General features: G+C 33.6%; 2 protein-coding genes and 1 non-coding gene across 3 annotated transcripts; 1 reads left to right on the top strand and 2 right to left on the bottom strand.

Annotated features, from left to right (window-relative positions):
• Positions 1-8772: 8772 nt before the first annotated feature.
• On the top strand, positions 8773-12654 carry LOC141693281 (uncharacterized). Its single transcript, XM_074498321.1, has 2 exons — positions 8773-8934; positions 10467-12654. Exon 2 carries the CDS (start codon positions 10496-10498, stop codon positions 12536-12538), a length of 2043 nt encoding a protein of 680 aa, XP_074354422.1. The 5' UTR covers positions 8773-8934; positions 10467-10495; the 3' UTR covers positions 12539-12654.
• Positions 12655-24109: 11455 nt separating this feature from the next.
• On the bottom strand, positions 24110-24216 carry LOC141694072 (small nucleolar RNA R71). The gene has a single exon (XR_012563404.1). It is a non-coding gene; the product is annotated as a small nucleolar RNA R71 (small nucleolar RNA).
• A 16511-nt stretch (positions 24217-40727) lies between these two features.
• Positions 40728-42150, bottom strand: LOC141689206 (uncharacterized). The gene is made up of 2 exons (XM_074493412.1): positions 41703-42150; positions 40728-41400 (listed from the first exon to the last, which is right to left on the bottom strand). Exons 1-2 carry the CDS (start codon positions 41934-41936, stop codon positions 41002-41004), a joined length of 633 nt encoding a protein of 210 aa, XP_074349513.1. The 5' UTR covers positions 41937-42150; the 3' UTR covers positions 40728-41001.
• Positions 42151-72089: the final 29939 nt, after the last annotated feature.

The raw sequence follows: 72089 nt of genomic DNA, 5'->3' as shown, positions 1-72089 counted from the left end.
ATTTATTTTTATGTTATAACCATGATTAATACTCAGTTGCGCAAAAACTAAATATAGATTGTTTGTCAGTGATAATATGAATACCATATTTAAATTATTGCAATTTATTTATTACATAATTTTAATTTCTGAATAATTATAAATGCAAGTTATTTAAGTAATCATTTGTCTCACTAGATGTTAATAGTGATTATACATGTACATAAATCACATATTTAACATATAAATAATTGAAATCATCGTAATTTACTAAAAAATGTAACATACAACAATTTACATGCTGACAAACACACACACATACCTTAATGTTACTTTGATAACCGTAGTGTAAATAAAAAACTATCATTTTTCCATACATACATATGTTGAATTTCAAAAACTAACATTTTTCATTAAAATCAACTTTTATATTAACAATAGTGTAAATTTTACATTATTGTATATTATGATTGTAAGTCATCCTGACTTCAATTATGCATTTTTTTATCTTTTAAATTGAATAAGTTAATTGTAAGTTAGTAGTGAACTCAGTAGTAATATAAACCAATACATATAGTTTATTTAAATAAAATTCAAATTTTTTAATTTAACTCTGTATTCAACATAAATGTTATTTTTTAACTTTTTATTTGTAAACATACTAACGGCATTCTATAGATTAAGTATAATCGTTTCGTTTTAAACGTACACTGACTACCCTATTTATATTCATTCATTAAATACAAATTATACAACACAAACAAGAAAATATATATATATATATATATGTATGTATGTATTTTGCTTAAAGAGTTATATTTGAAATGTTGTGTATTTTGGTATTGTCTTTTATGAAAATTATACACGTTGATAAACAATCAGCTTGTATTTGATATACGTTAGACATTGTACAAGATTTAAAAATAAAAAAACAATTAAAAATATTATAATTGCATGATGCATAAAATAATCTAGAAAATGACGCACGAGTTATTATGCTAGTTTAATAAAATAGAATAACAACATTATAGTTATTAATAACCAATTAATTACCTTCTTCAACTAAACACGTTACTTTTTCCTGTTTTCTCTAACCAAACTATATTCTTTTGCAAAGATAATATGCATGATTATACATAATAAAATAAAATAATAATATTATAATTATTAATAATCAATCAATTATATTTTCAACAAAACGTAATGCAAATTCACTTCAAATTGATAGTATAATATTAAAAATTACTTTATTCATTACCTTTTTTTAATTTATTTCAATCAAAACATCTCATTTCTAAAAATATAACAGACAAGTCTATTTAATAAAATAAAATAATAATATTATAATATTTATCTATATAATACACCAACATGAGTATAAAATTAGCGAGACATTTTATTCATGAGTTGAAATGAGTTATATGCCCTTATATCTAAATTTAGTTAAAAATTGTGTTGTTGGTTGAAATCAAACTAAGGCTATACATTCACAAACAGATCTTCATACCACTATAGCATACTCTCACGTATGTTATTAATACTAAATATAATATGTGAGTATCGCAGATAGTAAGACATTTTATTTTTCACTTCAAACATTAGTTGATTATTTGTATAGTTATTTTTAAAAATAAATAAATTTATCTATCCATCTATCTATCTTCCTACATCCACATGTATTAATGTGTTAAAGACTTTTATAAGACTAAACCAATAAATGATATATATATAAAAATTTCTACCTTGATTTTTTATGATATGTCATGGATTTGACCCGATTTTTGAAAAGTACTTAGTATTTGGTCCAGATTATCGTACGAATGGGTAAGGCTACAGGTTTTGTACTCACGCAACTTTTTCTTTTCCATATTTCACTGTGTTAAAACAATATATACATTAATATTAAAATTTAAACTATATGTATGTGACTTTTTTAATAACGGCGAATAAAATAATATTTTAGAAGTTATTGTAATTTGGAAAATATATTGACGGACGGTTTTAAACAACACTCTACTTACAAAAAACATAAATAGTGTATAGTTTCATATAATTAAAATTACATATGTTTAAAAGTTCATGAATGAAACATGGTACTTTTTTGTAATTGTTAATTTGGTACGAAATAATTTAGTGTTTTTACAAAATTGTTTTCATACTTGAATTTTCATATATGAATAAAACTTATACACACACTAAAAATATAATTTGATTTGATCTATTATAAGTTAAAAATGAAAAATTATTATATTGATAACATAAATTATTGTAGTATTTCTTTCTAAATAACATTAAAATATTAGAAATTTAAGTACTAATATTTATAAAAATTTAATTGAATTTAGAAATATTTGGAACGAAAAGCCAATATATATTATTACTGAAGTTATATATGAAAAAAGTTGAAATCATTCACGAACAAAATGGAGAACGATTAAATAAGCCACATTAGTCTTATACTAAAAAAATAATGCGTGGCCTGATATCAACACCACCAAACAATGACATATTCTAAAATACATATATCATGCATAAATAGTAGATATGTCTTATATTAACTAAATGAACATTCTCGCAAAAAAATTAAAAATATCATACTGACACATCAATGTGAGAAATTTGAGATTGGAGTGAGACATCTTATACTTCTTATGCAATAAGTTTCATCATCTTAGACGTGTATATATTGGAACTACGCAAATTATAATGCACCACAACATATTTAACTCAAAGAATACATAAAATAAAAATATTTGTTATCAACTCAAATCATGAGAAAGTAGAGAGAATAAATGTCACAATAAATCATCACTTAAACATCAAATAATCATTGAGCCTAAACTGCCTAAACTACTCCTGGTGCAATTTTTTGTATATTTTAATTAAATATTAGAGATTATATACTTTATTTTTTAAACATAAAAGTCGATATTCAAAAATTATATACACCACCTTCCGATATTGTTACCCGTGACTCGCACGAGCTATTAAGCTAGTTATTAATAAACAATCAAGTATTTACTCACCCAAAACACTTGTTTCTTCAACAAACATCCATACTACGTAATCATGTTGTGCATAATACATATATATGTTGGACTTTTGGCCCCACCCACAAGTTAAGATACCCATTCCACTCCACAATTATTACCAAATCGTAATAAACCCTACAATCGAATCTATCCATTTCTCTCTATCTCTCAGCTTTTCTGTGTTCTGTCTCTCTTCTATTTCCTTTTCTCCATGTTCTCTCTTCTCTAAAATTCAAACTCTAACTCTTGTCTTCTCTCAAATCATAACCAATAACCGTATGTCATATCAAAATTATGAATCTCTAAAATTCTAATTATTTTAAATCTCTTGATTTAGTGATTATAATGATGATTATTTGTGTATATTTATGAATTTTGTTAATCGTGTTGAATAGTGTCAGGTAAAAAACGATCATATATACTGGTGTTACACCACATCGAGTTCGTGTTTGTAATTTTTAACCTGATTCGGGTCGTGTCAGGTTTGGGTTGAACAAAAAAAATCAGGTACGTTTAACCCGATTCAGAACCGAAATTACCCCTACTTTCACATCTCCAAAAGATTATATCTCAAAAAAAAACTACAACATATATTGATAGAAGACAATTTACTTTCCATTTGATGACCAGCAATAAGTTACATGTATTAAATACTTGATTTTTTAATTACAAACTTTTATTCCTATTTAGTATTATAATTCTTATATATTAATGATTTCAATTAATCTATACTATATTATTATATAGTAGACAAAATATTGAAAACTTTGGATTGACGATTTACGGTCATTTATTAATAATTTTTTTATTGTTATTACTAATAACTAACAATTTACATTTTTCAACTAAAATAACAATTACCTTTCTTAAAGCACGTTACCTTTCTAACTAGAACATCTACTTCTCGAAAAGTATTACGAGCAACAATAACTAACCAATTACTTTTTTCGACTAAAATATAAATTACCTTATTCAACTAAAACACGTTACCTTTTTAATTTTTCCCAACTAAAAAAATCTTTTTTTTCGCCAAAAATATAATGAGCAAGTCTATTTAATAAAATAGAGTAACAAACCCATTATAATTACTTGTAATTAACAAATTACCTTTTTTTAACTAAAATACGAATTGTAATTTTCAACTGAAGCATGTTACATTTCCAACTAAAATATCTCATTCTCCAAAAATATTACGGGCAATAATAATTATCAATTACCCATTTCAATTAAAATATAAATTATCTTATTCAAATAAAACACGTTACCTTTTTCAATTTTCCAACTAAAACATATTGTGACGGCCAGTCGACAAACTCAGCAAGGTTCCAAGCGAAGGACCTGAGTGTTGAAGTCGGATCCAGGATAGTCTGATAGTAAGGCGATAAAGCCGAGCAGCCAAGTCAGTCCAAAATCAGTCAGTGATAGTTGTAAAGCTCTGCAAGGTAAGTACCCCTGACCATTCTTGTATGGTTCAGTATATGTGAATAGCTAACATTTTAATCTCGTGATGGAACATAAACATTTAAGTTACGTATCCCCTGTATTTGAAAATATTGTTTAAAAATATGTTTTGGGAAAAAGTAACTTCTGAAAGTACATATCTAAAAAATGTGATTAAAATGAAAAGAGGTTTTGAATAGCGTGCTGTGACATAATGGTTTTTAACAAGATATAGGTAAAAGTGAATTTGAAAACTGGATAAAACGAATCAGATATTGGATATCGTTGCATAAGTGGCTAATTCGGTTGCGCACCCTATCTTCATTGATTAGTCCAGCATAGTTAATCAGAGACCTAGCTAGTCTCTGCGGATCCGGTTAATTGTGTAAAAGCCCGATCAGCTTTCCTAGACATTTTGTTTGATAGCCCGACCAACTATCCTAGATAACTTGTGTGGAGGCCTGATCAGCCGTCCCTAGATAACATCCAATACATATCTGATTGTGATTGTGGTTAACGGAACAAATGATTTTGTGGTCCCCGTAACGGGACAGATGATTTTATGGTTCCTGTAATGGAACAGTGGTATTGGAAATGAAAATAGCATGCTAAAATTGAACTTTGGTATTTATGCACAATAGACGACTGTTGATTTTATTTTATAGTGCTAGTTTTGAATTTTCAGTTTATACATGTTTTACTAGTTTTCTAACGAGTTATGAATTTTGTTTTTATAATTGCTTTACTTTAAATCGTTTTACTTGTTATTCATATAGTGGTACTGCTGAGCAATTGATTGCTCACCCTTGCAGAAAATTTTGTATATATGTATTGTATATACTTAGAAGATTATTTTGTCATAGTCAGGGCAGAGTTCCAGTTCCATCCGTACCAGGCTCCTCTGAGGTAGTTATGATAGACCAAAGTTGGTCTGTTGAGTTGCTGTATTAAGTTAGTTGCGTCAGGATGGTTTGTTATAAGTTGGTTTTGTTGTAGTTGTAACCTAAATCATACTTAAACCTGGAACAGGTCTTGGTAAAGGGGTCGTGGTTATGTATTATTAATAACTTGGATTATATTATGTTTGTTATTATTGTTATTGGTGACATCAACTCCTGACCCCGGGGTTGAGGTCGTCACAGTTGGTATCCATCAACATCACTTGACATAGAAAATGTAATATTTAGAAATAACGTTGGTGTCTATTCAGCTGACATATCAAGGGTCCCTCAGAAGCTGAATTCTCTCAATCAGACTCGTTTTCTCGAGAGGAAAACTAGAAGTCTCTATCAGACATTACCAATAATACATATACGAAGAATTCAGATGGAATGATAATAGTCAGCGGCTGCTATGGCAGCCAAGTCTCATAGTGAATGTTGATCAGTACTGTGGTTTATATGTTGAACCCCTATACTTCTTTCTTGGGACGTATTTTGAGTAATTGTTTACTATCCCATAAGTCACTTATTTTTTTACCCGTGAGGATGTTAAGAACGCGAAGTAAGCAACTTAGGGTTCTGTTGATCTCATTACAAATCAGATTATCCCCTTCTTATTTGTGAATTTCTATTTATACATTGTTTCCTTCCTCGGTGATTCTGTTAGTTGATTGAAGGCAGACAATGCATATGATTTGATTGTTTGTCTGTGTGACAAAGGGTCTGGTGGGACGCCATCAAATTATGTGTTGTACACTATACGGTACTAAGACTGGCCATCTTACGTACCTGTATGGTTGCTCTCAGTCGTATATATGTCTTCTTCACTCTTCCTCCTTGTACCCTTGATTCCTTGATTTTAAAATTTCATTTTGAAGTTCCGCAGAAATGAATTGTCAGTAGCAGTTAAATATTTATTCTCGGGATTATTTGAATTGCGTGATTGGGTGGACTGTGATTGATTGGTTGTTGATTGTGATTTGACGTCGATTTATGTTTCGACGGGTAGGCCAATAAACAGATGAGGTCTCTATTTTCCCCCGGGGAATTTTTAGAATTACCACGGGGACACATCCTGTGATTACCGGGATTACTAGTCGAGTGTATATACGTATATAATTATTAATAAGTATTTTACTGAACCTATTTGCGGATTGTGGTAAAACATTTTGCAAATATTTGACAACCCTATTTTGATGAAACGATGAGTATAAATATTCTCCGAAAAGATACAGAACCGAGTCTTGAATGCATGAATCCTAATTGTTGTGTGTGATATTATAATACGAATAATTACGAGTCGGGATTATTATCGTTTGGGTAGGATTGTTAGAGGGGATATGTCAAGCATAATCGAATGTCTAAATTAGAGTATTTCGACTATGTAGGTTATAGTCGGAAGGCCCGAGAGTGGAGTTGAACTAAGGATAATCTATTGATCAGTCGACAAACTCAGCAAGGTTCCAGGCGAAGGACCTGAGTGTTGAAGTCGGTTCCAGGATAGTCTGATAGTAAGGCGACAAAACCGAGCGTCCAAGTCAGTCCAAAATCAGTCAGAGATAGTTGTAAGCTCTGCAACGCAAGTACCCCTGACCATTCTTTTATGGTTCAATATATGTGAATAGCTAATATTTTAATCTCAAAATGGAACAAAAACGTTTTAAGTTACGTATCCCCTGTATTTGAAAATGTTGTTTAAATATGTTTTTGGGGAAAAGTAACTTCTGAAAGTACCTATCTCTAAAATGTGATTAAAATGAAAGGAAGTTTCGAATAGTGTGCTGTGACATAATGGTTTTTAACAAGATATAGGTAAAAGTGAATTTGAAAACTGGATAAAACGAATCAGATATTGGATAACATTGCGTAAGTGGCTAATTCGGTTGCGCACCCTATTTTCACCGATTAGTCCAGCATACCTAGCTAGTCTCTGCAGATCCGGTTAATTTTGTGTGAAAGTCCGATCAGCTTTCCTTGACATTTTGTATGATAGTCCGACCAACTATCCTAGATAACTTGTGTGGAGGCATGATCATCCGTCCCTAGATAACATCCAATAAATATATGATTATGATTGTGGTTCCAGTAACGGAACAAATGATTTTGTGGTTCCAGTAATGGAACAAATGGTTTTGTGGCCCCCGTAACAGGACAAATGGTTTTATGGTTCCTGTAATGGAACAGTGGTATTGGAAAATAAAAATAGCATGCTAAAACTGAACTATGGTATTTATTCACAGCACACGACTGTTGATTTTGTTTTACAGAGCATGCTAGTTTTGAATATCCAGTTTATACATGTTTTACTTATTTTCTAACGAGTTATGAATTCTGTAATTCTGTTCATATAACTGCTTTACTTTAAATCCTTTTTACTTGTTATTCATATAGTGGTACTTCTGAGCAATTGATTGCTCAACCTTACAAAATGTTTTGTATATATGTATTGCAGATGCTTAGAAGATTCTTTCGTCGTAGTCAGGGCAGAGTTCCAGTTCCATCCGTACCATGCTTCTCTGAGGTAGATGTGTTGGACCAAAAATGGTCTGTTGAGTTGTTGTATTAAATTAGTTGCGTCAGGTTGGTTTGTTAAGTTGGTTTTGTAATAGATGTAACCTAAGTCATACTTAAACCTGGAAAAGGTATTGGTAAGGGGTCGTATTTATGTTTTATCATTTGAATGAATTATATTATGATGTTATTATTGTTGTTGATGATGTCAACTCCTGACCTAGGGGTTGAGTCTGTCACACATATTATTCTCAAAAATATCATGCACAAGTTTATTTAATAACATAAAATAATAATATTTTAATAATTACTTTTTCTGTATTCTATAACCAAAATATATTCTTTTGTAAAAATAATATGCATAATTATATTTAATAAAAAGAAATAATAATATTATAATTATCAATGATCAACAATTACATTTTTAATAAAACGCACTATAAATTCAATTCAAATTAACAGTATAATATTAAAAAATATCTTATTCATTACCTTTTTAATCTATTTTAACTAAAACATTTCCTTCCAAAAAATATCACAGACAAGTATATTTAATAAAATAAAATAATAATATTATAATTATTAATAACCAACCATATAACTACTCACCTAAAGTATGTTACTTTTTTTACGAATAAAATTAAAAATTATAATAATATTAAATTAAATCCGTGCATCGTACGAGTTTTTAAACTAATAATTATTTATATAAAAATTTAAAATTATTTGTTTTAAAAATACTCTTATAATTTAAGATATACGATATTACACTATTGCCCTTTTTTTCCGGAACATAAGTCATACTAAAATAGTCAGTGTGGAAGGCTAATATTGTAATAATCCAACAAATCAGGTGTATGAATCACACACACTGTGTACATCAGTTCAAAACCCTCGGCAGCTTAGAATTGATTTGTGCCCCCACAGCTTCCGATATAAACATGTCGCCGATACCACACTGTATGGAGAGTGAGCTATACATATAAAAACTACTTACATACACACCTCCTTATCTTTCATCAATCGCACAGGTATGCTTCACACAATCTCCATTTTACCCCCCATTTTTACGCAACATATTATATATTTACTGTTTTAGTTTAATTAATTTTACCATTTCTTTTAACCCTGTTTTAGATCAAGTGATATATATGATTTTAGTGTTGGAACCCTAACAGTGGCAGTGAAAGGTTTTTTTAATTATTAATTTTGTTTTGCACATATGATGTTTGATATATTTCCTTGGTTACTTTTTATGCTTGTTTGGTACATATGCTATTACATGAATCCATGTTTGTTCGTATCGGACCCCATTTTACTGGGATTGTACATATGTTGCACATTTAGACCTAATTTGGACAAAATGATTCGAAAGTAATTTTTGTCGCTTTGTTCTTTCGGGCAATTTAACAATTTATGTAGGTAATGTGAAAGAAATTTAAATGTAAAGGAAGGGGAAGAACCTTGATTAAGATAAAGCTAAATTCCGTTATGTGCTTTGGAGTTTGTTTTATTACATTAAAGGGCAAATAACTATTAAGGTGATGTTTGGATCATGGGATTTCAACCCGGTTAACGGGAATGGGAATGAGATTTCAATACGAAAATGTATTGGAACCTCATTCCCGTTAACCGGGTTGAAATCCCGTTAACCGGGTTGAAATCCCATAATCCAAACTGCCCCTAAAAATATTGATAAAATAAAGGAAATAGACAATTATGTTGTAAATACCTACGGTCATTTCACCCGGAATCGTCGCACTTGTTGGTAAAAACCCTGTTAAATTAGACTCCCTTTTAATTGAGAAAAACGAGAATGTGATGAGGCCGCTGTCGCAGTGTTGATGTAAAGACATCTATTAATAACATAAATTTTCAATATAATAGGCTGAGGCTTAAGAACAACAATTTGTAAATTGCAAAGTTCCGTACAAATTCCATGTTTAATTAAGTACTCCCTCTGTCCCTCCCATTTGTTTACACTTTCTTTTTTGGGATGCCCTTCCAATTGTTTACATTTCAAAATTTTCAAAAAATAGTAAAGTTTTTATAATTTTTAAAATAACTACATCCACTACTTCTCTCCGCTATACCCACTTTATATATATATAATATTAATCGGTCTCACTACTTTACTCAGTTTTTTAACTTTTCTCCACTACTTTACTCAGTTTTTTAACTTTTCTCCACTACTTTATTATTTTTCTTAAACTCCGTGCCCAAACCAAATGTAAACATTTGGGAGGGACGGAGGGAGTATAAAATTTCTTTTTGATATGGTATAAAAAATGTATGATTATCTCTTAAAAACTTTATGCATGTTCATGGAAGGTGTTGCTAATTTTCAAAACGTAGCCGGAGGTTCGGATTTGTGCCCGAGTTTAAGCAACATGGCTATTAGTAAATTATGAAACAATTCATAATCAGTTTTCTTTGGCTCGAAGATGAGCTCAGTATGACATTATATTTTCTCAATTGTAACTTGATGTATCTGATGACCTAGTAGTTTATACCGCAGCTTATGAAAACACATCACTTATGGTTTGTTCAACTGTTTTTGTAGGTGAGGCAGTGTAAATTTGTAGATTCAAGATGTCTTTGCATTTAGGTAATTTATCAACCCGTGTTAGTAGAAATGGGCTTGAACGTGTTTTCCGAAGGTTTGGGCCTTGCAATATACAAGTGAAAGACAAATTTGGATTTGTAGTGTATGATTTCACTGCAGATGCTGAGAAGGCTCTTAGAACACTTCGAGGAAAGAACATCTGTGGCGAGGCAATAACTCTTTCGTGGTCCAATAAACAGCCTAGGCCATTGGAAAGTAACAGAAGAATTGGCAGGACTCATGACTCACAATCTCAAAGGAGACGTGCAGGAGAAGGTTATGGTGATAAAAAATTGGGTTCAGGTGACGGACGAAATTACCGAATTACTGACAAGCAAACAGATGTTGGTGATAGAAGGCACAAGTCTGTTGATCTTGGTAATGAAGCAAGCTTCCGTAAAGATAATGTTGAAGTTTACAATAGCCAAAAAGAACATGTTGCTGAGGATAGCTTGCATTTTGAAAGTGCAACTGCGAAATCAATACCAATGGACCATGAGAGCGAGAAAGTTGGGCAGCCACTAAATGACAATGGGCTGGACTTCGAGCGTTATGACCCTAATCATGCTGACAACAAAAGAGATGATAAAGGTGATCTCCGTCAAAGCACTCTTTCCGGTGCTTCACCTACTATGACAAAGTCTAAAGAGCAGAAAGGGACCGAACAAGCCAGCGACACAGCTTTAAAGCACCCTGATAATGCAAAATCCTTACCAACTTGCTACAATTGTGGGAAGTTGGGTCACAAAAAGCTTAACTGTCCCATAGGAGAAGTTACTAATAGGAAAGTGTTCAGCAGAATTGATCGTAGTCATGACGATAAATTCTATTACAGAGGAAAAGGTGAAGATGAGCTTAGAAGGCAAAAATTCATTTCCGAAAAAGGTCTGCAGAGAAGTAGAAGTTCTGTACCAGTAAGAAAGCACAGGAACGATTGGAAGGAGTCCAGTTATAGTAGGCATCGGATGGTAAGAAGGGATAAAAGTTCTCCTCTAGTAATGGAAATTCATAGATCTCCTAGGGAGGAACACCAGGAAGCGGGGAAGGATTTCCGTGATGGAAAAAGAAGGCGAATGGATAGACAAAGTCCAACTAGAGATCAGGCAAAGAAACTGAAAGTTGCAGAATCATCTCCAATCCATTCTGACTATACTGCATCGAGATCCAGGTCACATTCGAAATCTGCTTCTAAGTTTAGCTCACAATCAAGGTTGCCGTTAAGCAAGTCAGCTTCTTTGTCTTCTAATACAACTTCACATTCAAGATCAAACTGCTCTAAGTTTGGAAATCCTAAGGTGACTTTAAAATCAAGAACAGGTTCCCCTGCCTCTTTGTCTTCACCAGTATCTTTAGGTCAGACCTTGTCTTCTTCGAAGGAACTACAAATGAGTCAAAAATTGTCATTGGTGAATTCTGAAATACACGAGTCAGAGGTGGATGAAAGGGGACAACTAGAAGGTCACGCAGGATTGTGCGACCATAATCTATACACTGCATATGATTCCGGAGAGAACCGAAGTGCGTTACAGTCTGTCCAAGTGGATGACGATGAGGATATGGACAAAACCATTTTGGATGATAGAGATGGTTACCATGCTATAATAAGGGATGCACAAAATGGGGATAATGTATCTGCTATGGTGTTAGATGAAGGCCCTCTTGTTGCAGGGACTTTGTCCACACAAGATGCCTGTGTTGCTCTGGATCATCCATCTCTACCGACTAATAAACTGCATTCAGAAATCTCTACTGGGTCTCATCCCTCATCAAGCATAACAGCAGAGGAGATGAATGTGGTCCTTAAATTCTATGGGTTGGAGCAGCCGGAAGAACATGTACCTGTGGAGGCTTATTTTGGTTCTGCCCGTTTGTGGCCTTGGGAGATTATCTATTATAGAAGACTTAAAAAGGGACCTATATCAGTTGAGAATTATGCTCGGAGGCTTTCTCAGAACAATGAGTTTGGTATTGTTGATAAGTACGTCAGGAGTAGTAGTGGATGGAATGATTTAGGTAAGGATAATTCGTAGATGCTTTTTAAGACATCACCCTTATATATATCTGATTATTGGAGATCATGACTCAATCTATATTGCTACTTGTATGTTTGGAGTTTATATTACCAAATGCAAGGAGACTTTTTTCAGGTACACACAAAAAATTAGTTAACACGTGTTTACAGTAAAATTTGCTTTGCTCGGTCAGTTTTCGATCTCAGCATGTTATCATCCCAATTATTAGAATCTGCATCTATTAAAGTTTCAGTAGAAGTTCAAGGAAAAGTATAATTTTTACAACTTAAGTATCTCTCGTGGGATAATGATTGAATAATTTACCATTAGGTTTTAGAGTATAGTTTGGGATACGAAAAGGCCATGGGGAATTTTAATTAAGGGTAGTAAGATGCTGAAAGTAAATAGTTGCTTTTATTGTGGAAGAAAGGGTAGCATATTATGGTTGAAGACTATCATCTGCTAATTCTCACTTCCATAATCTCTTATAGGACCACCTATGACCTATCCTTTTCCTCTTCCTTCTTTTAACCCTTCTTTCAGGATACACCAGTTATTAAATATTTTTTGTTGTTATTATATTTTTCTAGCTTCTTTTGTTATCGTTTATTTTAAGTCTCTATTCTCTATCTGCATGTGCGTCTTCTGTGTAACTATGTATGCACTGTGCTTTGTTTTACGTATGTGGTCTATTAGTAACCTTTATTAATTGGTTTGGTTTGATAATACTAGATACGAAGGTGCTAATGAGTGCATTAAGACCGGTTATAACACTGTTAAAATTTCATGTGGTTCCTATATTTTCGCCCCACTGTTATAAAATCTTGACTCTGTTCAAAATCTCAAGTTTGTTTCTGACAGTTCTATCATTGTAATTCTTTTATCTCTATTGTGTTTTTCCTACATTATCATTGTTTTTCAGCTTTTATGTGTGTGTATATATATATATACATTGTTTTAGGATTTACGTTACAAATGTGGTCTAGTTTTAGGCTACTGTAATCGGCAAGAGTTGAAAAGGCAATGATGAATAGAGTTTTCAGTAATCAAACTTTTACGTATTGGAGATAAATGGTGCTTATGAGTGCATCAACACATTGTAATCTCATATTAAAGCTCATGTATCCAGGACAGACTTATTTTTGTTGCTATTTGTAATATTTGTTTCCTTCAGTATCATGTGCTTTATATATGCAATCTAGGCATGTGTATTTCTGTGACGTAAGTATTTTTTGTGCTTTATGCTACATATGTGGTCATTTTTTAGCCTACAGTAAATTAGCATGGCTGAAAGGCTATGTTGGACTGAGTTGAGGAGAAATAATCAGAATTATACTTATCTGACATCTAAGGTGGCAATGAGTACACCCAAGTATGTATATTTTCGTGTTTGTTTATCCTTTCCATCCCAATTTTAAAAAATCTCGCCTCTTTTATCTTTAGTACAATTAGTGCTCAAGTAAGTTTTGCATAGTTGCACTGCCACTGTTACCGCTACCACTATAATTCTGTTCTTGAAAATGTAGTGGGCATGGTTTTTAAGTTTTAAAGCTACTTCTAACTTATAATTTTGAAAAGTACCTTCTTTTACGCTTTAAATGTTTTTGTAAGCCTAGACAGACGACGCCTTGACATTGAACTTTTTGTACTATATTAATGTAAAGGTCTTTTATAATTTTTTTTGTGTACATATATATATGCATGAAGGGAGATAAATTAACATGAATATATTTGTACCTGTTGGGCAGAAAGTAGAATCAGGGGGAAATGTGCTGAGTTAATATTGCTCCATTATGGAGCTGCAAACTGCAATAACTCCTATGGTAATATAGCCTACATTACCATAGGATGTAGATATTTCAATTCTGCAGTAATAGTAGATTACTATTCAGACTTAGATAAGAAGCTCAATAGAACTGCCGAAAGTTTTAAAACAATGGAATACACTAATAAACCAAATACATATCTAAGTCTATAAAAATATATTATCTCAAGTTCGTCCTCATAGGTAAATCCCTGCATTTATAGATTAAATCAACGTAGCATCATACTTCCGATATTTGGCTATATTATCATTACTTGAAATCAAATATTAGCTTTAAAACCACTGATACTTCAAGTATGCTAATTTTAAATTCATATTATACTAGAACAGTAGAAATAAAACCCCGTCGCAGCTCAAGCTGCTTGCATGTTTATTGAGTTCATTAAGTAGTATCTTTTATATTCAGTGTGTAAGTTTGTAGAGTATTATGGAATTATAGTTTTGAATGTTGACTTTGGGTTGTAGATTTTGTAAACGTTAGCTGTGTCATCCCACATAATGGACACTGTGTGGAATATAGACTGAAGTTGTGTTCTCAAATTGAGGCTTGATTTAAATGGTTTACGTCATATAAATTATAATAGCGAAACAGATTCACGAGTTTAGATTATATTTGATATGTTTCGGTCGATAAAATATGATCACTGTCAATTGCATGCAGCAGTTTTGTTTGAATGGAGGAGAGATGACAAATTGCAAAATTATATGTATTTTCAACAGGGCTTACACCATGCAATCACAGGTAGTTGGTGGGATGTCAACACACTATGCTTTAATTTTGGTTGACCATGTGTTAGCATGTTAATTTTTGGACACTAATTTGTACTTGTTATGATCCCCGTCCTAGTCAAACTATCTGTTGAGCTAATATAACTGGGTAGGTCAAAAGTAAACATCAGATATACTACGTTGCAATTTTCCCCCCATATCATGTCTACCTTGATATGTTCAATCTAGTGAAAGTTTGGTTTAGGGTATTTTAATTCGGTTCATAGGATCCCTAAGGGTTTACGAATTTTCTTGGTTAAGTTAAAAAAATTATCCTTATTAATCGCTTGACTCATTTCCTACAGAGAGATTTTAAATCATTCTCAATTCCTGCCGGTCTTTTTTCTCATTCCCCTGTTCTCTTTCGCATACCCATTTTTAATTTGACTATATAGATGAATGTGAGAAGTTTGGTGCATGTTTGTTGAGTTATGACAAGGAGGTTGAGTGGAAATTGAAATGAATTAAATTAGAGGGAAATAAAGGACATGGAGGGGAGCGATAGAGATGAGACTGGATGGTTGCCCAAATTGAGAATGGCATTTAAGTGAAGAGAGGAAAATTGAAGGCAAATTTTAAAAAATAAGCTTGATAAAGATGATGAACATTGAAGATGTTGAATTAAATTTGTATTTATCATCTGACGTAATAATAAAACCTCCCCCTCTCAACCGTCTCAATTACTCTTGCATTTATTTGTTTTAATGATCTCTCAATCTATCTTATATACTACATACGTATACACCATTTACACTTCAATACTCCTCTTTTCCTTTTATATGTTGAACTACCCATTTTTATTGTTATTTACTTGACTACTCTTCTTGGTATGTTTGATTAGCAATGTTGAATGAACATTATAAATCCTTTGTTGTCCCAAATTATTAGTTTTCTTTTTTGTATTATTTTCACATATTAGTTAGTTATTCCTCACATTCATCGGGAGAATGTAACTTTTTTTTCATCATGTTCTTAGATAGAACTCTAGGGTCCAAAAGATATAAAAAAATTATAAAGATAAAGTTTCACGAGACACATTGAAATCAAATATGGGGGCCAATTTTTTCCTTTTAATTACTCAATGCAATGAATATGAATAGAAATGAAAAGATAAATTATATTAAATTATTAATATATGTAAAATTTTACAAGTGACGGCCTAAAATACGGTGCAATGTTTAAAATATTGTTAAATTTATTAGTTTAAGCAACGGTCCAGAATATACTTGAATGCATAGAAAAAATTTGAGAAATTATTAAAAATATTTTTTTTTACAATTTTACTAACTTTTGATTTTTTGCAAAAATACGGAATTAACCAAAATCAAGCAAACATGCAACTAGTTGAATCGATTTTTTTTTTCACCTGGTTGCATGAAGTTGCAAAAATCCGTCAAAGATTATATCTGGTTAAATCAAGTTACAAAAACCGTATTTTGCAAAAATAAAAATTGAAAAATTGTTGTTTATATAAAAAAAAATTACACATTTTTTTAAATGAAAGTATTTTTGCAAAAACGTTTTTAGCTTGGGGAATTTTTTAGAAAACCTTATTTTTGTTGTATAAAAATTTGTACTTCAATATTATTCTTTTTGTTGTATAAAATTTGCCCTTTAATGTTATTCTTTAGAGTTTCTAAATTAGTGCGATGTAAAATGGTCCAAATCAACAAGTCTAATCGAATACTATATATATATATATATAGTCTTACTCCAATACAAACTAAGGGTTTGACAATATATATTTATAATTTACTTATGGCTTATAAGCCCGTAATAACTTATCGACGAGTGTTTGTCGACCCAATTTATAAGTTGAATATACAACTTATAAGCTGATAAGTTGAAAATTGATAGTGACATACTTTTTTCCAACTTATTTTCATTTTTTCACTTTTTTCTAAAGTTTTGATTTTAAAATATAAATTTTTAAATATTTTATAATTTAAGATTCATGAACTAAGATAATTGTATTTAATAATTATTTGTTTTAATTCATTTAAGTAAAAAAACTTCTGACTTATAAGTATAAATTTATCCAAACACTTATAGAACTTATAAGTATTTATCAACTTATCACTTATTTTGCACTTAATCATTTTAAGTCATAAGTTACTTATTTTAAAATTTCCCAAACGGGCACTAAATTAAAATACAAACTACAAATTACACCTCCCACACACAACTACACATAATTCCCTCCATTTTTAATTGAATTTTTCCCGTCAATTAGTGAACTCTTTTTAAAATCTAATTTCACTATATTTTTCTACATCATCCAACAATCAGTATGAATACCATATTTGATATGTTTCGACGATAAATCACTAATTATGTCTACGAGAATCACTAAAAGTAATGGTTCTGGAATTAGTACTGATTTCAGTTTACTGATTCAGATAAGTTTAAATACTGATTTGTCGTCAAAATATAGCAAATATGCTATGCAAATCGATAAGTGGGAGATGAATAAAAATACGGTGAAATTATTTTTTTAAGAAACTTAACCAACTAACGGGAAAAGTAAAATTAAAAACGAAAAGGAAAGTGATTAAACATGTGGGTCTCATTGGTTTGTAGTTTATATTTTAATATTGATTTGTATTTGAGCACTTGCCTATATATATATTTTTTAATCCTGTACCATATCCAACTTTTGCGTACCTCAATTAATTCAGAAAATTGTTAAAACATTCGTACTTATCGCGTATGACAATTCACGTACTTTTGTGTCTCCTGAAAGATTTGAAAGATTGATCTTGGGATGCCCCTAAAATCACATTTAATTTTAAATCAACTAAGACAGCACGGGTGGGAAAATTATTTATTCATCCTCAGTATCTTTAAAGTCTAAAATATCTAACCCCATGGAACTCCTACTTGTACGACTTTGAGTTTGTTGAGTGGCATTTGGTACGTGATGTTGACACATGCACGTCATTGCTCTACCTGATGCCCTTCAATCATGTATAGTTTTACAAATTCAGTGTATATTTTTTGGACGGAAATATTCCCAATAAAATTATTGGAAAATCCTTTAACTTTTTAAATTTGCCTCAACACTTAAATTTTGTATTATGCACTATCTTTGTTAACCTTATGTACTCTTCATGTACATTTGAAAATTTTACTATTTTTTCTATTATCAAAATGTTCTAAACTTGTTTTTTTAGAAGTTATAATTACTAAAGTTTCTGCTACAATAATATATGTCTTTTTATTTGGGGATATTCGGGATAATATCATTATAAAATTGGCTTTTAGTAGTAATATCATTACATTTTCGACTTTTATTCATGCCACCGTCATACTCTTTATTTATTATCAATGGACCTTGTAGTCTTATTTCTTCCTTACATATATATACTTCTATCTGCCAAAACATAAAACCCATTTTAATGATGATAAAAAAGTGTTAATCGCTTTTTAGAATTGCAATTTTGTTTCCTTTTTATTGTGTTTTTCATAAAATTCTAAGTAAAATATATAATATTAAAATAATGGTTTGGAAAAATAAAAATGATTCCCCCAAAATATAAGGAATAAAATTAGCCCTCTCCTGACCATTTTAGAATATTTTTAAGATCAATAAATACTTAAATTTAGTTTTTAAAGAAATATCAAATACAAATGCACTAATACCTAAAAAAATATTTAAATTACCTAAACATGAAAGTTGCATTTATTGCAACTATTATTGCATTTATATTTATATTTATTTTAAAATATATATTTAATTATTCTTTGATCCTAAAAATATTATAAATATTTCGGGAGACTTGCTTAATTTTTTTTCTTTATATTATTTGGGGGTGGTCAATTTTTATTTCTCTCGACTATTATCGTATAATTATATATTTTTACAAATAATTTTACCAAAACTAAAACAATATCAGAAGTTTAAAAAATATTAACCCAAAAAACCCGATCCAATAATAACTAAATAATGGATGATTTGTTACTTGTTCAACCCGAACTTAAATGAAAGAATGACCAAAATAAACTATTTTCAGTTTGATTGGCTGTACGTTTCGCCCAAAAATACACATTACACACATGCGTATTCAACCAATTAAATTTTAATAAAGAACACGTATACTACACATGTGTGTTCAACTTTTGGCCAAAAAGGAATACGCCGTATTCACTAAAAAGCAAAATTGAAGTGTAATATGCATGTTCTTTACTAAAATTAAAAAAAACTGAATATGCATGTTCCCAATACATATTTTGTGAGTATTTTGGACGAACGCCAATTAGCATTTTGGACATTTATCTCAAAATAGTTGCTATTTTGGTTTTTCACCCAACTTAAAGGGATTTGGTACAATTCACAATTTTTTACCCTAATCCAACCAAACCCCATTCATTAATATGTTACTTTTAATTTTATATACTTTTTAGATTTGATATTTATCTACATCTCTTCCTATATGTTTGTGAAAATTATATTATTTTAAATAAGTTTTTATTATCTTTTTTCTTTCACTTTCAATTTCTTATATACATTGATAATTAATTTGCTAGAATTGTGTTTGTTCAATTTATACTTACATATTTGTTTATAGATGTATGTTTACATTTCGTGCATGTACTTATAATTTACGATGATATGCATTACTAAAATTACAATATTAATCAAATTTAAGTATTTGTATTATAATTATAAAATTTATGTATTTTAGTTTATTTAAATTTTAAACGAGGGATGATATGTACTACTGAAGTTTTTTTTATAGAATTATAAAATCCATTCAAAACGATCAAAATTAATATGTCGTAGGTATGATTGTGTTATGAATTTATATTTTATAAGTTGGGCAACTTGCTGGTTAAACGTTTGAAAGACTGTTGCTACTTGACAGTTATGAAATCAGTTATGAAATGCCAGGACTAGGAGAAGAGAAAATCACATTAGTAGCGTAGATGCAGTATAAATACTAGAATTATACTCTTCCTATACACGGATAATTTATAAATATCTTTTTATATGAGCATTTTTAATTTATTTAATTTTTAGCATCTATCTTTTGTTAAAAATACTATATTTATTAATTTATTATTATAATTAAACTATTTAATTGTACTTTTTAAATACTTACTTGATTAAAAATATATTTACGTGGTAACTATTTTCTTATAAATTATATTCTAAAAAAAATTTAGACTAACAAATTTGTTAGTATTTCATTTTTTTATTAAATTCTTTTCAAAATATTAAATTGTACATAATATATTTAAACATGTCAAATACTATCTTTATACCTTTATACTTTCTTTCTTTCTTTCTTTCTATTTTTTTCATTTTTGTCCTAATTATATTTTCTTTGCTTTTGTAAGTTGTGTTGTTGCACTATGTGTCTCTAGTGTATGTGTTATGTTTAACAATTTAAAAATTACTTTAATCAAATTATTATTTATGTAATATATATATATATTAAAAAAATTTAATCTCTTCGTTATCTGTATTTTTTCACATTATATTTTTTTAAAGGGAATATATTAATCATATTACGTAATATGTTTACATAATTATTTCTCTTTTATTTATATTTTTTTTCTTAATTTTGTGGCACTTGATCAAAAATTGGGTTTGCATTTCCCGTATTTTTAACAAATTTTATAATTTTGTTGTTTTAAAAATGACTTTGGTAAAAATACTTTATATTTTAATGTCAGTGATTTTAAATATATATTACTAGATTTGTATTTTAATTTTGAATTGTAATAATTTTATATTATTATATTTCTTTCTAGGTTTTATAATTTGTAGGATTCATGTACTTTAAATTTTTTAAAAGACAATCCTCAATTTTCCTTTTTTACAAAATGAAAAAAACAGATGCAATATTCAAACCTAAATATAATCTAATTCCTTATTTTATAAGATAAAAACTAAACTTATTTATTCAAAAATATTTTAAATCAAACAAACTCATTCCAGATTTTTAATAAAATGATATCATTTAATATTATATATAATTTGTAATTATAGTTTAATTTCCTAATTAATTATTTGCGTTTATGTATACAGATTATAGAATATTTTAATAGAATTATAAAATAAATGAAATAAATATAGTTTATATTATAAAAAAAATTAATTTTTTAAATTAATTTTTTAAATATTTTATTAGTTTTTTACGTATGTAGGTATATAGAGTATCCCACTTATACTACTCTTTCAAGTGTTGTCATGATTTTCAAGTGTTGTCATGATTTAATCATCACATTTATCTTTTATTCAAGAAAATTACTTATTTATCCATCAAGATCAAATCGTAGCACCAAAACTCCCTTACTCTAATTATATGTAGGATATAATTCTAATTGTGACTAGATTAGCAACATGAATTGCTCGAGAAGACTTAAATCCTGATTTTTTTTACCAAATTTCCCTTTCCCCTTATAACCAATCAATTTGAAATATTTTTTCTTTAAGTGTCATTCCTTATGACAATAATTGCACTTCAACCGTTGCTTTTTAAAACCAACAAATTTCCAGCAACAACATTACCAGCAAGCACGCAACCTTTAGATGGTTGAGAAACATTTTAAGCAATTGCAAATGATTGTTTACACTATAACCTTGTATTTGTCTTAGGCAGAGCATTCATTATAAGTATTTGTGTTAAAACTATGAACTTTGCGGAAGAACTATCAATTAGAAAAGAAAATCATTGTTTGTTACATGACTTTTACTTAGAGCTCAACTCAATTACAAAATACTACTTGTGTGTAAAAGAAACAGAGAACTGAAAACTTAATGATTAAGTCACACTCTTTTAGACCTATATACAAGTGAATCAGGAATTAACAGAAATGTAAATGTAAGTAACTGCTGACATATTGATGATGTGTTGATAATTGATAAGTGGCATTTTATACCACTTAGAACGTCTTAAAATGGCTTAAATTGGTGTCTTGAAATCAAGTATTTTGTGTATTTGATGCGTTTTTCTAGTGTTTATGCATTTCAGGGTATTAGTTGCATTTCGGGGGAGGAATCATCAAGAATAAGCCTTGGCATGTGTTCACCATTGCGAGAGGAGAGGAATGGGCAGATTACGGCGAAGAAACGGAGCAAACCTGGATTTTTTCCAGTGGAGGCCTGCGCGCCCGCGCAGCAATGCTGAGCGGCCGCGCAGCAACCTGCGCGCCCGCGCAGCTATGCTGCGCGGGCGCGCAGGGTCGGGGAAAAAGATAAATTATTTTAGACTTCTACTTCTGTTTGGCTTCCAACTTCTATGTAATCTGAGTTTTATGGGACTATTATATAGGTAGATTGAGACGTTTTTCACAGAGAGTAAGAAGGGGATTAAGTTTTAGATTGTGTTTTACGCAAGAAGCGAAGGAGATAAGGAAGAAGACCGATTTAGCACACCGCAACGAAGAGGACGCATATTTTCTTGTGATTCTTGTTTCGTTGTAACGTTGGATGCTAGTTTTCTTGCTTTGACTTATTTACTCTTGTGACGTACTCTGTTTTAATATAATTAGTTTAGTTATTATTTTCTTGTGTTTGTTTATCATGATTTCATATGAACCCATGATGGCGATAAGTTCTATTATGGGCTAATCGTGATCATGGGGTTGCAACGGATTTATTATGGAATTCTTTAGTTAATTGTTTAATACTTTAGTGTGTGATGATTGCATGATATCTAGTATTGGTTGTGCGTATTCGTCTTATGTGCGTTGCGAACATATAAGATAGGGTGTTAATCTCTTGTGAAGCGACGGCGGATCTTGAGATTTAGAACTTGCCATGCTAGCATAGGTTCATGTACGTTGAGCATGATTAGTGGGTAACTCTAACAGTTTTATTTGCCCTATGTAATCAAAAGGAATAACTTGAGCTTAAATCGTTGTGTTGTCAATTTCTGTAGACATATAGGAACTCAACATAATTGATGACTATTCAACTTCTATCTTAATTGTGGATGCTTGGTAGAATGGTATTAGTACAATGAAAGTTGGCTTTTATCAGTTTCGTGTTATTCGATTAATATCATCACTGTCACATGCTAAAGGTAATAACAATGGCTATAGAAGGAAGTAATAATGAAGTTGTGATCTCATGAGTGTTTTATTATTGATAAATTAAAGTGTTAGTTAAGTGGTTAATTGAGTAGTTAATTATAGTTAATATTTAATCAACAATCTTAAGTGTTATTATCTTAACATTGAGAAGTAATTATACATTGGTGAGTGAGTTTAATTAGACAATAATTTAGTCTGAGTCTCTGAGGAACGAACTAGAAAGTATTCTATATTACTTGCGAACGCGTATACTTGCGTGAATATTAGCGCGTGTTTTCGCCCTAACAAGTTTTTGGCGCCGCTGCCGGGGACTCGGCGTATTTGTTTATTTTATGTACTTACCATCATTGGTCATTAGGACTCAATGATTAGGACGTAGTAGTTACTTACTCTTTTCGGTTGTGTTTCAGGTACTTTAGCAAGCGTTTATGCAAACTCATTCTCGTGCTCGCAAGAGGACTTTAGATACAGCTGAGGAGACAGACGAAGTTCTTGATATTCCGGAGAAGTTAGATTTTGAGGATTCGGATTCAGGAACTGAGCAGAAAGAACCAGTAAACATGGGAGATCGTATTGTTCAAGCTGATCCAGCTCTTATGGATTTTTCTCGGCCTAAAATTGATGACATTCAGTCAAGCATCCTTCATCCGGCTATTCAAGCTAACACCTTTGAAATCAAGCCGGGCACTATTCAGATGGTGCAGAATTCTGTTTCTTTTGGAGGAGCGACAACTGAAGACCCCAACATGCACATAAGGAATTTTGTCGAGATCTGCAGCACTTTTAAGTATAATGGCGTGACTGATGAGGCTATCAAGTTGAGGCTTTTCCCATTCTCACTGAGGGATAAGGCTAAAGACTGGTTACATTCTGAACCAGCTGGGTCCATCACTACGTGGTAAGATCTTGCGCAAAAGTTTCTGGTGAAGTTTTATCCAATGGCAAAGACTGCTGCTATGAGGAGTGCTCTTACTCAGTTTGCGCAGCAACCTACAGAATCTATGTGCGAGGCGTGGGAACGCTACAAGGAAATGTTGAGAAAATGTCCACATCATGGAATGCCGGATTGGATGGTGATCACTGGTTTCTATAATGGTTTGGGGGCCCAATCTCGGCCCATGATCGATGCAGCAGCTGGAGGCACCTTATGGGCTAAAAGCTATACTGAGGCGTATAATCTTATCGAGACGATGGCTGCAAATGAGCATCAAAACCCAACTCAGAGGATGACGTCAGGCAAGGTCGCAGGTATTCTGGAAGTTGATGCAGCCACCGCTATTGCAGCCCAGCTCCAAGCGCTATCAATGAAGGTTGATTCTCTGGCTACATATGGAGTTAATCAAATAGCTATGGTTTGTGAGCTTTGTGCAGGTTCTCATGCTACGGATCAGTGTTCTCTTGTCAACGAATCTGTTCAGTATGTGACTAATTATCAGCGACAACAACAGCCTGTGCCAGCGACCTATCATCCTAACAACAGAAATCATCCAAATTTCAGCTGGGGGAATAATCAGAATGCTATTCAGCCACCATATCAGCAAGGAGTGAGTAAACAGTTTAACCCACCCGGATTCCAGCAACCACAGCAGTATGCTACAAGGCAATCATATCCTCAACAGGGAAGTACAGCTGCACCCACTAGTGCTGATTTTGAGGAACTTAATCTGTTGTGCAAGAGTCAGGCGGTTTCTATCAAGACCTTGGAAAATCAAATCGGTCAATTAGCCAATGCAGTGCTCAATCGTCAACCTGGCACTCTTCCCAGTGACACGGAAGTACCAGGCAGGAAGGAAGCTAAAGAGTAAGTCAAGGCTATTACCTTAAGGTCTGGAAAAGTGGCTGATGCTGAAAAGGCAAAGGAAGGAGAAGCTGAAATTAGAGGTGAAGAATCTAAGCAAAAGGAGAAAGCGGCGGAACCAAGGAAGACTACTGTTGAACACACTCTGCCTGAGGCTAATACAGGGGAGAAACAGCTCTATCCTCCACCACCTTTTCCTAAGAGATTGCAGCAACAAAAGCTGGATAGACAGTTCGGGAAGTTTCTGGAGGTGTTCAAGAAAATTCACATCAATATACCTTTCGCTGAGGCTCTGGAACAAATACCTAGTTATGCGAAGTTTATGAAGACTATTCTTTCAAGGAAGGTGAAACTGGATGACCTTGAAACCGTTGCTCTCACGGAAGAATGCAGCGCTGTTCTGCAGCAAAAGTTACCACCAAAACTGAAAGATCCAGGAACCTTCATCATTCCTTGCACCATTGGCAATCTAACTTTTGACAAGTGCCTTTGTGATTTGGGAGCAAGCATTAATCTGATGCCATTGTCGATCTTTAAAAAGCTGGATCTGCCTGATCCAAAACCCACATACATGTCGCTACAATTGGCGGACCGTTCCATTACTTACCCAAGGGGCATAGTTGAGGATGTGCTCGTCAAGGTGGATAAGCTCTTCTTTCCAGCAGATTTTGTTATTCTGGATTTTGAGGAAGATAAGAAGATTCCCATAATCTTGGGAAGGCCTTTCTTGGCTACTGGCCGTACCTTGATAGATGTGCAAAAAGGTGAACTTACTATGCGGGTCCAAGATCAGGATGTGACCTTCAATGTATTCAAGGCAATGAAATTCCCTACAGAAGATGAGGAGTGCTTAAAAGTGGATGTGATTGATTCTGCGGTTACTTCGGAACTCGATCACATGCTAATGTCTGATGCATTGGAAAAGGCCTTATTGGGGGATTTTGACAGCGATGATGAAGATAGCAACGAGCAATTACAATATCTGAACGCTTCCCCCTGGAAGCGAAAGCTGGACATACCATTTGAATCTCTTGGTACTTCTGACCTCAAGAACGCTGAAGGGAAGCTCAAACCATCAATAGAGGAAGCACCTACCTTGGAGCTCAAGCCATTACCTGAACACTTGAGGTATGCCTTTTTAGGTGATTCATCTACGTTACCTGTTATTATTTCATCTGACCTTTCAGGTAGTGAGGAAGACAAGCTCTTAAGGATTTTGAGAGAATTCAAATCGGCTATTGGATGGACCATAGCAGACATCAAGGGGATAAGTCCTTCATATTGTATGCATAAAATTCTGCTAGAGGAAGGTAGTAAGCCAACTGTGGAACAGTAGCGAAGACTGAATCCCATCATGAAGGAGGTGGTGAAGAAAGAAATTCTGAAATGGCTAGATGCAGGCATCATTTATCCTATTTCTGACAGCTCGTGGGTGAGCCCCGTACAATGTGTACCTAAGAAGGGAGGTATCACTGTGGTCGCAAATGAAAAGAATGAGCTCATCCCTACTCGAACAGTTACAGGATGGAGAGTATGCATGGATTATAGAAAATTGAACAAAGCCACAAAGAAGGATCACTTCCCTCTTCCATTTATTGATCAGATGCTTGACAGATTGGCGGGACATGAGTATTTTTGTCTTCTGGATGGTTATTCCGGGTATAATCAGATTTGTATTGCACTAGAGGATCAGGAAAATACTACCTTCACTTGTCCATTTGGCACATTTGCTTTTCGCAGAGTTTCGTTTGGGTTATGTGGCGCACCGGCCACCTTTCAGAGATGTATGATGGCTATATTCTCTGACATGATTGGAAATAACGTCGAAGTGTTCATGGATGACTTCTCCGTCTTTGGACACTCATATGATGAATGTTTGAATAATCTGCGCGCCGTACTCAAAAGATGCGTGGAAACTAATTTGGTGCTTAATTGGGAGAAATGTCATTTTATGGTGCGTGAAGGCATTATCCTTGGGAATAAGGTCTCTAGCAAGGGTCTGGAGGTGGACAAGGCCAAGGTGGGAGTCATTGAAAATCTTCCCCCACCTAATTCTGTGAAAGGAATCCGTAGTTTTCTTGGTCATGCGGGTTTTTATCGGCGATTCATCAAGGACTTTTCAAAGATATCTAAGCCGTTGTGCAATTTGCTTGAGAAAGATGTGCCTTTCAAATTTGATGATGAATGTTTGGCAGCATTCGAGACTCTCAAGGAGAGTTTGATCACGGCACCAGTCATTACAGCACCAGATTGGACAGAACCATTTGAGATGATGTGTGATGCGAGTGATTATGCGGTAGGTGCAGTTCTGGGACAGCGCAAGAAAAATCTCTTCCATGTGGTCTACTATGCGAGTAAGACTTTAAATGGTGCCCAATTGAACTACACCACTACTGAGAAGGAGCTTTTGGCAATAGTCTTTGGTTTTGAGAAATTTCGATCTTATCTGCTTGGTACGAAAGTAACAGTATTCACTGATCATGCAGCTATTCGCTATCTGGTTTCTAAGAAGGATTCGAAGCCGAGACTCATTCGTTGGGTGCTTTTACTTCAGGAATTTGAGTTAGAGATCAAAGATAGAAAAGGTACTGAGAATCAAGTAGCTGACCATCTCTCTAGGTTGGAGAATCCCAATTCTACTTCACAAGATAAGACGTTAATCAATGAATCTTTTCCGGATGAGCAGTTGTTTGCAATTCAGGAGGAAGAACCATGGTTTACAGATATTGTAAACTATCTTGTCAACAATATAATGCCTCTTAATTTGACATCCGCTCAAAAGAAGAAGTTTCTGCATGAGGTGAAGTGGTATATGTGGGATGAACCATATTTGTTTAGACAGGGAGCTGACCAGATCATCAGGAGATGTATCCCGTTCTGTGAGACGGAGGGGATATTACGAGACTGCCATTCCACGGTTTATGGTGGACACTATAGAGGTGAAAAGACGGCAGCTCGTATTCTGCAAGCAGGGTTTTTCTGGCCTACTTTGTTCAAGGATGCTCATCAGTTTGTTTTAAGGTGTGATCGTTGCCAAAGAGTGGGAAATTTGTCAAGGAAGGATGAGATGCCATTAAATGTGATGCTTGAAGTCGAGGTCTTTGATGTATGGGGAATCGATTTCATGGGGCCTTTTATCTCGTCTTGCAATAATCAGTACATCTTGCTGGCAGTCGATTATGTCTCAAAATGGGTCGAAGTTAAAGCTTTACCGACAAATAATGCAAAGGCAGTGCTAAATTTTCTTCATAAGCAAATTTTCACAAGGTTTGGAACACCTCGGGTAATCATAAGTGATGAAGGATCACATTTTTGCAACCGTAAGTTCACTTCTATGATGCAGCGTTATAATGTGAATCATCGAGTAGCTACTGCCTATCATCCGCAAACAAATGGTCAAGCGGAAGTGTCTAACAGAGAGATAAAGCGCATTCTAGAGAAGGTTGTTTGTCCGTCAAGGAAGGATTGGTCTTTAAAGCTCGATGAAGCTGTTTGGGCTTACAGAACAGCATACAAAACTCCACTTGGGATGTCACCGTTTCAGTTGGTGTACGGTAAGGGATGTCATCTACCGGCGGAGCTTGAGCATAAGGCCTACTGGGCATTGAAGAAATTGAACCTGGATTTAGATGCAGCTGGTAAGAAAAGAATGCTTCAGATTAATGAACTTGATGAATTTCGACTTCAAGCGTACGAGAATAACAAAATGTATAAGGAAAAGGTGAAGAGGTGGCACGATAGGAAGCTACATCCTAAGTTATTTGTTCCAGGGCAATAAGTTCTTTTATTCAACTCTCGGCTCCGACTTTTTCCTGGGAAGTTGAAATCAAGGTGGTCTGGACCTTTTATTGTCAAAACTGTGTTTCCACATGGAGCGGTGGAAATTTTTGAGAATGATTCGGACCAAGCATTCAAGGTTAACGGTCAGTGGTTGAAGCACTACTATGGGGACATGGCAAACCGAGAGGTGGTTAGTGCCATTTTGTTGACTACTTGAGAAAGGTACGGAACGTCAAGCTAATGACGAAAAAGAAGCGCTGCGTGGGAGGCAACCCATGAATTGTTGTTACAGGAACCCTTAGAAGTTAATAACCTATCCAAAAACACAAAAAAATCAGAAAACAGGGGCTGAATTTTTTTTTTTCCAGAGACCCTCTGCGCGCCCGCGCAGCTATGCTGAGCGGCCGCGCAGCTTGCTGCGCGCCCGCACAGAAATGCTGATCGGCCGCGCAGGGGTCGAGTTCCAGAAATTTTTTTACAGTTCAGAAAAAAAAACAAACAAAAACACAAAAACAGTTTTAGCCCATAAACTCACGAATTGTTCCCACTAACCCATCATTTTAGCCCTTAATTCCCAAACCCTAATCTAATCCACACCCTATATATACATACACCTATCCTACATATCTCCCACAAAACTTCCTACACTTAAACCCTCTCACAAACATCAAAAATCAGTTCTTACACACTTTTATTCACGAATCAATGGCACCCAAGAGAGCACGCACTATTGACAGCAGCAGCACAGTTCCTACTGCTGATTCATCGAGGGGTACTGCTGCAAGGCCTCGGTTAACTGACAGAGCTGCGAAGGAGGAGTACACTAGGCTGTTGGGGAAGCCGATTCTGAAGGAGAGGGGGTTTTTACCATCAGGGAGGGATGGTGAGTTGTTGCCCATGATTGCAGAGAAGGGGTGGATAGCTTTTTGTGAGTCACCCGAAGCAGTACCGATGAGCGTTGTTCGCGAGTTCTACGCGAACGCGAAGGCTGAAAAGATTGGGTTTTCTGTAGTCCGTGGGCTGACGGTTGATTATCATCCTGCGGCGATTCGCCGTGTGATTGGACAGCGAGAGAGGAAGCCCGAGGAGGAGAACTGTAATGAAAAGACTGCTGAGGATTTTGACTTGGATTTGATTTGTGCGACTCTCTGTCGACCGGGCACAGTTTGGAACCGCAGTCTAGCCAATAATGAGTATCGTCACTTTCCGGCGATCGCCATGAACAGGTATGCCCGTGCATGGAATGCATTTATATGTGCTAATATTTTACCTTCTTCACATGCACACGAGGTCATAGTTGAGAGAGCACAGCTGTTGTGGGGAATTCTAAATGAGGAATACTATGTGGACCTTGGTGAGTTTATCTACCAAGGAATTCTGAAGTTTTTGAGGGGAGCAAAGCATATGAACATCCCTTATGCATCCACGGTTACAAAGCTATGCCGAGCAGTGGGAGTGAACTGGCCGGCTCATGAGCAGTTGCAGTTGCCAGCAGCTCCGATAGATTCTGACACTCTGAATGGGATGCAGGAGTAGACTGGTGGTGAGCCTGAGGAGCATGGACTGGGTTATCGTCTTCCAGGAGGGCGTCCAGCACGAGGTGCTACTATGGCTAGGCCAGGGCGTGGTGAGGCTGGTTCGTCGAGAGCTCAGGAGGGTGCTGGGATGGGTGATGCCCAGTATAGGAGGCTTTCACGGCGGATGGATGCCATGTATGAGACGCAGAGCAGGTTTGCTCAGGAGCTCACCCTTGCGTTAGGGACTGCTTTTCGAGGCCTTGGAGCTGATATCCAGTGGCCAGTTTTTGGTGAGGACTCTGCATACCCACCGCCTGATACTCCACCCACTGAGGGTGATGATGATGATGACTCCGAGTAGGTATACCCTGTGTTCCTTTCTACTACTTTCACTGAGGACAGTGAAGATTTTTAGTTTGGGGGTGGTAGTTAAGGAATATTGTGTGTGTGTCATTTAGTTGCATATTCATGATAGTTTAGTTCATATAGTTGCATAATTTATGCCATATAGTTTTTGTTTATGAATGTCATGTAGCTCATGCATTTACCATGATCCCTTTTGCAATGATTTATCGACTGAATTGTGATATTGATGCGAGTGTAGTGATAACATTAAAGTGATATTAAGTTGTGTAGGTTGATATGCATGCTAGAAACAATTGTAAGTCCACTAAGTCTTAAAGAGTGCGTAAGGGCTAGATTGTTGTTATGATTTGGTTGTTTTCAAGGTCAATATACTTATTATGCTTAGAATTCGATTATAGGTTCTTAGTGATAAAGACATGAAAAAAGAAAAAAATTTGGAGAAAAAAGTATGGAAGTTGTTGCTAGTTGTGGCTAGGCGTCAAATGGCTAGTAGCCGGCTCACATATGTTGCGAGTAGTCTAGGGTTGAGCAAGATGGAGCGAAACGCACTTGCTCAGAAGTTATGAAAAAAAAAAAAATTTTTGGCATAATTGATCAAGAGTGGGCTCTTTGGTATTCGAGTTATTAAGTTCTTAGGGGACTTTGTGCCTAGCGACCTAAGGCTTTTAGAGTCTGGGATCCGCTAACCTAACGCTCGTTACATGGATACCATTGTATAAGTCTTTTGTGGACCTCACTCATTGCACAGTCAAATAAGCACTTGAGTTGTAAATAAAAAGCACGATTCCGTAGTAAGCTCCAGAGTTCTTGTAGTGTTGTATATCACTTTGTGCCTAGAATTTTTATTCTTTGTATAATCGTAGGATTGCCTTGAGGATAGTCTAGTCATAGTAATTGGTCTAGTTCCGAAGCATATCTGTTAAGCATTTGCACACACCACATTTCTGGCTGTATGTCCGTTTGCATGAGTTTATTGATCTTTAGTTGTCTAACTGCATTCGTTGAGATGTGACAATTTGGTTGGTTAATTGTAGTAAGGGGGATCGTTGCATTTTCATATAGATTGCATTCATGCATATTTGTTTTTGTTTTTGAGTCTGTGACGCTTGAGGACAAGCATCGATTTAAGTTTGGGGGTGTGATAAGTGGCATTTTATACCACTTAGAACGTCTTAAAATGGCTTAAATTGGTGTTTTGAAATCAAGTATTTTGTGTATTTGATGCGTTTTTCTAGTGTTTATGCATTTCAGGGAATTAGTTGCATTTCGGGGGAGGAATCATCAAGAATAAGCCTTGGCATGTGTTCACCATTGCGAGAGGAGAGGAATGGGCAGATTACGGCGAAGAAACGGAGCAAACCTGGATTTTTTCCAGTAGAGGCCTGCGCGCCCGCGCAGCAATGCTGAGCGGCCGCGCAGCAACCTGCGCGCCCGCGCAGTTATGCTGAGCGGCCGCGCAGGGTCGGGGAAAAAGATAAATTATTTTAGACTTCTACTTCTGTTTGGCTTCCAACTTCTATGTAATCTGAGTTTTATGGGACTATTATATAGGTAGATTGAGACGTTTTTCACAGAGAGTAAGAAGGGGATTAAGTTTTAGATTGTGTTTTACGCAAGAAGCGAAGGAGATAAGGAAGAAGACCGATTTAGCACACCGCAATGAAGAGGAAGCATATTTCTTGTGATTCTTGTTTCGTTGTAACGTTGGATGCTAGTTTTCTTGCTTTGACTCATTTACTCTTGTGATGTACTCTATTTTAATATAATTAGTTTAGTTATTATTTTCTTGTGTTTGTTTATCATGATTTCATATGAACCCATGATGGCGATAAGTTCTATTATGGGCTAATCGTGATCATGGGGTTGTAACGGATTTATTATGGAATTCTTTAGTTAATTGTTTAATACTTTAGTGTGTGATGATTGCATGATATCTAGTATTGGTTGTGCGTATTCGTCTTATGTGCGTCGCGAACATATAAGATAAGGTGTTAATCTCTTGTGAAGCGACGGTGGATCTTGAGATTTAGAACTTGCCATGCTAGCATAGGTTCATGTACGTTGAGCATGATTAGTGGGTAACTCTAACAGTTTTATTTGCCCTATGTAATCAAAAGGAATAACTTGAGCTTAAATCGTTGTGTTGTCAATTTCTGTAGACATATAGGAACTCAACATAATTGATGACTATTCAACTTCTATCTTAATTGTGGATGCTTGGTAGAATGGTATTAGTACAATGAAAGTTGGCTTTTATCAGTTTCGTGTTATTCGATTAATATCATCACTGTCACATGCTAAAGGTAATAACAATGGCTATAGAAGGAAGTAATAATGAAGTTGTGATCTCATGAGTGTTTTATTATTGATAAATTAAAGTGTTAGTTAAGTGGTTAATTGAGTAGTTAATTATAGTTAATATTTAATCAACAATCTTAAGTGTTATTATCTTAACATTGAGAAGTAATCATACATTGGTGAGTGAGTTTAATTAGACAATAATTTAGTCTGAGTCTCTGAGGGAATGAACTAGAAAGTATTCTATATTACTTGCGAACGCGTATACTTGCGTGAATATTAGTGCGTGTTTTCGCCCTAACAATAATGTAGACACACTCTACTATTTTCAATAGCCGCCCTCAATTTACAGGTGGATGAAAAAACCCAACTTGGATAACAATGTACTGAAATGAGGAGAAGGTGCCACTTTTGTAAAAATGGCAGCAAGCTGTGATCGAATAGGCAAATAAGTTAGTTGAATCAAACCTTCAATTACTTTGTCTCGTGTAAAGTGACAATCCAACTTGATATGTTTAGTACGCTCATGAAAAACGGGATTTTTTGCTATAGAAATTGCTCATTGATTATTACAAAACAGCTCAACAGGCTTGATGTTGGTGACTCTTAGTTCGAACAACAAGCGAACAACCCAAGTTACTTCAGCAGCTGCAAATACCATAACCCTGTACTCGGCCTCTGCAGATGATCTTGACACCGTACTTTGTTTCTTGAATTTCCACGTTACTGGTGATTGACCAAAAAGCAAAATATAACCTGTTAGAGATCGTCTGTTATCAACACATGAAGCCTAGTCTGCATTAGAAAAAGCTTGTAACTTGAGTGTATCAGATGCTCGCAAAAGAATTTCTTGAGTAGTTGTACCAGCTAAATAGGACAAAGTATGTTGCAAAGCTGTCATATGACTAGTACGAGGAGCGTGCATGAACTGGTTCAAGGTCTGGACAATATATGACCGATATGGGGTCTGGACAATATATGACCGATATGGTCGTGTGTTTGTCAAGTAGTTTAATTTTTCTACAATGGACATATAGATATCTGGTTATGAGATTAACTCACCTTCTGTATTTGAAAGCTTCATATGAACTAGTAATGGAGTACAATGATGAAGTTTAAGTAAATCAACCCAGTTTCAAGTAGCAGTTCCTTAGCAATTTTTTGGAGTACAATTTTTTGTTGGCTTATGACAATGCCTTCGGTACTATATGATACTTCTATACCCAAAAAATAATGCAATAATCCCAAATATTTAATTCAAAACTTGACATCGAGGTGAGTTTTCATATTGTGAATAGCTTCAGTGTCATCCCCGGTGAGTATTACATCGTCAACATACACAACAACAATGCAAATACACTGAGATTCTCGTTTAATAAAGAGACCGTAATCATTTATTGATTGTACAAATCCTTGACAGATTAGTTCATCAACTAGTTTAGCATGCCACTCACGAGAAGACTGTTTTAATCCATAAATGGATTTTCGAAGCAAATAAACCAGATTATGAGGGTTGGGTACCCCTTCAGGAATAGTCATGTAGACTTCTTCTTTAAGTGTACTATGTAAAAAAACATTGTTTACGTCCAATTAATGTAATTGCCAATGTAAACTAACTGTGCTTTACACCTCTCTAAACTGCCATCAAACTTAAGCTTTACCTTGAACACCCACTTTGAACCAATTGGTTTCTTATGAGCCAGAAGAATGACTAGCTCCCACGTATGATTAGAACACAAAGATTTTAATTATGCATCCATAGAAGCTTTTTACAAAGGATGCTTACATGCTTCGAGATAAGAATGAGGTTCAGTAAGTATACATTTAGTGTCGATTGAAGATGAAACAACCAAGTTACACCAATGAGGAGTTGTAGAACTTGACACAGTATTACACTTATAGTTTACAAGTAAGAAGGTGGTTTGTGAATCCTGGTTGACTTCTGTGGTTTTACAAGATTGTCAAGTGAAAGTGGAGGATCGATAAAATTATTATGAGATGATTCTTCATCAGATAGAAAAATATAGTACTAAGATCACACACAGAGGAGGGACCAGAAACAAGAAAATTATGAACTTCTTTTTATTCTGAGAAACAGAAGTATCAGGATCAAATGTATCAAAAAAGCAATTAGAACTTACAGACTGTAAATAGATTTCATATGGAAATAAGGTGAGTTTGTCATGAGAATGGTCTGGGAAATGTGTTTCATGAAAACCAACGTCCCGCGAGACATAAAATTGACCAGATGCCAAATTCAGCACTTTGTATCCCTTTTGAGAGCAGGATTATCCCATAAAAACATAAGTTGTTGCCCGAAAATTAAATTTGCTCCTATGATAAACAACTATTGACACAAAATGAAGGCTGCCAAAGACTGTTAGATGATCCAGACTTGGTTGAGTCTTAGTCAAACGAAAATAAGGAGAATCATTACTAATGCTTTGGAGAGGAACTTGATTGATCAAGTAAGTCGCACATAGAATAACCTCACTCCATTACTTCTCAGGAATCTTTGATTGAAAAAACAAAGATCTTGTTGTTTCAAGTAAGTATCTATATTTATGTTCCACAACCCCGTTTTGTTGTGGTGTATGGCTACAACTAGTTTGTTGTTTAATTATTCGAGAAAAATATATATATCCCTCATACTTCCCTTGCACAATTATGGGGAATTATCAGATCTAACCATACTGAATTTCAACATGAACAAGAAAATCAGTCATTACTTTGACTGCTTCAGTTCTATTTCTCAGCACATGTACCCAAGTAAATTGACTGTAATCATCGACAATTATTATAAACTGATTACATCCTGTATAAGACTTGGTTTTGTATGGTCCTCATACATCAAGATAAATGAGTTGAAATGGAACACTAGTTTTAATACAACTACGTGGAAAAGAAAATCTAGATTGTCTTGCCCTAGGACAAATCTGACATATAAGATCATGAATTGTGTGGTTGATATTTGATAAGGCAGGCATCTTGTTCAGCTTATTGAATGGCACATGCCCAAGTCTTAGATGCCAGAGAGAAAAGTCATCCTTAACACTGATAAACCCCTTTCTGCAAATAGATGATGTAGAGATGCCTGAAATGCTGTAAAGACCTCCTTGCAATCTACCAAGAAGAACATGATTCTTTTTCTGTAAAAGGTCTTGTATGATACACCCAGTATCATTAAAATTCACCACATAATGTGGATCCTTGCAAAGTTTATGAACATAAATTAAATTATATTGAAAATGTGAAATATGCAAAACATCACGAAGAATCATATTGTCAAAAAGCTTATCAGTTCCTGTATGTAAAATATGAATCTATCTACCATATGGAATAACTATGAATTCATTGGTGCCAATAACAGATTTGTAGGTGAGAAATAAAGTCAAATTAGAGTAAATATGATCTGTTGCCCCCCTGTCAATCAACCAACCAGAATCAGAGATATTAGCTAACATACACATCTTACCAACCAAGAGCGCATGTTCTAAATGGTTAGAATTGAAGAACTAGCAGTATTCTGTTTAGCAGGAATATCCATTAGTTATTGGTACCGTGCCACAAAGATAGAAGTAGCAGTATTATCAGCTTGGCTGCTAGTAGATCTTGTGGTAACAATTTGAGAAACTACAACCATTTTTCTGTCTTTAGACCCTCTAAAATTAGGTGGATAACGATGGATTTTGAAGCATTGATCCACACTGTGTCCATCAAGTTTACAGCGAGTACAGAAATATGTGTTCTTCTTAGGTCCTGTAGTAGAAGCAGATGCAGGATTCCTATGGTTGACATATGGCTTCTTGTAATTCCTTTTATTATCAGCCATAAACGCCAAAGATTCAGTTTATTGAGTAACTTGAGATAACTCTTGATGCCTCTCTTCCTGAGAGAAAATTCTGAAAGAATCTGTCAAACTAAGCATAGGTTGTTGCATGAGTATGTTCCCTCTTACTGTAGAAAATCTGTCATTCAGTTTTATCATGAATTACAAGAATCTGCGGTCCTGTTCCATCTGTAGGACCTTCGGAGTAACATTACATGTGCACTTGTGGCATGTACAACAAGGGAGTGGACTAATATCAATCATTGCATCCCAAACTGCCTTCATATACACTTTTGGAACCTTGTTCTAATTTAGCCAATTGTTGTTCCAATGAAAAGATTTGATTCATAGAGGCATAACCGAATCTATTTTCCAAATTCAATTCTCTTGCTGTCTTAAAAAACAAAACACTTCGAGACATAACATCATCCAGATTGCATAACAACCACCAATAAACCAAGTCATTACACCTCTCCCATGCTTTGAATTCATCAAACATAATAACAGGTTTGACTATAGTTCCATCAATAAAATCTAGCTTATTCTTAGCAGAGAGACTAAGCATAATTGAACGTTTCAAATTAATGTAACCAGTTCCATTGAACTTAAATGAAACAAGCTGAGTAGTTTTCACATCTAACGAATGAATACGGAAGATACTGGACATATCTTGTGATACATGTGTAATATTGGCATTAGCATTACGATTCTAGGAATTTTGAGTAGTTTGTTGAGTATTATTACGATTTTCAGAACTAGATTAAACCATTATGAGAAACTAAATCTAATTGAATAGTAATTTCAAGTAAAAGAACAAGTAATCAACTGATCGGAGATCAAGTATAGATCAAATGATCAAAAGACAGAAAAACATCGTCAATCGCACAGAAATGGACTTAATCATGAAGAAATCGCAATGAATCGTTTAGATCATACACAAATAGATTTTAATCATGAAGAAATCGTAATGAATCGTGTAGAAACAATATTATAATATGAAATCTATGTATCAATGACGATTATGAATGCGATATCTCGGAACGAATATGAAGAAGAGCACAATATGATACAGACTATATAATCGAAGAACCTATAGATCTATAATCGAAGAACCTGTAGATCGTAAGCTGATAAAATGGGAATCAACACGCGAGGATCAAAACATCAGAATGGTTCGCCATTGAAGCTCTGATACCATGTTAAAACTATGAACTTTGTGAAAGAACAATCAATCAGAGGAGAAAATCATTGTTTATTACATGACTTTTACTTAGAGCTCAACTCAATTACAGAGAAATGAAAATGCTAATTGCGTGTAGAAGAAATAGAGAGATGAAAACTTAATGACTAAGTCACACTCTTTTAGACCTATATACAAGTGGATCAGGAATTAATAGAAATGTAACTAAATACTGACATATTGATGATGTGTTAATGATGTAGACACACTCTACTATTTTCAATAATTTGATCCCTTGCAACAATAAAGCTCTCATTAAGTCCCATAAATAATTATAAAGTTTTCTTTCTTTGATCTCTACCTTCTCACAACTTATGAGAGTCACAGTTTCAGTTATATTTGCAAACAATAGATGGCTCCCAAACATTATATTTATCCCAAAAACTCTTCATCTTATGATAACACAACTCAGTTGATATATCTCCCTGCTCTAATGCATGTAAATTCTTCAAAATCCGATACACTGTATGATCATCAATCCTAGAAAATTGATCATGAAGCTCATTTCACAAATCCTGAACAGAACTCGCAAAATCCATGCAAGTGCTTATCTCACCAAAAACAGTGTTTAAAATCCAATTAATTACCATATCATTCACCCTATTGTTAGCAGTTGTCCCACATCATTTGTGCGATGGGCAGTTTGCTAGAATATATGCAGCCAAATAACTCCACCAGGATGAGAACTTTTGAAAGTGACCCAAAAATAAATCCGTGCGGGCTTGGGGTAAAGCGGAAAATATCTTATTAATGTGGAGTTAGGCCTGCTTAGAAAGCCCAACAAATGGTATTAGAGTTTCAGGTTATTATGGTCAAAACAATCTCAGAATGGCTGCCAGAATGGATCAAGGAAGCGGCAGACTGGCTATCCCAGTATGGGCTTAAGGGGGACGCAAGTTGACCTTTTATTATGGGCCTAGGGGAACCAGAAAGATAGAAGGATTTAAGGGGCAGATTGCCAAGAATTGTTCCATATCATTTATGGGAGGGACATGTTGCTAAAATATATGTAGCCCACAGATTGGCTACCCCAATATGAGCTTAAGGGGGAGGTAGATGGACCTTTCAGTATGGGCCTAGGGGAAGCCAGAAAGCCAGAGGGATTCCAATATGGATAAAAAAAGAGTCATATCACACAATCAGGTGGCAGATTCAGCAGGTGTCGAGCTCGATGTGTGAAAGGGAGATTGTTTGGAGTTACCTCATATCATTTGTGGGATAAGCGGATTGCTAGAATATATGTAGCCTGATAACTCGATCAGGGTGAGATTTTTTGGGAATGATCCAAAAATAAATCTGTGCGAGTTTGGTCCAGAGCGGACAATATCGTAATACTGTGGAGTTATTGCTGTTTAACAAGTTTAACTCACATCACATTGTGCCTTAAGTGGATAATCATCCTGTGATTTAGGTAAAATATCAGTAATTAACCCTAACGTACTTTTAGCAGATAAAGCTATTGTGATAAACCGTTTTAGGGCCAAAATTCTATATCAGTTAGTTTCTTAACAATGAATTGAATGATTTATTTCTAAACATAAGTAGACTTAAGGTTTGTATTATCCATATTTTCTAAAGTATCAAACATCAATCTCACAGTTTTCTACGACAGTTGTGTTTTTAACAACATTTGCATACGTATTCTTCATTTTAACTCCAATTTTAAACAAAAACAAAAATCACAAAGAAAGGAAAATTTAGCATTTGAAAAAATAAAAAAATTGGTGTATTTATTTGATTGATTGTTGTTAACGTATTCAAATTCGAGAATTTTGGGAAAAAATTTAGAAATATTATTTTACTTAGAAATCGGTCAGCGAAGAATTTTATTATTCAAATAAATTTATTGTTCCACTCCCCTTCGTTTTAAATGCAGAACTAGCAAGGTGATTTATGGCAATATATTCCGTTTTTTATTTTTCTATCGTTTTATAAGTAACAATGATATCACGTTTGTTGAACAAATTAATGCTAAATCGTATGCATTCTGCTCGGCACACTTTTCTGGGTATGACATTAAAAAGCGTTGCTGTAGAAAAAAAAATATCGGAAAACTATTTGCAAGAAAAAAACTCTTCTATTTACACTATTCGTATTCAAGTGGTGTCAAATGTTTATGTGGAGGAGCCAATATGCAAAAAGAACTGTACTTCATTTGTCATCTCCGTTACCTTAGATCTACTAGCAACCTCCCTGAGTACTAAAATGTTAGATTTTATTCGTTCTATCCAATTTTGTTTTTCCACATTTCCCATTTTTGGATAGTGTCATGATGTTTGTTTAGTTTGAACCCCTTAAATACTCATTTGAAGCTGAGATAACATTTCGTGGGCCTTTTAAACTCAGTTCATTCAGTGGGTCCATTTTCCATACCAAACAACAAAACATTACAAACTGCCTCTTCCCAATTCGGATTATATACTTTCTGTCACTTACAAATTATTTTTTTAAGAGAAAATATTTACAAAGATGTCCCATTATTACATATTTCGAAAATTGTAATCAACCGAGATATTGATTTATAATTTATCAGTCAATTTTTTAAAATTAAATAATTTATTTATAATTTAATAAATCAGATAAATATTTTTTTAACTGACTTATCATTAATTTTTAAAAAATCAGCCAATTTTATACAGAGCTATGTCCACTTATTTCTATCACAAAATCTACTTTCTATCAACAAACTCACCTGACATACTTTCAATGTACATGAGAAACAACGCAACACATTAATAAAACATTGACACAACAAAAATTACCTAACCACTTTATAACAACGCAGAAATGGCAGGGGCAATTACAAAGAAACAAAAGAACTAAGAGATATAAGATTAAAGTACTATATGCACTCCAGTTTTTTAGATTTGGTGACACACAAAATGTTGTAAAATGGAGTGATAATAGTACTATACCACCAATAATAATAATTAAGATTAAGTAGTCCTAGCAATTACTTAATTAAAATTAAGCTAATTAACAAGCTGCTGCTCCTGGATGGATCCCTAAGCTAGTTCTTAATTCTTTGATTTCTTGGTGGTGGTGTTGGTAGAGGTGGAATTATTAGGATCTTGGAGAACATCAAGCAGGACGGTGGATTTGCATTTAGGGCATCTTGGGTCCTCTTCTGACAGCATCACGTACATGAGGCACCTTGGGCATCCTACTAGCACCATTGATGCTGCTTCCGGGCTACTTGAGTATTTTCCATCTTCCTCTGATGATACGCATGAACTTGGTGGAGATGTTGGCGACACCGTAGCGGAACGGCTCGGTGTTGCCACGTGTGGGTTGCGCCTTGGCGGTGACAGGTTGAGTTTCAGGTCAAGTTTTGGTCCGTTTCTTCTGCTCATGTTTGTGGTTTCTTGTTCTTCCGAATCTTGGCCTTTTGTACTACTTTCCAAACTATCACCTACCTGAACACACAAAAGAGAGAGAGAAAAAAGTGTTAGATTATGATGATAATTGATAAATTGTTTGATCAATGATTAAAGCTATAAATTACAAGTCAATTATATGTCATCTACACATATGCAAAGATGAGACATAATGAGTAGGCATCTCTGATACCCTAGTGGCAAGACTCATTTTTCTCACGTCCCCGCAATTATAACAAGATCGCGCGTTCAAATTATCGATTTTTCGATGTTGACTTGAAAGTTTAATGCATTGAAAAATATGTAACGTAACAAAAAAAATGTATAGGACAAACAAATACCTTAAGAAAGTTATGATCAAAAGTAAATGATATAGGAGAATAGAAATTGTGTAGCAATTGTAAATGAAAATTAGAAGTGGATGATGGAGTGGCGGAGACGCGAAAAAGATCAAGAGTGATAAGGCGGTTGCCGGGGATGGCACCACCGGAACAAGGAGGAGGAGGAGGAGGAGGAGAAGGGAGGAGATGGAGTGGTAATGGTTGTTGGTTGGTTTGAGCATGTAAAAAGGCCATTATATATAAGAGGGGGGGATGATAGATGGGATTGCTTTAAAGCTTAATTTAATTACGGTGAAGGGAGAGAGAGAAAGTTGAGAAATGAATTGAATTGAATTGAATTGAATAGAAAGAGGAGCTAATAGCTAGGAATGGTTGAAGAGAGGGGAGAGGAGAGGGAGAGTAGTGTAAATTGAGAGCGCCAGGCAGCAATGTTATATTAATGCCTTTGGAGAAATCCCAAGATGGATTTGCAGAAAATAGAAAGTTTGAATAAATACCCACCTCACTCCCCCCCTCCCCCCAGTACGTACACATACACATTGTGTTATTTGTTTTACTTTTTCTAAAAGTCATATCTTTCAATAACCATATCTCTTAACTAGATCATATTCATATTCATATTCATATTCATACACCAGATTCCATTTTCATTCAGAGTCAAACATGATTTTGTAAAATGTTACCAGTACAGTTTGTAGGTGTTTAACATTTCACACAAGCATGTTCACTTGTTCAACTACAAGTCAAAATTAATCTGTATTAGTATGTCGCAGAGTTTCCAACAATTGGTTGGTGCAGTGGTATTGTTCTTACCTCGTTTGAGTAGGTTAAGGGTTCAATTCCCAGTTTTGGTACTGATATGATCCCTTCTTTCGACAATTTATATGTTCTAAAGCATAGTTTTCTTTTTACTGTTACAAGAACCAAACTTTTACCAGAATGCAAAATGTAATGTTAGGGATGAAATGGCATCACCTTATTATATGACAAGCAACTACATATATACTGACCACATTTGATTAATAATTTCAACTGCAAACTTTTGTTAATTACATATTCACATGTATGCACTGAATTGATTTTTCAAACACTTACACACATATATAGGTTCATTGATTTCTAAGATGAATGAGGGATCGTATGTGTTTATATATTTTCAGAGAATTGAGAAGTATACATAACTGCAACACAAGAAAAAGCTCAGCTGCTTTTAAAGCTAAACCAGATTTCCAACAAATCCAACTACACTTACAATTAATTTTTAACTTTCAATTAATACATACACTGTACGCAGTACGCACTATACATATTTTCCTTTAATTCTACGATTATTCATGTATTTTCTCTTTTCCTCATTTAAATCCCTCAACTACAAATTTTAAATCTTCATTATGGAAAAAGAACTTTGTCATAATTGCAATTGTTTATTGTTATATATAGCTGTAGTCTATTAATTACACAAGTATTTTTATACTATACCACAAAATTGTCAATAGTATAATAAGAGTCAATTTGTTTAAAGATATTCAATATAATAATTAATATTACGCGTCTGATTTGGAAGTTGAAAAATAGCGCCCGTGATAACATTAACATTTCTTAAAAATAATTAAGGTTTCAGATTAGAAAAAACAAAGTATGAAGAAGTTAACTTGCTATCACCCCCCTCCCTTTTATCAACCATTCTACATTTCTTTAGTGTTCTTAATCAATGGAGCACTAATTACCAGTAACTACTACTCCTTGGTAATTAAGAATACAACTGTTCAGGGCAATCTTGTGAATATGTATACCTTGTTAGTCAACTTCGAAATCGAAATTAAAGACATAAATTTATTAAATTAGTTCTCATCAACATCCACGACTTAATTAGGTGCATGATCACCCGAGTCTAATTTCGGTGTGCCCGACTCCAAACTTTCCTATCAGTTTTTTTCAGGATAGTTGATTAAATTATAGGATTAAATATCAAGTAGGTCACTTACTGCATCCAAATGTATCAAGTGAGTCACTGGTTACAAAACTGACTCAAATGAGTCACTCATTGAAATATTAATATCAAAAATATCACTCTATTGTTAGTCGAAATTCTTAAAAATATTATATATCGAGTTTTCCATATTTTTTGTTAATGATATTACATCCAAATGAAAGGTTACGAGTTCTACTATTTTAGATAATATTGTTAGATTTTTAAAATTTTATCAACTATTTATTTTTAATTTTTTGATTGTATTATTTGATTTAAATAAAAATAAATAGTAAATAAATTTTAAAAAATTTAAAAATATTATCTAAAATACTAGAACTCAGAATCTTTAATTTGGATGTAATATCATTCATAAAAAATATGTGAAACTCAATATATATTTTTTTTAAGAATTTCGACTAATGATAGAGTGATATTTTTGATATAAATATTTAAATGAGTAACTCATTTGCGTCAGTTTTGTAACCAGTGACTCACTTGAAACATTTGGACGCAGTAAGTGACCTACTTGATATTTAACCCTTAAAATAGTAAATAAACTCAACTTCACGTTGTACTTTCCAAGTTATTCATGGAAGAATAGGATAAACGAAAAGAAAAAAAAGATCAGGAAGTTTCCAAGTTTTTTAACGAGAAAATTTTGTAAGAATTGATTTTGAAGGATAATATGGGTCAGTTTGGCAAATTTTATAAGCCAACTTATTGACTTATAAGCCCTAACAATATGTATAACTTCTCGAGTATATGCTTCCATGGAGTTCTTGGATGGCTTATAAGCCCTAACAGTTTTGTCGACCCGGTTGAATTTACAGATAAGTTGAATGTTGGTAACGACGTATTTTTTTTAACTTATTTTTTAATTTTCGTTTTTTATCAATTTTAATTTTAGAATAATTTATTTAAAATGTTAATCTAACTTAAAATATAAGAATTAAGATAATTATATATAAGAATTATTTATTTTAGTTCATTTAAATAAAAACAATTATAACTTATAAGTTAAATTATCCAAACACTTGTATAACTTATAAATATTTATCAACTTATCACTTATCAGTCACTTATTCAGTTTAAGTAATAAGTTACTTATTTTAAGATTTCTCACACAGATACTATATATGTATGTAAGAGTTTTTACTTCCATCAACCAATTTTTGGGTGGATTTTTTTTTTAAAAAAATCTATTTAATTTTTTTTCTCTATTCTATTTAAAAAATTTGGGAGCACAGTTATAAGAAAAAATTTACTTTTGTATTATGTTCTCTTTTTTTTTTCTCTCCTAATTTTTATCCACTAAAACAAAACTTGTCTATTTAGGTAACCAGGTAAGTATTCTCTAGGCTAAAAAAATAAATATTCTGTAGTTATTTTTCCATTTTTAACTCTCATAGGGCAAATTGGCTAAAATTTTATTAAAAATGTACATATATTTTATAATTAATAAATATTAAAAAATATATCCTTATAAAGTACATTAATATATTTTAATATTAAATTTTATTTTTTTTCTTAATAGGAATAACGGTTTCATTAATGAATTGTATTTAAAAATACAATAATCATTGTTAGAACATACACTCCATTCACAAAATTTATCATTAACCGAAGGTCATGTATAATGTCTTCGAAAGTTTAGATAATAAAATTTTAATGACTTTAAATTAACCCACAAATTTTTTTTCGTTAAAACCCGTAAAATACCATAGGAAGAAAATCCAGGAGGAAAAAAGTAACCTCTACAAAGTACATTATAGACAAAACTAATAAAAAATAGTATATTTCGATAGTTGTAAGAAATTATCCGTGTCATAGATATGTGTAGCTAGTTATCTTATACTGCGAGATTTCCTTAACTAGATAATTGTGCTTTAAATTTTGAACAAATGATACCCATTAAAACTCTTTCATTCATCTTGAAAATTATAATAAATGAAATAAGGATGATATATTTAGAATAATAACATAAAATTATATTCGATAATAATGATAAAACAAAAGCGAAGGTACATATAATAAAATATGGTCTAATCGAACAAAAAATCACATGATTGCCTCTAAAAGACCGTCATATATGCCATAAAAAAAGAAACCCATAAATCGTACAATAATAGTGTTCAATCAAGGTAATAATTGAAAATTTCCCCTCAAAATATTCCATCATCTTTTTCCGCCATCACATTCTTCACCAATTCACCCAGCACTGCCATCACCGGCCACTGCTGACAAGCAGTCGTTCGGCCGAAAATCCGGCAAAACCCTTTCGTGTTTTTTTTTCGGATTTAAACTCCACATTTCCCAATCTATAATCCTACCTAATTCGTTTTCTTCAATTCAACCCGGAACAAATATTTCGGCTAAATCTCTCGTCTCTCTCGTATATCTCCTTCACCACTGTTTTCTCTCTATTGCCCTTATCTCGAGTCGATTCACATCACCATCGTGACGATGCTTCGATCATTTTCTGACCACTCATCCAAAACATGCACAAACACACTTACACTTCTTTCTTAAACAAACATGTAGAATTTGTGTGGGTATGCCTCGCTTGTATGTGTATATGATAACATAAATGAGTTATAAATACTGTATAAGTAATGGGAGCTTGACAAAGATAGTGAAACTGAACAACAATGTAAGAGAAGAACAAACAACTCTTGTATTGCTATGAAATATTCAGCTTGTCTATTACAAGGAAAATGAAAATTATAAATAGGAAAACTAAACTTGGAGCCTAAGAATGCTACAGTATCAACCTTGGGGACCAAGTTGCTATGACATCATAACAATGATGTCATTATAATGTTGTCACTATATTTAACACCCCCCCTCAAACTTAAAATGGTTGAAGAACCGGCTTGAGTTTGTGAACAAAAGCAACGAAAGTGATGGAAAAATGTTTCACCAAGGAGACATGATGTAGAAGAATCAGGTCATGTTGAACTTGTTGACCGGTGAATTTGACAATCAATCTATGTTTATGTGTGTTGTATGAAATACCATCAAATATATGTGTATATGATAATATGACTGTGATATATATATATATATATATACATGCTATGTTCTGATACGTTGAAATCACGAGTAAATATATATAAATATCACAGTGACATGTATATATATGTGTGTGATGTGTGATATATAGAGTTTGATGTCACTTTCTGGCCTTTCATAGTTACGTTCTGTCCCAAGTGGATGTCCTGTCTAAGGTTCCCGGAGTGACAGTGAATGCAGTGGAAGATGAACCAGTTTTAGATAAAACCTTTCTAAGTAAAGATTCAAGCTCAATGGTAGATGCAGTTTCCGGTGTGGATACCGAGGTTGCACCAATGGGAGGATGAGATGGCTTGTTTGATTGAAAGGAATTCCCCTTACAATACTGTGGTGAAGAATGACCCTTCTTGTGGCAATGTTGGCAAGTATGGTTGTGAAGTGTTATACAATCCTTGATCAAATGTCCATTTTGCCGACAAAATTTGCAAAATGGTTTGTCAAATGTGGATCATAAAGGTATTGCTAGAACCATATCTTCCATATGACTTTCTTTGCCGATATCGAGTCGGGTTTCTTCAGAAATGAGTTCTGCAACAGCAGTCTCCGGAGAGGGTAGCGAAACATGGTGAAGTAAAGCAGCTCTAACAGGTTCGAAATCATGTGTGAGTGCCATCAGAAACTGGATGAGACGTTGTTGATCACGATATGTCTGATAAAGTGTTGCGTCCTCTGTGTGTAACCACTTTGGTTCAGACAATGTCAACTGGTCCCAAAGTGATTGTATTTGTGAGAGGAAATCAGCTACCGATTGACCAGACTCTTGTTTCTGCTTGCTGAGAGAATGCATAATCTGATATTGATGAGAAAGATCAGATGTAGTGTATCGAGATTCCAAAAGATCCCAAATTTCTTTTGCGGTGTCAAAATTTCCAAACTGCAAATTAATTTTAGAAACACAAGAATTTCTAAATTATGTAATATCTTGATATTTTTGACGTCCCATTCTTCAATACGATCTTTGAATTTTGACTCGAGTTCATCTGTCTCTTTAGTGGGAAATATGAAATCCCCGTTAACATAACGCCAAAGTCTTTTTCCCTCGAGGATGCTACGCATAGCTTGAGACCAAGATAAATAGTTTAAACCGATCAAGATTGTTTGAATCAATGAACTATTTTATCTTTCCATTTTTTACAAGGGTTGAGATGTATGTATACAGAAGTAAGGAGGGTGAGCTTACAAGATTTGGTAAAATCTGGGCACCAAAATGTAAGTTTGCCGATACTGGAAATTTTAAATGGGCTTTATAAGGCCCAAATAAAGAGATTAATGGGCTGAAAATATAATGGTCCAAATAAAGATGAAAAGTAAAGTGACGCAGTTAATAAAATAGGCACAACGTGTATATTAGATAGATACGCATGAGAGGGTGTGGCACACGGTGTGAGTCAACTCGTAGAGATTGAGTGAATTAATTGTGATGATTCGATGGGTGAGTAATGAGTTTAGCAACTAGTTGTATGGACACAAGTTGATGAAGTCAGAAGGGTTTCGTTGAGCCAGTGAGTTGACTCGGACATGAGAAAATTAGTAAGTCAACTCGGCGAGAGAGTATACTCGGAGTATGATGACTCGATTGGAGGATGACTATGCGAGGTTTTATGGCTGGTGTGTGATTGGTGTATTTATATGGCTGGTAAAGGAGCAATTTTGAGGCTGTCTGTGTGTTCCTTGAGTTGCTTGTAAAGTGTTTGTGTTAATGTCTCAAAAAGATGGTAACACTAGAAATGATGGATGACTCTAGGAAGAATGGATGTAAGAGAGTTTTTGGTGGAGCAGCTGGAGGGAACAACAAATGGAAGGAATAATCCGGACAGAAATCGTGTTTGCAGCATTTTTAACAAGCTTGCCAAATGAAACTACCCAAGCTTGACGTTGAGGTATGTTTTGTAAAACTGATTTTGGTGGCAGCGGGAATAGTGATAATCAGGAGCTTAAAGCTCTGATACCATGTATAATTTGTGTGGGTATGCTCTGCTTGTATGTGTATATGATAACATAGATGAGTTATAAATACTGTATAAGTAATGGGAGCTTGACAAAGATAGTGAAACTGAACAACAATGTAAGAGAAGAACAAACAACTCTTGTATTGCTATGAAATATTCAGCTTGTCTATTACAAGGAAAATGAAAATTATAAATAGGAAAACTAAACTTGGAGTCTAAGAATGTTACAGTGCTACAGTAATGCTACAGTATCAACCCTGGGGACCACGTTGCTATGACATCATAACAATGATGTCATTGTAATATTGTCACTATATTTAACAAAACAGATCTCACAAATTTGAACCCTATACATACACAAAACGCACACACACGACACTCCCTCTCTTCACCTCTTTTTTTCGCCGCCTCAACGCCCAAAACACAAGAGGACATACCTACATTACTCTATACATACCACACAAGGCATATATGTTCTGGGTGGAACTTCAGCAAATGTCAAAATTTGATTATTTTGACTATAAAAATTTAAAAAATTATGAGTAATTAAAAATAAAGTTAATAATAGTTTACAGCTAGGTTATTTATTTTTCTTTCTTAATCTCTTTTTTCAACCAATAAAATATAAAATGTAAAATTGCAAGCAAGAATAAATTTTGAATAAATCGCACTTTGCACCCCTTATAAATATTCACTTTCGCACTTTGGTCCCAAAATATTATTTTAAGTAGAATGCATCTCTCAGCTATTAATTTTAATTCAATTTGCACCCTTTTCACTAACTACCGTTAATTTTTAACATTCAACGTTAATATGCCATGGGTAATAACGAATTAAAATGTTTAAACAGCTATAAAGTCTGATATTGATATATACAAGGGTATTATATAAACACACACATGGATCCTCTTCTTCCTTCTTTCATTTTCTTTCTTCTTCCTCTTCATTTTAATGGCTGCCAAGTGTTATTGTGGTGCTTGGTCTGTGCAACAAATGGCATCGACAACAACAGATGCCGGTCGTCGATTTATGACTTGCCCATATAGAAAATGCAGTTTTTTCAATTGGATTGACCCTCCGATGTGTGATAGAGCTCGTCTAATTATCCCGGGCCTAATACAAAAGATTAATCGGCTTGAAGCGGAGCTTAAAAATGTCCAGCAAACAGAAATGATTAGTACTAGTATTCTTGATAAAAGTGCTCCGATGGATGAATGCAGTGCAATGGACGAAGGAACTGTTTGGGAGGAGGCAAAAACAAAAAGAGGGACTAGTAGTAAAGGGTTGTTATTGTTATTGTTCACTTCCGCCCAAGTCGTATTATCTCCGGCAACTAGTCTTAATCGTCCTCGCATGATGTAATAATTTCGTGATCCACTTTTTAGGGTTATCGATCATCCTCCGGTTAAGGGTTTAAATATAAAAGGGGGAATGAAAAATGAAGAAGTGGGGGATATTCACTTGATTTTATTTTTCTTTTATTTTAATTTTATATTAGGTGACATTATTGAACCTTCGTATAACCGTTGACTATTAAAAATTAACGGTATAGTTAGTCAAAAGGGTTCAAACTGAATTAAAATTAATAGCTGAGGGATGCATTCTATGTAAATTAATAATTTAGAATCAAAGTGCGAAAGTGAATATTTGTAAGGGGTGCAAAGTACGATTTACTCATATATTTTTTTACAAATTTTGTTGATAAAAAATTGTAACATGACAAATTAGTGAATCATAATACATCTATTTGTTATGGTGGTAGGAAATGCTAACAACAAAACAACATTGCTGTTATTTATAGATAAGATGACAAAAATATTAGGTACATTAAATTCACTCAAATTATTTCATACTATTGTTAATAGATTATATACTTAAAATCGATTAGATATTACAGGAGGTAAGAAATAATTTGACTAACCTAACAACATTTCTAACAATTAGACACAGTAATACTATTTACGTGGCCAAATGAAACAAATTTCGGATTTTTTCAGACAAATTATTACGTGCGATAAAAAGCAATCCCTTGACTTGAACATATGCGGGAAATGGCTAATACAAATATTTGGGTATGAATTATGGCATCGTTTATTTCGATTCAACTCAACTGTGTATTTTGGATTATAAAATAGTTACACTGTTTGGTTTAATATATTTTAAATTGAACAAAGGAAGTTGAAATTCCATCGTATTTGTAGTTCCTACAAAATATAGGAACTTAGTTACCAAGTTCAAGTATGGCCACTAGAAGTTACATAGCTAACAAGTACAAAATCATTTAATATTTACCAAAATTAACTACATAATTACATGATAATAAATCAAACATATACATTTCTAATTATGGTGAACTTATAACAGTAACTTAATTCCAAGGAAATTCAAGGTCCCATGTAACCATAAAATCGACGAAACAAACAAGGCCTGTATGATGGGAGAAATACATGTTTCTGGTACAACTCGTAAATATAATATTATGTTTTACTCAAAAATTGTTAAACGTTTTTAACTGTTTTCGATAAATAAATTTTTGAAGTTGAATGTACTGATTATTTATTGAAATTTTGACATTATATACTAGCCTAAAATCACAGATTATTTTAATATTACATAATTTTTTTGAATTTAATTTGAAGTAAAAATTTTAAGTTATGAAATTTATTTATTTGAAATTTTAATAATATGATTTGATAATACTTATTAATATACATATAGGCGTATAAGTTAGTGATACTACAGTTTTAAAAAATAATGTAAGGATTGAAATTTTTATTTTTATTGATATTTATATATTTAATTAAAAGATAAATTTTAGTTGAGATCAATAGTATACAAATTGTCATTAGTCTGTTAACCGATCAAATCCAACTAACTATATTCAGATTTATATTAGTTTAATATGTTTAAACCCGAATCAATGGAAAAATTTGTGTGTCAATAGCAAAAAAATTATGTTAGCTTAAGGTCTGTTATATCAACCAAATCCAGCTAAATATACTTATTATTTTGTTTAATTTTATTTTAATCCGGGTGATTATTATTTTATTTTAGACCGAATGGATAATATGTATTATTTTATTTTAGTTTGATGACATTATATCGACCCCACGAATTTTTTTTTCAAATTTTTATATTGTTATAGTCCGGTCCAATAATATAATATTTTTAGTAGGCTCAATAATATATATTTATTATTTTATTTTAGCCTGATTCTTCAATCTAACTAACTATATGTAATTTTTTTATTTTTTAATTTAAAATTGGATCAATAGTATAATTTTACTTAGCCTGGTCGGGTGAATTATATATATTATTTTATTTTAACGAAAACCATTAGACATTTGGAATTATGTTATGTATATTAATCTATTTATAAGAGTATTTTATTTTAAATATTACTACAATTACGGTGACCAGATCGACTATCAACCAATTTTTTATCATTTTGTCTTTAATATAATTGTATAGATTTGACTACAAATTGTAATATAAGTGATCGAAATAGTATAATAAATAATGCAACCAAATATGTGATATAACCTTAAATTTTTAAAAAAAATCATTTAGCCCATTTTCAATTTAATTACTTAATTCATTCATTACAAAAATTCACATTTAAAAACTTAAATATAAAAAATAAAAATTTATCTAAATTATAATCAATGAAAAAGTATATTATTTTACATAAGAAATATTAATAATTGGATATTTTAATGTCTCGTCAATTAAAAAACTGAAAAACAAATTATCTATAATTAATTTTAATCTAGTTTTAATTGAATTTTAATCCAATTAATCTGATCCAATTTGAATCCGATCAGTCCAATTTTTATTTTAATATATTATAATTATAAATTGATCTAATGGGTGATTTTTCAAATTTCAGGGCCAAAGTAGAATTAAATCTCATTAACTATCTTTTCGTAAAAAATCTACTCTCTCTTTTCTCTCTAACCTCCTCTTCTCTTTCTCAAATATAGTCGTAGCCGGGACTTTCTTTTCTCTAATAAAAAATGCAATTTGTTTATTTCTTTCAGTTTTCTTAGTCTTGCTATTCGATCTTGATTTCTATTTTTTCAAAAATAATTCTTAGATAAAAAATCATCGGAGTATCCATATTTTCTAACTTCTCCAATCAAGGGTGTGGTTTTTCATTTTCGAGGGGTCTGAGTTTTCTTATTTTTGTGATTTTTTTTTGTGGATCTAAGGTTTGCTTTTATTTCGTAATTTCAATTTGATTGCAGTCTCTTCTTTGTGAGATTTTTGGTATTTCTCTCTGTTAGATAATGAATCACACATAGAGGGGGGGTGAATGTGTTTTTGTGTTTTTCTGCTTTTCTTGAAGTGTTTATGGTGATGAACAAAGTAAATTAAAATCTTGTAGTTAAATGTATTAATACTGAATTTAGGTAGAAAAAACAGTGAACACAAATCTTTCAAAACTCACTTAATTTTATATTAAAATTAAGAATGTTTTGCTACAAAATTTCTAGGCTCTTTGTTAATAAAGAGTTTAGCTTCTTCCTTAAGAGAATACAAGATTTTCTTGTTTCAATTGTTACTTCTAACAAAGCATCCAGTGTTTACTTTATAGTGTTGGGTTCCGAGGCATAAAACGCAGCGGATAAACGTAAATAAAACAAAAATTTTGAAACCCAAAACAGGATCCATGTATAATTATGGGCAGATTATGGAGATAACGAATCATACCTTTCAAGAGCTTAACTTTCACGAACTCAACGGAGATCCTAGCTATCACGCTTTGTGTCTACCTCTCGGAGAAACACCTCTATGGTATCCACACGAGCAACTCCAAGAACGTCTCACGAACTTGACTACAGAATGGATGTACTAGCCTCGTTCTTGACGATCCGAATTGCCTCTGCCTCTCTTTGCTGCTAGGGTTTTTCTCAAAAACGTACAAACCTCTTTTAACCTATCATTCTGTATTTATAATGGCTGATTAAAAAGGCCCATAACAGCAAAGCCCAACCCTAGTAGGTATTGGATTAAATAATAAAAACGAATTTCTATTATTTAATTAATAACTAAGTCATACTTATATATTATAGGCAAAAACATTCCTTTTAATTCGAATTTATATTATCTCAATTAAGTCTTACTTAATTATAATAAAATTCGAATAATCATCAATTAATTTAAATCCATAATTTAAATTAACTATTCCATTAAGTGCTCTATTTGTGCGACCCTATAGGCTATTATTTAATTGGGAATAATTTTATTCACTAATAAAATTATAAACAATGAGCAGTATCTAGTAATACATCATTGTTACCCAATTAAACAATAATTAAATCGTGATTAGATAAAACCTTTCGTGATTAATGTTTTTCGTGTAATATAATCCCTTTAATCATACATATTATAGATTAAACTCGAGGCATGTATTTAGTCATCCTCTTCAACATTTAATCCGGGTTTACTTGATCCATGAGTAGATTATCAAGACAAATCATTATTTGAGCATGACCATGCTTTTATAATCTCACTCAATCAAGAGGCCAATAATATCTCTCCTAATTATAGGAGGGTTAAATCCTTTATCTAACATTCATATTTCTCATACAACTCATGATATACCCGATGCCCACTTTTATCATCACCCGTTCAAAAGTAACTTTTAATGTAGTCAAAGTATATTAATCCTCGTATAGAAATATAATGATTTCAAGTCAAAGGATCATTACACCATTATCACTGTGAGTCTTTCTTATGACTTTATTAAACATGAAGAATCTCACTGTGGGTCTGTCCAGTACCATGTACTCTCACATGTACCTATGTATTGACTTTAGTATCACCATACTTATAACCAATGAGATGTGGTTATCTTGTCAAACAACATTCTAGTCTATCTATGTATTATTATTGTCCTATATAATAATACTCGACTAGGGACCTTTAAGAATATGATATATTATATAAACTCAAGTTCAAGTCATGTACTTAAACTATACAATGTGTATCATGATTCTAAGGACATTTATTATGCTAACAAAATATCGCAGTAATTAAGGTCATAATAAATACATTTATTGAATGATCAACTGACATAAAGATTTAAAAGAATAATGTATTGCCTCTAGGGCACCTACACTAACATATAGAACAGTAAACACTGGTTATTACATAGCATGCATTAGCATGTACTAAACCATATATCTGGATAATCAAATCTTTCTATTTCTGGCTTAGTGTATCTTTGCTAATCTTGCACGCCTGTGACTTTACTTTTCCAGTTAATCTTGGCCTTTGATCTTGCAATCTTCAAGCTGCTTTTGTAGACTTGTCAATCCAACTGATTAGATTGTTTGTTGATTGATAATCTTGGATATTGAACTGGTCTGCACTTTGTACTTTGAATTTTACGTCGAGATCTCCAGTTTGGTATATAGAGAACTTGACATCTTGATAAGTATATTGGCTTATCGAGATCTCTAATCACTTTATAGTTGTTTTGACCTATCAAAGTCTCTGAGTTCTCTATAAGAGAATTTGGCTTGTCGAGATCTCTCATCTTCATGTCTTCACTTTTGCTTATCGATAATTCGGAGTTCTCTAGTGACAACTTGGCTTATCGATAACTCTGGGTTCTCTAATGACAAATTGGCTTATCGATAACTCTGAGTTCTCTAATGACAAATTGGCTTATCGATAACTGAGATTTCTCTATTGAAGAAATGACTTGTCGATATCTTCATTCTTCATGTCTTCAAATTGGCTTGTCGATATCTCTGAGTTCTCTAGTAGCTTTTCCTGACTTGTCGCTAAGTCATTCTGGAGTTCTCGAATGACTTCTCTATAACACTTAATCCGTGACTTATAGAGATTTTGACTTAGAATATTTTTCTCAAAACAGATTTATTCAACTCCAAGTTTATTCATAATTCTTCCGAGGCATGATCTTTTTGATCTTCTTCCAGATAGAATTCTTAGGCTTGATACTATTTACAGAAAAAGACTCCAGTTTGCTCTTGTACATTTTTACAGACTTAAATGTTACAACACAAAATGCAAAACATAGATTACAATACAACTTACTTAGGGTTGTCAATTTGACTTATTCTTGTTATTGTACAGGCATGTCTTGCACAACACTCTCCTTTATCAATGAGAGTATGAATTTTGATTTAATGATAAAAGGTTTTAGAGGACTGCAACTATGGTCGATATCTCAAACGGGATTAGTTTCAATTAGATGCAATGACGCGAGTACATGTATATATATTATTTTCGGCAAATAGCGTGATTGCATCTCCAAAATAGATGAATTGATCGACTATTATTTTCATTTTATATTTGTTCAACACAACAATGTAATCCCGCAAGGGTTGGCTCAGTTGGTTAAAGAGGGGCTAAATATCTTCTTGGTCACAGGTTCGAATTCCACGGGAGGAGAGTTTATGATTATGCCTCCTGAGCCAGAGCCTGTAGCTTAAATGCGATTTACCTTAGTTCACGAGATTTGCAGGCTATTGCGTGAGCCTGTGGGGTTTACCCAGTACGCACCCGAAGGGTAGCGGCTGCGGGTTCCCTATGATAGAAAAAAATAAAAAACACAACAATGTATATAGATGCCATATGACTTTTTATTATTGAATTAATTTCTTACTAAAAAAATAAAATATCATTGTTTCCAATTTATTATATCTTAATGAGCACTAGTGAATATACCCAAAAATTTGTACTAAGAATGCCATTTTTGTAAATATTTTAACCCATATTTTTTAAATTTGACCAGTGGGTCGACCCATATTTCTAAACATACTAATTTCTGTACAAATTTGCATAGATCCATGAACTATCCACATCTTAATAATTTTTAAAATTATTAAAAAATCAATTATCAATATTAGTAAGATTAAACATATTATTAAAATAGATTTGTTATTATACTAAATGAATTATAGATCCACAATTCATGCTTATAGTAATCCTAATTCAAAAATCATTACTACTTTCCTTGATAATCATTGTCTTCTTCTTCTTTCTTTGTTACATGTCATATCGATGAATCTCTACATTTGTATACATCATCAATACTACAATTCAAATATTTTCATCATTATAACAAATCAATATCAAATCAATCATGAATCCACTTTTCATGTAAAAGAAAAATTTAAAAAATTGAGATTGTATCTTCTTCATTTTCGTACGGGCAGTCATCTTGAATCATTCTTCTTCGTCTTCTTCTTCTTCTTCTTCTTCTTCTTCTTCTTCTTCTTCTTCTTCTTCTTCTTCTTCTTCTTCTTCTTCTTCTTCTTCTTCTTCTTCTTCTTCTTCTTCTTCTTCTTCTTCTTCTTCTTCTTCTTCTTCTTCTTCTTCTTCTTCTTCTTCTTCTTCTTCTTCTTCTTCTTCTTCTTCTTCTTCTTCTTCTTCTTCTTCTTCTTCTTCTTCTTCTTCTTCTTCTTCTTCTTCTTCTTCTTCTTCTTCTTCTTCTTCTTCTTCTTCTTCTTCTTCTTCTTCTTCTTCTTCTTCTTCTTCTTCTTCGTCTTTAGTCATTCTTCTTCTTCATTCTTCATAAAATATTGAACTAAAAAATTCTTATTTGTGGCAATTTTTTCTTCTTTATTACCTTTTTCCTCTGTCCATGAACAATTTATCTTTGTAAATCCACAATATCCTCTTTATTATCTCATTAAATCTGTACATACATGTTTATGCTTATATTTTTGTGCGATTTGGTTGCTTATTCACGTATTTGATTTGTTTTTATATGAATACTCACAATTTTGAATTGCATTTTTGCAAACTATTGTCGATGGTTGCTTATGTTTGTAGATGACTATCAATCTTTGCTTGTGTTTAACCGGTAACCACTTTATTCTTTTAAATGACTCAAAAGTATACATGTGTTTAATCATTCTCTTTTATATTTACTAAGGTATTGTATTTTGATACATCTTAATTTTGTTAATATTTTTCGTTAGTTTTTTTAAACATCTACGCAATTAGGTGATCTTTTAAGTCTTATCATGATTCAATTATTTTTTTTGATTCGATTAGAACTTACGTTTTTGCACTCCAACTGTTTGATGTTAGTTCTGAACAACTTTATTTTGATTTTGGTGTTATTTTTTTGCATGATGGTATTAAAATTGGAGATGAGGAAGTGGATAAGATATACCAGCTCTATTTGATGAGTTAATATGTACTTTAAGTTATTTGTGGAAAGAGCGCACATGAGAATTGTCAAACCTTTCATTATATTGTTACAAAGAAAACTTGAAAATCTTTACAAATGGGAAGCCATGAAGGATGATATTGAGATGTGAAGCTCAGTTTATCACATGATTTTAGTTCACATACTAATCTATAATGAAAAGAGGTATCATTGATTCTCAGTCCTACAGATTATACCTTCTCCATGCTTTGTTAACATTTATGTAGCTGGATGGACTGCTTCATTAAGTGATTCTTCACACCAAGTTATAGAGGTGTGATAATTTTTCCTTTGCTTATATTCGTACTCGATTAATTCTAGACAAGTTTGTCGATGTGCTTTACTTGAATTTATTCATAAGGCTTACATAGATCTTAAGTTAACATAGTTACCGTATATTGCATATAATACTATATATAATAAGAAAGCATCACATTGCAAGTCATTTGAAATGGTTCAGTGCTGATGAATACCTAAAACAAATTGGCCTACTTGAAATGGTTCGATGTCGATAATACCTGAAACAAATAGGCCTAGGTAAGGAGGGTTATTACTTGTGGAAGCAAGTAGTAAGGGGATTATTACGCATGCTACATGTGTTTCTTGATTACTTCATTTGTTTTTTTATATGGATACTCATAATGTTGAATCATATTTTTGCAGATGATTATCAATGGTCGCTTTCGTTTGTGGATGGATATCAATGTTTGCTTATGTTCAACCGGTAATCACTTTATTCTTTTAAATGATTCAAAATTATGCCTGTGTTTAACTATTTTTTTTTGGATATACTATTGTACTGTATTTTGATACACCTCGATTTTGTAAATATTTTAAAATATTTTGATACATAATCAGGTAATTTTTTTTGGTCTTATCATGATTCAATTATTTTTTTTGATTTTGTTAGAACTTAAGTTTTTGTACTCAAACTATTTAATGTTAGATCTAAACAATTTTATTTTTATTTTGGTGTTGTTTTCTTGCAGGATGGTATTAATATTGAAGATGAGCAAGTGGATAAGATATCTCGGCTCTATTTGATGAGGTAATATGTCCGTAAATTTTTTTGTGGAGAGAGTGTACATAGGAATTGTTAAGGCTTTCATCATATTCATTTCGGTGCCAATTCTTACTCCCAATATTGTCTGTATTTTAATCATTTACGGGCCTAGATTGAGATCATTTTTTGTGTCTCCACGTCAGGTGAGACCTATACAACGTAATCAAGTGTATTTTGGATATGATAAATTAATAGTGTATTGAGGCTACCCTGTAGTAAATTTGCTCAACTATAAAGTCTTATGCCTCAAGTAACTAATTATACATAGTCTCAATGCTGGAAGATTTTGACACATATATCAATCTTATGCCTCAGGTAAGTACTTAATTACTTATCTGATGTATATAACTTTTTAATTCATTATTTTCTCTTTTATTTTATCGATGGCTCGGGTGCATCCGAAGTTCTATAATCTAATAATTTGAATTTTGTTTTTCTATTATGTTTAATATCTGCTCCATTGATGGAACATGTTAGTGTTTTTCTTTCTCGATCATCAACTATTAATTTGATATTAATTTATAACTTGATGAATATTAATCTGATAAGGTTTGATGAGTGTCCTAGATGCAATAATTACACTTTGAATTGCAATAATTGAAGAATTTTACTTTTCATTGTTAATAATTAAAATTTTGGGCCAGTTTGTGAAGTCACTTGGTCATATATCTCAGTCAATTGTTGTACCAACACCTTGAAGGTAACTGAAACTAATTATTCTATTCTCGAGCTTTTAATATGTTCCTTATAATTTTAGACATTGTTTTCTGTGATTATTTTTCGTGTAGGTTACAAACAATTATTTATATTCATTGGAACCCGGTTCTTCGGTAAATATTATCAAATTTCAAGAGTTTTACATTAGAATATATTTTATTTTTGTACATGTCAAAATTGTTCAGTATTATTTCTTATGTTTTATTTGAGGGAAAATGCAGTCACATTTTCTTATTGAAACATGTTATGAGCTCTGATTAGGCTTCATTGCGTCAATTGGTTGCTTGACAATCAATTCTGATGTTAATATTTTAACGGTGATTGATCATTTGCTTCTGTTTTAATTTCTCGGCAGTTGCTTCTGTCTTGATTTCTCAGCATCAAAAGAACCTGTTTGTTTTGAAAAAAATTATGGATTTCACTGTTGTAAAGGCTGGTGGCAAGGCAACTGAAAATATCAACTGATGAGCAAGATCCTGATGATCTTCAGTAAGGACTCCAATTATCAGGACAAGAACACATGTGGATTTCATATTTATCAGGAACACCAACATATGAGCAAGATCCTGATGTTCTTCGGTGCAGACTTCAGCTTTTTTATGGCCATCCATTACCTAATTGCGGATATGAAACTATATTGTTTAAATTATAAGAAAAAATAGGTGTTTAAAATTTTAATAAAAAACAGGTGTTTAAAATTTTAATTTCTCAAAAACCAGAGGAGAGGAGTGCCACTCGACTTTTTGATTTGATCCTCCAAATTTGCAAAAGATGGAAATACAAGTACTTGCAATTTATAATTTGATATTGTATTCGAGAAAGGAAAAAGCTGCAACTTATCACGCGAGACTTGCGTCAAACCTTCTGGATTGTGTTTTTGCATTTCATAGATCAAAGGTAATTATGTCAAATCACATTTCTCAATATATTTTGTTAACATTGTTTCCGGTAGACCTGGTGTGACTACTAAGAATTTTACGACGTAATCAAGTCAATAAAGTGTGTTATGTGATGTGATTATAATTATGTGATTAAGTGTTGATTAATTGTCATTACTGTATGTTAGAGTATAGGAGCGTAAATAAAAACATTCCAATTTAAAGAGTCAGCTTAGAAGTTAAGCTGTGGTGTCGGGCCGTCAGGTAGAACGAAACCCGTCCTAATAAGGAATTAAAGAATATATGTTAGGTCACACTTTCACTGTAGAGGGGGTGAATACAGTGTTTATTACAATCAAATCAAACTTCAAGAACTTATGTAACAGAAAACAAACTTTATTGAAACAATAAACTCTGTTACAATCTGGAACTGTTATCTCTCAGTGATGAACAAAATATCACGAGAGCTGCTAGGGTTACAGTAAATAATATTCTCGATAATGATAACACTTATAGTGTAAACCCTATGTCTGTGTTTATATACTACACAGTTACAAGATAATCGCTAATTGATATGGAATATAATTCTGCTTCCTAATATATATCAATCAGATATCTTCTATTCCAAGTATTCCATTCTTCACGGAATTCCTTCTTCATGCATATCTCTTCTTATGTTTATCTTGATCTTCTTAACTTTAATCAGCTACTGTCCTTATCTGATCATCCTTCAACACTTAAGTTCTGATATCTATCTCCTGATGCTTATCTCCTGATAACATAAGTACTGATATCCCTTAAGTTCTGACGTCCAGTATAAGTACTGATCAGTTAAGTACTGATTTGTTCTGTTCAAATAAGATCTGAAATCTAAACATAAAACATATTAGCCATGACATTATCAAATATATCTAACAATCTCCCCCAACTTGTAAATTAGCAAAATATACAAGTTTAACAAATATTTGATGATGTCAAAAACATTAAGTACAAATGCATGAGAAATAGACAAGATAACTACAACTTACAGTCCTTAAAGCTTTTACCAATTCAACTTCTGATAACAACTTTGGTCTGTATACACATCAGAATTTAAGTAGTTGTAGATCTTTGACTTGGCTTCATCATTTTCTGATCTCTCTGATGTCAGGAGTTATTCTGAGATAATTCTTCAACAAACATTTCTCAGCATATCTGAGTTCATCAATCATTCTCCGTTTGACATCTTTAAGCTCTGCAATATCTTCACCAGTTTGAAATATTGCAGCTCTGAGATCATTAATCTTTGCTCTTCTCAACTCCCGATCTAGTCTTATGACATAAGCTTTGTTAGACTCTAGATTGAATTCAAGCCCCTTAATACCAAGATATGTTCTGATCTGTGCAGTATTAGGCTTCATATCAACAATATCACCATTGTGATTTCTGTACTTTGGAACATATCTGCTGTCAGACTTAACAGAATAAAGCCTTTTCTGTCTCTGAATCTGTTCTTTTAAGTAGTTTGCAGCAGTCTCTGTTATTCTGTTATCCACTTGAAGTAAGAAAAGTACATGCTCCAATTCTTCAAAATACTTCAAAGGAATGGCATTTTGTCTTATATGATAAACCCTACCATCTGTCATGAAATACAACATGATGTATTCTTTCAAGTAGGTATGGTAAACCATCTGTACAGATTCTAGTTGATTCAATCTCTCAGGAGTTGCTCCAATACCTGGTTCACTCAAGGAAGTTGGATCATCGGTAGTGTTGTGTACTCTTCTTTCATCAGCACTTCCCAATCCAGTTTTATCTCTAGCTTCCTTTCCAGTAACTACTCTTGCTTCAAAACCACTTGGAGTAGTCTTCAAAGATTGAGTCTGTTTTGCTTTAGTGAATCCTGGTAGTAGTGTTTTAGATTTATTTTCTGATATCAAGTTAACTTGAGCACTGTCAGAGGTTACTTGCTTCTTCTGAATATCAGAACTTACAATTTCTTGACTCTGAACAACTTGAGCCATGTCAGAGGTTGTTTTAATAACTTTTCTTGAAGTCAGAGCAAGATCATCTTTTCCATCAGTAATTTCTTCTTCCTCAGGAGGTACATAAGGCTTGATAGGTTCACCAACCTTTTCTTTACCCTTGGATCTTGGATCTATCTGTGGTTGTGATCTAGCCAAAGTTTCTTCAGTATATATCCTTTCTTTGATCACAATGCCTTTAGGTTTTGGAAGTAACTTTTTACCAGAAGCTTCAGATTTAGATGTGACTTTCTCTGATTTAAGTCTGGCTTCTTCTTCCTTTAAACTTTCCAAGTCCATCCCTGGATTTTCTTGAAGAAATAACTGTCTTGACATTTCCTCATCAAGATCTAGAAGTTCATAAGAACTTATCCTTTTACCAGCAGCAGAACTTATTCTTTTCCCAGTATCAGAACTTGTTCTGTGACTAGCTTGTCTTGATGTAAACCTTCTACCTTGACTATGACCACTACCCATTCCAGAGTTTCCTTGGTCATCTTTTCCATCATCCTTTCCTTGCAGTGACTTGTTGGTTTTGCATTTGGACTTAATTACCTTCTCCCCCTTTTTGGCATCAGCAGGTAATAAAAGAGAGATAAGTAGTTCCACTGAGGTCTGGATTTCAGTAAGTTGCGATTGCTGAGAAGCTTGATTTGTCAGAATTTGATCAATCTGAGCTTGTTGCTTCTCTTGAGTTTTCTCAATATAAGCAACCCTGTCAATGGTAGGTTGGAAGAACTTTTTCTTATCAATTTTCCAAACTTGTTCCTGTTTGATAAAGTTCTCCTGAATCTTCTGTAGCTCTGCATGAGTGTTGGAATGAAGACCTTGTAGATGTTTAGTACTCAATGCAGTGACTCTAAGCTGGGTTTTAAAATCATCAGAATGTAATATTTCATCAGCTTTAGTCAAGTGCTCAGCAAGATGTAAAGCATTTGGAACACATGAAACTGAGTTCCATTCCTTAGTCCACTCCTGACCTGCAGGAGTTTCACTCCAAGGTACTGGTGCATCCCTGATAACAAACTCCTTTACCAGTTCAGACTTAGGAAGAGTCAGTGGAGGAGTATGTCCTGAAGGACCTGCTTCATCAGCATCTACAGTTGTAGCAGCCTCACCAGTATCTCCAACATTTGCAGCATCAGAACTTAGAGAATCAGTATCTTCTGATAAGACAACTGTGTGAGTAGCAATGGAGGCTTCAACATCCTCTAATTGCTGATCTGATACTAAGTTCTGATCAACAGCCATATCCTGATGCTCACCTAAAATCTGATCATCAGCATCTTGATGCAGAGAAGGTGTTAGTGATAACTCAGGAGTTTGAACAGCATCAGTAACAGGTGTTGTGGAAGGATTATTTGCTGTTGGAGCTTCTAAGAAAAGTATTTCAGGCACAACCAGGTTCTGAATATCAATTTCAGCACTTGTGCCTGGAGCAACAAGAGACATAGAAGGTGAATTAGCCTTGTCAGATACAGGTTCCTGAGATGGAGTTGATGGAGAATAAGTGACTGGAGCAAATTCCTTGTCTTGTGAGATCAGAGATTCCTGATCCCCTTCCTTAGCTGCTTCCTCCTCATCATCTGAAACTGGCCTTTGTGCCCTCTGTTTCTTGTACTTCCTTGTTGATTTGGATTCCTTGGGAGTTTCAGGAACCGTCATACGTCTAAGCCTCTTGAGAAGCCTAGAACCCCCAATTGCAGAATCCATCTGAGAAGTTGCCTTCTCAGCTTCATTTACCACAGGTTCTGAAGAGGGAATCTGATCCTCAGAATCTGATTCATCTCTCAAAGTAATGCTTCTCCTCTTTTGAGGTGTTTGAGGAACAGTCTTTGTTCTCTTTGGCTTAGAGGATGTAGGCTTCACAGTAGGTGTTGAAGAAGAAGGTTGAGCAGTCTGTGAAGTGGAGAGATAGGATTTGAGATAAGTTCTGAGGGTAGGTTGAGTAGAATGAGAGGTAGGTACTGAGGTTGATGGATTTTGGTTATGGTGAGTTGGTTGAACATTTGAGTAAACAGATTTGTAAGTAGCAGGATCAGCATTTACCAGAATCTGTTTCACAGACTGAGGAATCTGTAATTGTCTCACCATTGATTTCTTTGTGTCAGCATTTATCAGGTCGTTAAAGTACCTTTTTGCAACCTTAAAAGGTGGGGTTTGAGTGCTGACTAACTGGGGTTCAGCAGTACAATACGTATAAATAAGTTGACAGAATCTAGCAAAATAAACAACATCTCGATCCTCTGTCATCCTATCCCCAATAAAACCAATTATTCCAGTTGCAAAATCAAAATGAGTTTGATGGATAATAGCATACCCGATGTGCTGACTCAGAATTGGGATGGCATCAAAATTTGAACACTTGTTGCCAAAAGCCTTGGTGATGCAATCAAAGAAGAAACTCCATTCTCTTCTGATATTAGCCCGTTTCAACTGTCCAAGTTTCGTCAGACTCTTTTCATATCCCAAATCAGTCATTAACCCCCGAAGTTCTGATTCCTCTGGTATAGAGAAGGTACAAACTTCTGGAAGATGTAATGCTCTTCGTACTGTACCAGGAGTGACTACATAGGATGAATCACCCACTTGGAAGATAATACTGGGAGTTCCTCGTTTACCACCATCATCAAAAACTCCAGTCCTCCAGAACCGCAGAACTTGTTGACTTGAAAATAATTCAGGCTGAGTTAAGGCGTACCCAACCTCACTATGTGCAAGAAGATCTTGCACAAAATGCAATTCAGATGGAGCTTCAACATGATCAAGAATTGCAGCATAGTTGTTTGGAACAAACTTTGCTCCATCAATGATTAAATCCTTTGGTGCCATGTGAAAAAATATTGAAATTCAAGTATGCCTGTTAGGTGTTTGAGATAATGTCTGTATGAAAAACCAACGTGAGAAAGAATGAGAAAGAGAGTAAAAGTAAGAAGAGAGATAAAGTATAAAGAAAATAAAAGATTAAAGAAATCTTCTCTCTGTTGTTCTTATACTCTGGAAAAAAAAATGTTACCGTTGGACACCTGTCAGACATGCAGTAATAACGGATAGTTACTGGGCTCGAGGAAAACAGGAATGATTACTTACCCAGTTGCCTTGTTTCAAGGAAAAACCATTTCATTTATCAAGAGACACAGTTTTAATTCAAAATTTAAACCGTTAGCACTGATTGAATTATTTTTCACTGCAACATTAATATTCTGAAAATGAATCATGTTAAAAATGACCGAGATAATTTCGATGAATAAGTGCTGACAAAGAATCAGAACTTAAATAAAGACAAAATTTAAATGGTCATCAGAATATCAAGCAGGATTTAACAACACAAGATAAAATAACTCAGAGATAAAATCTTGAAGTAAAAACAGTTTTCATTAATATATCAAGGCAATACATATATGAAATAGAAATTACATCAATACAAGATTTTCCCTAAGCTTCTAATCCTAACGTCAACAGCTTTAGTCCTAGCTAAGAAGCCTGACAACGCTGAGGATGAAGAAGAACAGGAAGAAGATGAGATTAAGTCATCTTCCTCTTCCTATCTTCGACAAACAAGATAGCGAGTCAAATGATTCGCTCTTGCTGACGGATAGCTTCCCGCCGTTCCGCCTCCAATCGATCAAGATGAAGCTGGTAGTCCATCTCGAAGAACAGAAGTTGGTTCAGCACCGCCTGTGGGACAGAGCCCCATATCTCTTCAGGAATGGCAGTTACATGCCACTCCTGCTGCCAGTCGGCGCAGCTAAGCTCCATATGAAAATTTTGGTAATTCAAAAACATGTTGTATCGAACCATGATGCTTTTGAAAAAGAATATGAAGTTACGATTGTGAGAAAAATTGATGAAAGGGCTAAAGTGAAGTGGCTGATTATATAGGCAAGAGAATGCCAGGAGACGCGAAGATATTTAATGCTGACAGGTAGAATTAATTCTACCTCGTCTCCCTAGACTTTGAAAAAGAATAACAGTCATTGGAAAGAGGAATCATGGTCTAGACCGCATAAGACACAAGAAACAGTGGACTGTTTAAGTACAAAACCATTAATCCTAATCATAGTGACTATTAATCTTCCACTTCAACATATGCGAGTACAAACTGAGACTGTTATTAAATTTCATTCAAAGATAAGCCAAGTAAAGGATTAGACTGAGAAATCAGAACTTAGACCTATACCAGAACTTAACAGTCATCAGAACATAATTTCTTAACTCGAAAAAGGAATGCTCATCTTAGTAAATACTCATACAAGTTCTTAGTTATGAACGTCAGAACTTAATCATCAGAACGTGTAACTAGAACTTGTCCTCAGAATTTGTGCAAAAATGACACAATGACTGTTTATCTAAAATAACATAGACCACCACAGAAATTTTCATCATTCAGATGGAGTGATTAGTGTGTGCATTAAGCTAAATAACAGACAAAGAGTAAAGTCTGATCTACTTCAGTACATCTTAGAAATAAGTCATAATTAAAATTTTGCTAAAGAGCTGTCATTATCCTGAAACCTACTGATAAATGAGTTCATGCATGAGTCCACCTCAACTATTTTTGTGCTAATTTTATGCATCTTTAAAATTCTCTTTTACAGTGGCTTCTCAGTGTAAGTGAGTCACGACTGCTTATCAGAATTTATGCTATTATCAGAGTATTTCTCCAGTAATCATAGAGTGTGAAAAGTCACCAAGAAAATATTTTGCTTTTCTAATGCATATTTACTTAATACCAGCAATGCACTTGGGTCGTCCCTTTCACATTTTTACTCTAGATCTCAAAGGAGTACCTGATTTTATTTTATTTTATTTATTTATTTTTTTTTTTAATAAGAGAGGTCTATCAGCACTTAGTACATTCAGCAGTTTTACTAGTATCAGAACTTAACAGATGAGTAGCATTATTCTAATTTGTGACTTAGTAATAAGATATACAAAGTAAACTTAACTAAGCTCAGTTATCAGAATTTGCTAGTGTCATAAGATTTCCACTGAAATAATTACTTCTTCTATGGAATCATTTGTTTATTGAAGATTACTAGATCAGTATCTAGCACAGTTATCCTCATAGGATTGAATAGTTACTGAAACAGACATATCACTTATCAGAGTTTAGAAACATATATCAGACAACAGTCAGTACTTAAGGACATTTATCAATTAATGCACAGAATATACAAAGAGATTAATTCTGTAAATACTGATCATAAAGTCTGATAACATAGAACAAGTTTAAGCAGATTTAGAGAAAGAACCTGAAATCATTCCAAGTTCATTTACCAATTTTGAAAAGGTAGCTTCACACAGTGGTTTTGTGAAGATATCTGCTACTTGTTGATCTGTGGGAACAAAATGCAATTCCACTGTACCTTCATCCACATGTTCCCTGATGAAATGGTACCTGATGCTGATGTGCTTTGTCATAGAGTGTTGAACTGGATTACCTGTCATAGCAATAGCACTTTGATTATCACAGTAAATAGGGATTTTGAAATATGTTAACCCATAATCCAGTAACTGATTCTTCATCCAGAGAATCTGTGCACAGCAGCTTCCTGCAGCAATATACTCTGCTTCTGCAGTTGATGTGGAAATTGACTTTTGTTTCTTGCTATACCAAGAAACCAACCTGCCTCCAAGAAATTGGCAGCTACCACTTGTGCTTTTCCTGTCAATTTTGCAACCTGCAAAATCTGCATCTGAGTAACCTATTAATTTAAAATCTGATTCTCTAGGATACCACAATCCTAGATCAGCTGTTCCTTTAAGATACTTAAAGATTCTTTTTACAGCTGTTAAGTGAGGTTCTCTTGGATCTGCTTGAAATCTTGCACAAAGACAGGTAGCAAACATGATATCTGGTCTACTAGCAGTTAGATAGAGAAGTGAGCCAATCATACCTCTGTAATCAGTAATATCTACTGAATTACCAGTATCCTTATCCAGTTTTGTTGCAGTGTCCATGGGAGTGGATGCACTTGAACAGTCTTGCATTCCAAATTTCTTCAGCAAGTTTCTGGTGTACTTAGATTGACAAATAAAAGTTCCTTCTTCACTCTGTTTGACTTGAAGGCCCAGAAAATAACTGAGTTATCCCATCATACTCATCTGATATCTTGACTGCATTAGTTTGGCAAACTTTTTGCAAAGTTTGTCATTTGGAGACCCAAAAATAATATCATCAACATAAATCTGGATCAAAAGTAAGTCCTTGCCATGGTTGAGATAGAACAGTGTTTTGTCAATAGTTCCTCTGTTGAATCCACTTTCCAGAAGAAACTGAGCTAAAGTCTCATACCATGCTCTAGGAGCTTGCTTAAGTCCATAAAGTGCTTTATCAAGCCTGTAGACATAATCTGGATGTTTGGAATCTACAAAGCCTGGAGGTTGTTCAACATATACTTCCTCTTCCAATTCTCCATTGAGAAAAGCACTTTTCACATCCATTTGAAAGACAGTAAACTTTTTGTGAGCAGCATAAGCCATGAATATCCTTATGGCTTCTAACCTAGCAACTGGCGCAAATGTTTCATCATAGTCAATTCCCTCCTGTTGAGAATATCCTTTTGCAACCAGCCTTTCCTTGTTCCTTACAATTATGCCATCACTGTCAGTTTTGTTTCTGAATACCCACTTTGTACCAACAACCGATCTATTCTTAGGTCTTGGCACTAAGGTCCAGACTTTGTTTCTTTCAAATTCATTCAACTCTTCCTGCATTGCTTGCACCCAATCAGCATCTTGAAGAGCTTCTTCCACTTTCTTTGGCTCATACTGAGAGAGAAAAGAATTGTAAAGACATTCATTCAAAGTACCTGTTCTAGTTCTGACACCTGCCTCAGGATTTCCAATTATCAAATCAGGTGTATGTGATTTTGTCCACTTCCTTGCAGATGGAAGATTTTCTCTAGAACTGGATGCTCCCCCATGATTCATGCTGTCTTCGGTTTCATTTTCTGATGCTCCCCCTGAAACTATGCTCTCTGAGTTGGATCCTTCAGTATTTAGATTTTCAGTACTGTCAGTACTTGGCTTATCAGAACTTGACGAATCAGAATTTGAAGAGCCAGATGTATGTTCTGATGCTTCTTGAGATGTGATAATATCTTGAGTATGCTCCCCCTGCATTGGTGCATCTTCCTTTGACGTAGTCACCACAGTTTCAATAACATCAGAGTTTAATCCATCAGAATTTACAGTATCAGGACTTAGACTGTCAGGACTTGAGGTATCAGAATATGAATCTTCATTTTCAAATCTCAGCTGATCATGATCAATGCAATCTTCAAGGCCAGTGATCTTCTTGTCATCAAAAGAGACATTGATAGATTCCATGACCACTTTTGTTCTCAAATTATAGACTCTGAAGGCTTTTGTAGAAAGTGGATATCCAACAAAGATTCCCTCATCAGCTTTTAGATCAAACTTGGATAGCTGTTCAGGATGAGTCTTGAGAACAAAACACTTACATCCAAATACATGAAAGTATTTGAGATTTGGCTTCTTGTTCTTCACCATCTCATATGGTGTTTTTCCATGCTTGTTAATGAGTGTTGCATTTTGAGTAAAACAAGCAGTCTGCACAGCTTCAGCCCAGAAATAGGTTGGAAGCTTTGCTTCTTCAAGCATTGTTCGTGCAGCTTCAATGAGAGTTCTATTCTTCCTTTCAACAACTCCATTTTGCTGTGGAGTTCCAGGAGCAGAAAATTCCTGCTTTATTCCATAATTTTTGCAGAACTCTTCCATTATCAGATTCTTGAATTCAGTGCCATTATCACTCCTCAAAATTTTCACAGAATCTTTGATCAATTTATCCAGATGTTTGACATGATCAATCAGGATAGATGCAGTTTCACTTTTTGTGTGCAAGAAATACACCCATGTGTATCTGGTGAACTCATCTACTATGACCAACGCATATTTCTTCTTTGCAATAGACATGACATTCACTGGACCAAATAGATCAACATGAAGTAGATAATAAGGCTCAAGAATTGATGATTCAGTCTTGCTCTTGAACGGAGATTTTCTTTGTTTAGCCTTCTGACATGAGTCACAAAGACCATCAGGAACAAACACTGATTTTGGCAGTCCTCTCACAAGATCTTTCTTGATCAGTTCATTTATCTTGTTGAAGTTTAAATGAGAGAGTTTCTTGTGCCAATTCCAGCTTTCTTCAGTTGAGGCTCTACTCACTAAACAGATTGCGGAACCATCAGAACTTGTTGAAAGCTTAGCTTCATAAATGTTACCACGCCTGAATCCCTTCAGAACAATTTTTTCTTTAGATTTACTAACTATTTCACAATGTTCTGCAAAGAAATCAACATGATAACCTCTGTCACAGATTTGACTTATACTCAGTAAGTTGTGTTTAAGTCCTGAGACCAGAGCTACATCTTTAATGATGACATTCCCAAGATTGATATTGTCATATCCCAAAGTTTTTCCAATGTTGCCATCTCCATAAGAAACACTTGGGCCAGCTTTCTCCACAAAGTCTGATAGCAGGGCCTTATTTCCAGTCATATGTCCTGAACATCCACTGTCCAGAACTAAAATATTTTTCCTGTTGCCCTGCAATCAAAAAGACCACTAATTATTAGTTTTAAGGACCCAGACTTGCTTGGATCCTTTGGCCTTTTTAGGTTTGTTAACATTTGCAGCGGATTTAGCATCAGATTTTATGTTAACAGTTTTCTCATCAGAACTTATACTACCAGACTTTGAATCAGAACTTACACTAGAAGGAACAACAGAAACTTTCTTTAAAGAAGGTTTTATTTGATAATAATCATAGTACAAACTATGATATTCCTTACAAGTATAAATGGAATGCCATAAACTACCACAATGAAAACAAGGATTTTGTGGTTTGTATCTAACAGACTGACTCTTAACTCCTGATTTTAAAGATAAGGAGTTAATATTCTTATTTTTCCTGCAAAAAGAAGCCAGATGGTTAGAACTTCCACAGTTATGACACGCTTTCCTAGGAGCATCAGGAACAGATTTATAGTTATTGCTTTTATTCACACCTTCCTTTCCATTCCTGTTTTTCCTAGGTGATTTTACCTTGTTTGCATTCTTAACATCTTTCAGCTTATGCTTAAGCTGCTTCTTTGTCATTAAGCCTATGTTAACTTCAGCTGTCTTTTCCTGTTTTAGTTTGTCAGAAGCTAATTCCTTTTTAACTTCTGATTTCTCATTTTCAGATTTTTCAGTTACAAACTTAACAGGTTTTAACTTCGGCTTTTGCTTATCAACAGGCTTAATTTCTACAGTTCCTTTTTCATTTTTATTTTCTCCATAACCTAAGCCCTCTTTCCAGTTTCCACTGCTTAGCAAATTTTGAGTTGTTTTGCCAGAGTTAGTCCAAGTTATGATAATCTCTCTCTCCTTTTCTAACTCAGTTTTTAGAGATTCATTCATTTTTAGCACTTCATCCCTAACATAAAAAGCATCATCTCTATCCTGCTGAGTTTGATGGAACATGACTAACTCTTTTTCTAAGAAATCATTTCTTTTCCTAAAAGCAAG

The sequence above is a fragment of the Apium graveolens genome, chromosome 10 (genome assembly GCF_009905375.1).
Source record: "Apium graveolens cultivar Ventura chromosome 10, ASM990537v1, whole genome shotgun sequence".
Lineage (NCBI taxonomy): Eukaryota > Viridiplantae > Streptophyta > Magnoliopsida > Apiales > Apiaceae > Apium > Apium graveolens.
This window is presented reverse-complemented; position numbering and strand designations above follow the sequence as displayed.

Bases quoted from the DNA above. Each gene is read 5' to 3' on its own strand.
- LOC141693281 (XM_074498321.1), top strand. From the start codon at position 10,496: ATGTCTTTGCATTTAGGTAATTTATCAACCCGTGTTAGTAGAAATGGG.
- LOC141689206 (XM_074493412.1), bottom strand. From the start codon at position 41,936: ATGGCCTTTTTACATGCTCAAACCAACCAACAACCATTACCACTCCAT. The intron at 41,401-41,702 runs GTATTTGTTTGT...TTGTGTGTTCAG, and splicing joins TTGATCATAACTTTCTTAAG to GTAGGTGATAGTTTGGAAAG.